Source organism: Peromyscus maniculatus, chromosome 14 (assembly GCF_049852395.1).
Source record: "Peromyscus maniculatus bairdii isolate BWxNUB_F1_BW_parent chromosome 14, HU_Pman_BW_mat_3.1, whole genome shotgun sequence".
Taxonomy (NCBI): Eukaryota; Metazoa; Chordata; class Mammalia; order Rodentia; family Cricetidae; genus Peromyscus; species Peromyscus maniculatus.
The window spans coordinates 22,945,894-23,017,982 of NC_134865.1; positions in this window are offsets into that span (position 1 = coordinate 22,945,894).

Below are 72,089 nucleotides of genomic sequence, written 5' to 3' on the forward strand. Positions count from 1 at the left end.
AAGCATCTAAGGAAGGATTATAAAATAAAATAAAAAAACAAAGCACAATAGGTCAAAACAACCAAGCAAGAATAGGAGTTGAAGAATAAGTACAAGAAACACATAGAGGTGTAGAGACCCCAAGCTCAGACAAATCGGAATCCCATAAAAACCCAAAATGAGAAGCTATAATATATGTGAAAAGGAACTGTAAGACTTTTTTAAAATAATGTAAGCCAAGGATTAACATTATGAGACAAAGGACCTTCAAAGATGATGTTGACATTGTTTTGTAGTGGCCATCTATTGCTGGGAATGGGGCCTATCCTTAAGAGTGTTTTGTTTCTCTAGCGAGTTTACCTTAGAGAAAACTAATTTCTCACTTGCATGTGGCTATCAACTGGAGATAGCTTCTGGGTTAGGCCTTGTGTCTACTTCTCCTCTTAGCTTTTAGGACCTGATCTTGTGTAGATTCAGGAATGTCTTGTGCATTCTGCCATGGTGTTCATATATGCTCCAGCCCTGCTGTGTTTAGAAGGTCTTCATCCCTTGGTTTCCTCTGACCCCTCTGTCTCTTACAGTTTCCACCTCCTTTTCTTCAGAGTTTCCCAGAGCACTTAAGGGATTTGATAGAGACATCCCTTTTAGGACTGAGTATTCCAAGGACTCTCATTCTCTACATAATGTCTGGCTCTGGGTCTCAATATTTGTTCTCATAGCTTTAAGAGGGTGATGACAACCTGGCAAGGATATGATCTATGAGTAGAGCAGGTTGTTATTAAAAGTCATTTTATTGATGGGTTCCCTTAGTAGAAATGCAGCATTTGGTTTTACCCTAGGACACTAGGCTATCTATGTCTCAGGTTCTTGGCTACCCAAGCAGAGTTGGGTATAGGCTCTGTCTCATGGAGTGGGCCCTAATTCAAATCAGACATGAGTTAGTTATCGCCACAAACTCTGTGCTATTGTTGCACCAGCATATCTTGCAGGCAGGTCACCACTGTAGATCACAGGACATGTAGCTGTGTTGGTGTTTACCTTTCGTCTTTGAGAGTGTGTAGAGCACCTTCCAGTACCATCAACATTAGCAGTTTATGGAGTAAAGGCTCTAGATAGGTGCCAGCTTTACTTCTCCAAGTTCAAGGACTTAAGTCCGTGTTGCTAATGACTCTATTTTAAACTATAGTATGAATATAGGAAGCAGACCAATTAGAGTGTTTTGCATCATCTAATATTCACGCATTGTAAGTGGTATAGCTAGTATATTATAATCATGCTCTGCTCTCCTACCCAAACCTTGCTAGATGGTTGAGAATTGGTGTGTATAAAGAATATTTTCTTTTTTAATAGTATTATATAACATAATATTGAAATCTCATAATTTTCCAGCACATGTATTACATGTGTAAGCCATGTATTACAACAAAAAGTTTGTAAACACCAATAGATAAGTATCTGGAAGTTGTTCTTAATAAAGTTTAGAGAATAAAAATTTAAGAATATTTTTAATTGGTAAATAAGTTGCTGAGGCTTGAATCTGATTTTGTTTGAATATACTTTTAGAATAGAAAATAAAAGAAAGTTTAAAATATTTAGTGCATTTTGAAATATGTTGACTAATACTAAGGTATAGCTATAATTAACGAGGCAATTCTACATAATTTATCTAGTAATCAAAAGAAATTTATTCCTGGGATAACTTACAGCCAGTAAGGGGTCAGTTACGAAAGAGGAGGTGCAATCCAGCGGGAAAATCTGGCTTGGTCTACAATCCAAGGACCACGAAGGATCGAGAAGAGAGAGGGCCAAGCACGTACGCACCTCAGTTCTTAAGGGGTCTCCTCTCGGCCACATCCCAGAGGCATATCATAAGCAGGTGTGGGAGTTACTTGCTCTTAACTAGGGGCAGTGTTTCAAGGTCAATGCTGGAACAACTACCCACTACACTAAGGGCAAAGTTTTAAGACAAAATATAAGTTTTCATTATCTGGTAGTACCACCTACTGACTGATATTTAAGAACCAAATATCTTTAAACATGAAATAAAGGATACCAAGAATACAAATAAGTATGCTTCTCTGAATGAGTAAACATTAAGAGCCAGGTAAAAAGGCTAAATACTTAGTTTGAAGCAGTGTAGCAGCTCAGAGATATCATAGGGCACTTTCATTTGTTCCCTCAGAGAATAATTGGCTTTGTAAATAATATGTTTTAGACATAGAATGATAAGGTGAAATAAGTTTGGGATTTTATAATTTTCATGTTTTCCTTCCAAAATGTACCCAAACTTACCAATCAGAACAAATATCACAAAGCATCAAAACTTCCAAACATGGCCCATGACTATTTGGATATGCACCAGAGTGCAGCTAAGGAATGAATTGGTCACTTAGGCTACGGCATGGGTCTTTGCTTAGTGTAGTCTGCCCTCCTTTCATTCTACAAAAGAAATCTCACCATAGCTTCTCCCCTCCATAACCCCTGCCCCCAGATTTTCTCTTTATACTTTTTCTCCCATAAAGAAACAGCTAAACTTGCCTTCTTATTCAGCTGTAATTGTTAAACTTCTTCCTTGCTTATCTGTATTCAATAAGCCTGCCTGCAAGTTCAACTGAGTATAATAAATGCTCTGAACTTCCCAAGGAGGAAGGGACATACAGAGCAAAATCTACCTGGTCACAGCTTTTCTGTGTACATATGTCTGTGTGTTAATCCCTTTTTTTCATTTGCTGACTGTGCACAGTCAAGTTCTGAGATTCAAGCCTTGGAAAGACACACCACATTCTGACACCAGTCCAAAACCAAACATCAAAACTCAAAACCCCATAGGAATAATATTTTTAGAATGAAAAAGCTGATATTCTATAATAATAAATAGCTAAATTATCCAAATTCAGGACAAATACTACACTGGAGTGAAATCATACCAGAGGCCAAAATCTAAGTATCAAATCCTATGAACCAAATAAACCTGAAAAACAAACCAATCCAATGTTAGAGATAATGATGTGTTATGTTACATGAACTTTCCCACCTGCACATCTCATCTGGTGATATTTTTGTTAAGATATTTTGCCCACTGTGTAACTGTGCTATTTATGTTGCAACCATCAAATTTTAAGAATTCTCACTAGGCATGGTGGCTCATACTAATAATTCAAACACTTCAGAAACTGAGCTAAGATGGATATAATTCCTTAGGAAAAAGTGAAAGTTAAATTTTTGTTATATAATTATATACACTTTTAGCATTCATGGATGTGGTTATAGGCCACCCTTAATGCAAAAAAATGGCCTCTTAATCTCAGTGGTGAAATTAGTCAATAGCATTTAATTAGTGAGTCATGCATTCTTGATTTTGTATCAAATATTAGTACTGAACTTTTAACGGGATAGATGTGGCAACACTTCATGAAATATACATGGTGGAGGGGATGCACAGTTGATGATAAGCAGAACAATGGAAACACAGCAATGGAATTCTGAACTGTAACCCCTACATTGCCATCTTTTTATTTAACTGTAAATTAGTATTTCATTTAAAACATATCTATTTAAAATATATGTGGCATTTTGACATTTTATGTAACATGTAATGTTCAAATCCCTGGAAATCCCATCTATCATTCAAACATTTATCATTTCTTAGTGTTAAAATCTTATGGGCCACTCAACAGGCACAAAATCGCATCTGTTACTAGAAATTCAGCTAACTGCCTGGTTTGTCAATTGATGAACTTTAGAAAAGAATCTATTACAACCACTTTGGTGGACCATAATAATTCCTTATTATTTTATAAATCATATCCTTATATCCACAGATAAGTGCAGCTGCCACCCTTCATCAAAGAATCCTCTTTAGAGAAAAGAGGTCATCACCGAAAAACCACCACTGGTCACAAAGCAGATCAACAGCTTGTGGGAAGCCCAGCCACAGTAAATACATGTACATCACAGATCCTGCATCTGTGGCTTAGATAACATTATTGTAAAGGGAGCATTTTTAAGCCAGGTAGTATGATGTGAAACATTCTTTCCTGTAAACAGCTCCATAAGCAAGACTGAAATAATGGCAATGTTAATAAAATACTAACATGGAAGAAGAAAAAAAATTCTTTTAGGGTCACCTCTAGACAAAGAATTGTAGGCAACTAATGATTTCTGGGGGTAGAAGAGTTAGCCTATCATGGGGATAAGCCCCTAATTGGTTGTTTAATTCAAAGTGGCCAACTCTGACACTATATACACACAACAAAACCTGACTCAGCCACTTGTATTTATATATGCGCGCGCGCACACACACACACACACACACACACACACACACACACACACACAAATCAAAGAAAAACATGTTATCAATTTAAGGGTAGGGGACCATGGAAGGAGCGGGATGAGAAGGGCTGAAGGGAAGAGAGGGAAGAAGGAAAGAGATGTAATTCTATTTTGATTAAAAATTTATTTTAAAATGAAAAAAACCATGAATTTTTCTTCTCTTAAGGAAAAACAAAGCACACAAAGTCCTTCTTTTAGGTTATTGAAGTGTGCAGTTAATGATGGACCTTTAGATACTTTAATCAGAAATCTGTCTTGATCGAAGTGCTTCTGTGATGATGACTTGTTGCAGAAGCAGTAGTTGGTGATTGCTATGAGTAAACATAGCTTATTTCTGTATCCTTTGTTTTGAGCAATAACTACCCACAGAACTGATACAACATTTCAATTCATTAACTAACAGAAATTTCTGACACTGCTGTAGAATACATTGCAAGGAGAAAATTTGAAATGAACCTTTGTCCTGGGTTACAAAAGAAGCACTGGCTGTGTTCAGAGGTATGCTTTACCATTTGGCAAAGCTGAAATAAAAGCAGGGTGGATAGTTCCCTTATAGCAGGTGGTGTTTATAAAACTGCATGCCGTAACCTCTGGGAATAACATGCTGCATGCATTTAAAAATAGAATGAAAGAGGGAAGATGGAAAATGAGAGTGCAAATGAGAAATCAAACAAACCCTATAAATGGGAGTGACTATACAGCTTAAATATTTTGATAAAGAAGCAGCCAGAGGTGATGACATATATGTGGCCCTTCTTAATCTAGTCCCTGTAACTAGCTTTGCGTTGAGAACATCTATTCAGGGGACAGCCAAACACAGAGTTAGGAGAGCCCTGTGGGAAACTCACCTCTTAGAGCATAGCACTTATGAGAGAAAGAAGCAGGGAAATATAGCAGTTTGTGTGGGCTCATTGACTCGTCGTCGTGAGTTCACACAGAAATGGCAGCATAAGCATGATCTGAGTGCACAGCTTAGAGCCTCTGATGTCAGATTGCAATTTGATATCAAAATTAATGTGAATTCATGGGGTTAATTATATAATAGCTTCTCTGTATTTGCATATTTATTCCATTTATTGATTATATTGAATTTTTTGTTTGTTTGTTTTTGTTTTTTTCATATGTTTGTTTGTTTTTTCAAGACAGTGTTTTTCTGTGCAGCTTTGGAGCCTGTCCTGGAACTCACTCTGTAGACAAGGCTGGCCTCGAACTCATCGAGATTCACCTGCCTCTGCCCCAAGTCCTGGGATTAAAAGCATGTGCCACCACTGCCCAACTGATTATATTGAGTTTTTGCAGCACAATTTTATCCAAACATTTTCATGATAAATTAAGAAAGAATGAATCAAAAGATACTTTTACTGTGAGCCATACATATGGCTACATATGTGTAATCATCTTCTTATTGGAAATTTCTTCATTAAAATTTTGAATATACTTAAAAACATCAATAAAAAAGGTTCATGATGTCAAAATGTAATAATATGGGATATTTGATTGATCAGAGCCTGTACCTCCTGAATTGATCTTGCTGAAGCAGGGTATGTTAGAACTGCCAGAATGAAGGAATACAAAAAGGGTTGGAAACTTTTGAATTGAAAAAAAAATTACATATTTTATTTCACCCTATAGATTTAGAAGAACATTAGAAGTTTGAAATATTTGACTAAATATGGAGATTTATTTTAATAAAATGTATTTAATTAGGGTAATTCCTCTAAGGAAATTCTATAAATAATATAGGAGGGAAGAAATGTATAATGTGCATTGGAAAAGTAGCTTGACCTAGTGATAGAAAAGTAAATACTTCCCACGTGATAGTTAAAGATGATAATTTACTAGTACTGGAAGTCCAATTAGATCATGTTAGTATTCCATGTAAAACATGAATTTAAAATTTTATTTGTGCTTTTCTTATATGAGCAATCATTTTGCCCCTTTAATCAAATCACAAAGCAGAATGGTGCAAGCCATTCCACAGAACTAACTTCTTAGCATATTGTGACTTTGTATATAGTTGTGCTTTAAACATACACAGAAGAGGAAAGGTAAGACTTCTCCCGACTGTCTCAAGGAAAGTTTAACTATCACTTTGGAATAGCTTGCTATATTATCATTTTTCACAGATCGTATCTTCACTGAATGATTACCAAGGGCAATGTACTGATGAATTGACAGCTCAGACCTGTCATTGTCATTGAATTACTTTATTTCTATTGATTGTTCTCTGGGAAGACCTTCATTTCTGCAGTTCACTTCCACTCTATGCTAATATGTATCCATTTTTGCTTACTTCCAAGAAAAGTTAAGGGTTTGCCAAAAAAGACTTAGGAAATTTAATTTTGAAAATAAAGTTCTTAATGTGCCAGAATTCCTAATGCTAATTCTGTTTCTCTAGAAAGACTGACATCTACCTTCTCAATATGATAACCTTGACAATAACACAAATCACAGAGGATAGTAACATATTATTATCTCCTTATACTTTGAAATAGAGGCATTACATACCCATTTTTAAATCATAAAGCTGAAAATTGTTTTGTGTTAATCTCTTAATTTTAAAAACACAATTGTTTTTCTGATTCCTAAATGCTTACCTTGATTTCAAGGAGACACTAACACTGAATTTCTAGAAAATTATGGTCATATTTGCATTTTCTCAAAACTTAGTCAAGAACCTTTCACACATGTGCTAAAGGTCAATTATTTCCCTTCTACTTCTTGCTCAGCATCCTGAACCAGCTATTCAAATAGACTTAATGAGCTGTATGAGAGTACTATAGAAAATTAAGTAAATTATAATAAAAATGTCTCCAAAAACAATAAAATAATCAGAATAGTCAGGTAAGAACTACATTATCTATGATGAATTAGAATCACATAGTTTTATTACTAAAACCAGATTACTATGCTAGACTAAGTTGGTTCACTTTTGAATAACTATATAATAACATGATTTTTAGACAAGTTTTTGTATAGAATGCTGACATCTGAAATCATTGTTATATCTAATATCTTTTAAATATAAATATTCAACATAAAGTAATTTGAAAATAAAAGAGATATTCTACCCAGTCCTGTGTTATTTCTCCCCAATAAATATTAATGCTCTGAAATTTTATTTTATTTTTGTGTTATTCAGCTTTCTATCACTCTCAACAAATATCCAGATATTTAACTTATAGTGAGAGAAAGGCATAATTTGTCTCATGATTCTGGCCTCCTAGCTTTAGGTTTGTTGCAAACTATTGTGATATGATGCAGGGCTGGATTCAAAACACTTTATTCCATATTTAGACAAAAAATAAAAAATAAAGACCACACATATACATCTCTGTCAAAATGTAACTATACATGGTGGAGGCACACCCACTAGACCAGCAGCCCTAATGTGTCCATTATCCCCCACAACAACTTTGCACCAGAAACTCAACATTTAACACAGAAGGCTTTGGGGTATCATTCATCATGAAAAACTACAGGTATCTTCTCCATATATCACAGACAACTTTTTGTCTATAAGACTTACTATCAAAGAACAACATCAGATCGTTCGGTGACAAGAGTGTCTTCATAATTACTTCAGGTTTTATCAAATCAGACAGTCTTACAATGTAACTCAGCATCCAGTGAAAGCTTCAAAGTTAGAACTGTTTCCCATCTGAGCACTTTGCTGTAATTGTGATGAATGGCCAACTAGAGCAAAAGTTCAGAAATAGAACTTAAATTTAATTATCCAATGAAAAATCTGAGTGCTGCCACCATATTTCATAACTAGAGTCAGCTCTTTATTTATAGTGTACTTAGAGGAAAAAGCCTCTTTAGCATATAGAAACTAATCTGCTATTTTTGAAGGGGAAATCAACAGTCCTGTAGCTAGTGAATTTATAAAATAAGCATATAAGCCTACAGTGGCAAGATGTAATCTGCTGACTTACTTCAAAACCCTTGGTGAAACTACTTAACTCATGTGTCCTCAATTCCCCTTTTTCATTTGTAAAATGAGGAAGCTGTTAGTTTTACTTTCATGCTACATATGGGCAGTGTTGAAGACCTTCAAAATAGCAGCAAGTTCTATATGACATAAGTCCAGCATTCCAAAATACACATATTATTTTCTTCCAACCTTAGGATTCTCACACCATAGGCTTTCATTTCCGTGCAGTGCTGCAATTCCCTTATTTCTCATTTGACTCAGCTTGTCTCCTCTACATTTTGACTTTAGTCATGCAGTAAAATGGTAGAAACCCACCTAGAGGAATCTCTCAAGGGGAGCCTTGTCAGTGCTCCCTTCCAGCCTCAGAACCTGTGCATACTTTCAGGAAAGCACTGCCATATATTTTTATTTTACTCACAGCACATTAAGAATAAGTAGACCTGCCGGGCGGTGGTGGCGCACGCCTTTAATCCCAGCACTCGGGAGGCAGAGGCAGGCGGATCTCTGTGAGTTCGAGGCCAGCCTGGACTACCAAGTGAGTTCCAGGAAAGGCGCAAAGCTACCCAGAGAAACCCTGTCTCAAAAAAAAAAAAAAAAAAAAAAGAATAAGTAGACCTGATTAAATTAAATACCTGGAGATTTCAAAACATTAATTTATATTATCGTTTTTAGGATGTTTTCCATGTAGCAACATTCTCCTCATCAGACATAGATGACTTTATTTAAATATTTATTACCGAATGATATAATTTATAATCAAATACATAAAATATCTTTAGGTTGGACAAAAAATAGAATATAAATATATATTATACTGAAGGGAATATAGTAGAAAAGACTAATTTTTTATAAAAACAATAAAAATAAGTACACATTAAATTACTGGAGTCTAAAGCATGTTCCTGTCTATTAAGAGAAAATACAACCTAGTTATGCTAATTAGGCATTCTGAGGGAAACAGGGACCATACTATGTCTTTCAAGTAGTAACGTTTCAGTTGAGGCAGGTCTATGCTTCCAAAATGTTGGGAGGATCACATAGTTTAAGCCAGCTGGCTCTAAATATGTTACATGGGTTTAGGAAGTCTACAAAAAACCTCCAGTGATGTCAAAACTTCCCACGGAACTGCGACACACAGTTTTTAGCAAATTCTTACAGGATTTGTATTTATCATTGCTGATGAGCATGTCTGCCCAGGATGTAGTAAGTCTTTTGCCTTTTCTATGCCTTTGAAATCTTAGGTAGATATATGGCAGAATCCAGTGTAGACTTCTACCATCAGGGAGTCTGAGAATGTATTTGTTTACTTTTGTTTCTTGTGGCATTGTGACAAATACAAAAGAGAAGATGTAGCCGCTGAGCAAACATAAAAATGCAGCCCATCACTGTAGCTAGAAGATTCTTATAGCGCATTTCTGTCTGTATTGTTTTTCCAACTAATGACAGCAACAACAACACCACAATAATAATTATAATAATAAAAATACTTAGCCATTGTGATGAAACCATCCTAAAGCAAAGGCATGCTTACCCTGATAACATCAAGAGGGAAATTGAAGCTGCCACTTCATGTTGTGTCCGCCTATATTAGTGAGAGCTTTTCTTCTATTTTTAACATTGATTACTCTGTTTATTCCAAAGTCTCAAAGATTAAAATGTTGGTTTAAATGGTATTAGTGAACTGGCATGTTCAATAGTAAGGATAGGTGAGTGGGGGGGATTCTGGTAGTTATTGGATCCAGATATATAAATCTGTATATGTGTGTGAAGAGCATAGCTGCCATAAATACAGATTTCTGTAATGACAATGAGTCTAGGCTCTGTGTTTGTACTCCATCCTTCACAATAACCATGCTTTACTTTGTTCTCAAGTGATTCTGTTTCCCTTTGTGGGACACATCCTTTTCAAATGATTGAAATATTAGTGACTCTACCTGGGTTAGGTAGCTCTTACTGTCTCTGAATACTTAGACTTTCTGAGGCTAGAGAGATGTTAGTGGCTTTAAATATAACACCTTTCAGCCGTATTGTTTACTAGTGGTTCTTTTTAAATGTTCAAATCATTATGGTAAATATATGAGCACTTGATATAGGAAAATATAAATTAAAAAAAAAAGCTGACATTTTACAAAGTGTGAGTACTTGGTGAATATAGTGGATGGCTCATTAGCCAGTCCTTCTGTGGAAGCTCTGTTGCCATGCCAATGCCTAGAAGGACAAAGGCATGAAGTGAATGTGCCACTGAGAAGGTCTATAATGTCACCTTGTCCTCAGAGAACTGAGATCATCAGGCTAAATTAAGAGTTCTAAAAATGTTACTTGAAAATTAAAAACTTTAAACCAAGAATATTTAATCCTGAAGTGATGGAAAATAACATTTTTTGTGACTAGATTTTGAACATCAATATGTATGTTCAAAAGAGCCATTGCCACATCCTCTTCATTCAGGAGCTATAGATTTCTAGTTATACAAGAAAGAAACCATTTATTTGCTGCTGGCTCAGAAGCTGATACTATATTTTAGAGGCCATCTCTCCACCTTCAGTAAGCATCTCAATAAGATTTTTTAATAGAACAATCATCCATTCTATGGGGTCAGCAATTTCTGGCTACAAATATATGGTGGTAAAATTCCTTATACTTAATAGAATTCCATTACCTTACTGATTTTTTCCTCCATAATTACTTCTTCAGGTGATAGTAATAGTATATGGGTTAAATGCTTTTCTTTCTATGACCAGGCCTAGCTTTATAGTACTCTGTAAAAACAAAGGGTTTTATACTAGGACCTAGATTCTTTATAGGAAGAATGAGAATATGGTGCAATATCTAGTTCATACTGCAGGCCAGGAAATCTTTTGTCAGTCCACATAGATAATAGCAAGATAAAATTCAGTGTGTTTAGTCTCAGGGCACCTAATCAAATTTGAACTATGAACTTAGTTAGCAATCAAACTCAACATTTCTCTTGTCTCCCTACAGCACACGGGTTTCTCTGCAGACTATTAGAAAACATTTTACTGAAAGAAAGCATTTCACCACACTTTGAATTTTGTTTGAATGGCCCATGAAGTACCAAATCAGTCCCTCAGCTTGCTGAAATGGAGTTGCTCTTTTTAAGTCAACAGCACACTTTAGTAAAGGTAGTGTGTTTCTTGTCGCATACAGTTAATTTTTATGAAAGAGAAAAAGAGATGGATGGACAGGGATGACAGGAGGAAGAAGGCTGGCAAAAGGAAAGGAGGGACTTACAAAGAAAGATGAAGTAGCACATATTAAAATGTTTTGACTGAACTAAAAGGAACATTTGCAAAAGCTAAAGTGTTATACCACTGGAACTCTCAAAAGGGAAAAAAAGAGGTCAAACATTAGTGAGCAAGAAGCATCCAGCTCTGCTTCTTTGTGCTACTTGAATGAAATACCATGTTGGTGCAAAGTGCACACTTGAGGGGTAGGGATAGAAATAACCTGCAAACAGTCAGTCAGACTCATTGATGTTTATTTGCTTGTTGCTGTGGGATAGTGCTCTTATATACTGGATTAATAAAATGCTGATTGGCCAGTAGGCAGGCAGGAAGTATAGGTGGGGAGAGCAGACTACAATGCTGAGGAGAAAAAGGGCAGATGAGGAATAGCCAACCAGACACAGAAGAAGCAAGATGTGAAGGCAGAACTGAGAAAAGGTACCAAGCTGTGTGGCTAAACATAGATAAGAATTATGGATTAATTTAATTATAGAGCTAGTCAGTAATAAGCCTGACTTAATGGTTGAGCAGTTATTAATAATATTAAGACTCTGAGTGATTATTTTATAAGCAGCTGAGGGACCTTGGAGCTGGGTGGGACCAGAGAAAACTTATGGCTATAGCTTGCTTAGTATTTGTTTGTTTGTTTTGGAGGTATAAGCAAGTATATGAGACCCTGCTAACTGTACAAGATAAAGATGTTCAGACTGTTTTAGAATTTCTACACAACACATATAGTTATAAGTTGACAAATGATTGGACAGAATCTGATGCTTGGGCTTTAGAAGCAAAAGGAAATGCAAAATGTCAATGTATGTGGAGAAGATAAATTTCAGAATTTTAGTAGCCATGGGTAAAAGTAATTAATCTTTTGAGATGCTATATGATAAAAATAACCACAAGAAAATTTAATCTCTTCATCGAAAAGCTGGAGTCAAACAATTATTGATTATTGGTCAAAAACATTCTGTCAACTGAACTTACCATCCTGATGGGCTATATCTATACCCATACTGTTGTGTGTTTATAGGTCCTTAGCTCACCACTGAGTTAACAAAAAGACATTTTCTTTTATATTTCTGTAAAAAAGTATACTACCTGGCACTTTACATAAAGCAGTTTTCCAACATTTAATCTAAATAAGTAAACTGAAGGTTGTCAAATTGAGACTTAACTACCTAGGAAATTTCAAAAGACAATGAATTGATAGGCTAGTTCCAGGAGTCCTGTTCCTGCCTTGGTAAGGCCTGCTTTGAGAGAAATGGAGTATTACTCATTCTACTCTGTCACAGAGCACCACCAGAACTGGCTCCTGCCTCCCTTACTGTATGATATGGTTCTGCCTGGTTGTCCCATGTTTCCTTACTCCATTGCTACTGCAATTTTATATTATTTTTCTTACAATAAATAGTAGGTTCATAAGGATTGTAATTTCAGGTCCTGTGGGATCCATAGCAATTGAGACTGTCAGACTTCTAGCATGAATGAAGCCTCCAGAAAGAAAAAGAAAATCAAGCAAGAAGAAAACCTCATAAGAAATGAGCAAATATAGGGAAGAAAAGAAAACAGAAACAGTAAAACAAACAAAACTAATTCATATGCTTGAGAAAAAGAGAACGTGTTTATTATATCTGAAATAATAGCCATGGAGGTTTCTTGGAAAAAACAAAAAAAGAGAACACAGAGAAACTAAAACAAAAAAACAAAAGTTAGTAGAAAACTATTTTTTTTTGTATGTGAAACACAATGTTTCTTGCAGGACTGTATGTTGACACAATCCTCCTGGCAATACTTTAGGGCATAATGGAACCCATAGAATCAGAGACTGGTTAAAGGAAGCAGTCAGTGATAACTCATCACTGGGGTGTAGGCCTTACTCATGGTAAACAGGTTCCTGATTTCACTCTCTATTGCCTGGCAGGGATGATAAACCACACACTCCAACTCCCACTGTCATCGTCTTGAGCTGCTTCTATAATGGGTGATGTTATTCTGTATGCTGTGAATGTGTTGTTCTGATTGGTTGATAAATAAAATGCTGATTGGTCAGTAGCCAGGCAGGAAGTATAGGTGGGATAAGCAGACAAGGAGCATTCTCGGAAGATGAAGGCTGAGTCAGGAGTTGCCAGCAAGACACAGAGGAAGCAAGATTTCAAGGCAGAACTGAGAAAAGGTACCAAGCCACGTGGCTAAACATAGATAAGAATTATGGGTTAATTTAAGTGTAAGAGCTAATCTGTAACAAGCCTGAGCAAATGGTCAAGCAGCTATAATTACTATTAAGCCTCTGTGTGATTATTTTATAAAAGGCTGTGGCACTGTGGGTGAGAGATTTGTCCTGAGCTCAGGCCAGGTAGGACACAGGAAAACTTCAGCTACACTTCTATGGCTTGTGTTTCCACCATTATGGATGGATATCATTGCCTGAACTGTGCGCCTCAGTAAAGTATCCCTGCTGTTATTTGTTCCTCCCTTGTATTCTGTCAGTTAACAAAAAATAAAAAATAAACTAACATGAAATTGTAGAGAATAAAGTACATGGAAATCTATAAGGTAGGGATAAGTACTGTGGAAGGAAGAATCACAGATTTTTTTCTGTGGAACATCAAAGTAATGAAGCAGGAAAAAAATTAACAAAGGGGACTGTAGAATTGCATCAGTACAGGATTAATAGTAAAGTATTTTTGAAGTAAATTTTTAATATTATTTGTAAATATTTATTTGAAAATTTACAAATATTTAAAATATGCTTGCTATAATTTGCATACAGTTTATTCACCAAATTTCCATGTGCTGATATCTAGATCACCAATGTGGTGGTACAGACAGATGGTGGAATCTGTCATTAAACAGATGGGACAGGACTGTCAGATACCATTATGCATCCTGGCCTCATAAAATGTGTCAGCTAATGCAAGAGGCAGTTACTATCTAGGGAAGTCCTTTGTTTCCCTGCTCACATTCTCTGGCTTTCTGTCTCACCGTATGGCCTCTAACTTCTGTATCAGCTTTGGGCATTATGATACGATCCACTTTGAGAAACCTCACAATGGATGTTAGTACCATTGACTTGAAGAAGCTGGACTTGGAACTAAACAAATAGCTTGTCATTGTAAAGTTGCCAGCTTCAAGTATTTTGGAACATCCCATGATGCAGGACCTATGCTAATGATTACTTGTTCGGATGGAAGCTCTGCCTCAGCCCCACCCTTTCCTCTCCAAACGCTTCCTCCCTCAGAAAGACCCCCAAAATTTCAGGCTCCATTCCCAGAGCTCAAGACCACTCCTATAGGGTATTTAAGCTCAGGTCTCTAGACCTGCCACCTGCCATGTGATGTCTCCACCTCCCTCTCCTGTCTCACCTCTGTAGGGCTTGAGAGTCACCTGAGAGAGCTTTACTCAGATTAAATTTGGTTCTTTACTTTTTAATTTGGCTTTATTTGGGTTATTGCATTGACAGAGAAACCCGCTATCGGGGATCCACAAATACCTATCATCTTAGTGCCCAGCCCTGGATAGAATGGAGGATTCCCCACCAGCCCATTGGCCACGTGGGAAGACACTCCCTTTCATCCCACCCTCCAACAGACCGGATGGACTTTTGGCTCAGATAAGTCACCCATTTCTAAGCATAAAAGCCTATTAGTGGTCCAAGATCTCTTCTGTACTCCCAGCCCTTCCCTTTCCTGGTTTGTCTGCACCTCTGCCCCTACCCCAGTCTCTGTTTCTTCCTGTTCTGCCCGCACTCCCCACCCCACCCTCCACTCCTGTACCATGAAGGAATTCTACCCACCCACTCTGCCTGACAAATCCTTTCTCCTTGTCTATTCCCGCCTCCTTTCCCACCCTCCACCCTAAACTGAACAAACTCTACTATACTCTCAAGGACTCTTAACCTCTAAAGCTCTACTTCCTCACTCCAAAAAAAAAAAAATCTCTTCTTCCAAATCCTCGGCTAGCTGCTTCAGCTAGCTCATCTGGGCTTTCTATCCATCTCAGGCCGCTTGCAATGCTCCTCTGTTTTTCAGTTTCCTCCACAGTCCTCCTCCTGGCTCAGATGCATGAGGTACTGCCACTTGCAAGTCTGCTGTGCTGTGCCGACCTCAGACCCTGTGGGCACCATAAGTGGCAGTGTTCAAGCTCCCATGGTAGGCTGGCCAGATAGGAGCTGTGTTATGGCCAGGAAGCATCTTTTATTCCTATGGTTTCTTATGTGATGCTCTACACCCTAAACTCTTATTTCAGGATCTGTAAATTGCTCATCTGACATGGTTTCCCATGGAGAATTTGTTTGTCCTGTTAAAAATGCCCTGTCTATTTTGTGTGTATGGATAGATCTGTGCCTGTATGTGTATTTCAGGCTCAGTTGGATGTAGGGATGTATCTGGCCACTGAATGCTTATTTCTGACTAATTTTGGATGCCTGAGTTTACGTGGTCTGTGTGACAGCTGTTGCTATTACAACTAACTGCCTGGGCTCAGAATTTGCCTCTGAGATTTATTTTTGGCCACTCTATCTGATATAATAACAGAGAAAGTTGTTTTATGATGTTCTACCTTATTAAAAAAAAACCAGCTAAGAAAGTGGGTATGGTTGAAAAGTCTGTAACAAAAAGTTAACTTTAAAGCTGGTAACTCCAAATTGGAAGTGCTCTGGAAAACAACAACATGGTCTGCCATCGACTTAATTAAATACAGCTACCATCTGGGGAGCCACCATTTTGACTAAGGATGGAGAAAAGATAGGTCATATGACTTCACTGCCATCTTAAATAAAAGTGACTACATGGCATGGGCCAACCAAGGAGACATTGAGCCTCTAAGATATTTTGGAGTAGGATAGATTTCTGTATGATAATTCCTGCCCTGTCCAAAAAAAAAAAAAGGTTTAAAAAAGATAGGATTTAAAACAATGCTGGGTTACTGAGGTATCAAAGCTGCTCCTCCATGCATTCATGTAGAGGGACGAATCTTGCTGGCAGCCAGATTTTGTAACATAACAGTAATCCCCTTGGTATTGATTTTATAAAAACTAAATTGTTTATACTATGAAAACTGGGTTTTGCCTTCTAGAGATACTAAACTGCTTCTACCTAACAGATAATGATCCTTTGATCCTCAAATGAGTCCGAGATCTGAGAACATGGCATTTAATAAAAAAGCTTCTCAGGATAGAGACATGCCAGCTCCTGGCAACACCCCCTATTCTCTCCAAAGAAGATGGATGGCCGCAAAAGAACTTCCACCTAGAGCTTGCTTTACATGCCGCAAAGCCAGGCACAAACTGGAAAACTGCTTTGCACCTTAATTACTGCTAAGACCCTGCCCAGACTGTGGACAAGCAGGACACTGGGGAATTGATTGCCCTGTTTTGCCAAGACAAAAAGTATCCTGAGCTCCACAGGAAAGTCTATCAGATCTTCTGGGCCTGGCATCCAAAGACTGATACTGCCTTGGGACCCCCATCCCCAATGACCATGGAGAAACCTGGGATAGCTGCCTAGGTAGCCAAAAAGCATTTTAACTTCACTTACTCGGATGAAATTTATCCTTCTCAGATCTGATGGTGTTTGATGACTAGGTTCTCATATATTTGTCAGTTTAACAGCTTTTCCCCTGACCCCTCAAGGCTAAAACCACCTTGGTAGCTCATTAGTTCATTAGTTAATTTTCCTGTCAAAAATACAAGGTTTGTCTTGTTCACAGGCTTCATAATAAAAGATAAATAAGTTTCAGATGTAATTTCCCACTTAAAGTGTGTAAAGATGTTTTAGACTTCTGTCCCCTTTCTGTGCTAATACTATGCTGGATTTTCAGGTTCCCATATACCCAAGAAGGTATGAATGTTCAGTTGGAAGTCCCATCTCAGCCCCAATCCTCCCTTTCCAAACCCTGCCACCCTCAGAAAGACTGTCAAAAGTCCAGGCTCCTTCCCCAATGCTCAAGACCATGCTTACAGGATATTTAAGCTCTGGTCCCTAGACCTGCCATGTGATTTCTCCTCCTCCCTCCCCTATGCTTCCTCTGGGGGGCTTGAGAGTCACCCAAGAGTGCTTTGTTCAGATTAAACCTTTTCCTTTACTTTTTAATTCAGTTTGATCTGGATTATTGCATCAGCAGAGAAACCCACCATCGGGGATCCAAAAACACCTATCACCTTATAACTGAAAGAGTCAATCATAGAAATTAATTTGTTTCACAAATATTGATTGCATCATAATTCGATAGAAGATATTGCAAATATTTACCCTAAACTGTTCTGTATCACTGAAAATATGAGACTGGTATACTAAAATTAGTAAAGTACAAACTGTTTTACAAAAAATACTAAGCACTTCCATTTTAAGAGGGAAAAATGAAATTGCATAATCTGGATCACTGACAAGTAAAAATAACTGGATTTCATCCCAAATAACCACCTATATTACTAAATAAAAATAAACATATTTGTAGAAGGGCAACAATCACAGGAAGGAATCCTACAAAAAGGATATTTGTCATTGTGTCTTTTGATCATGCCATCTCCCATGCCAGCAAAGTATTGATTTGTGTCTTGATTCAATCTTATATTAAGCAAATATAAAGGCAATCGTCGTAAGGATTTAGCTTCTGTGCTTTTAGTAATACTGCATGAAGATACTACCCTTACTACATTTTGTATTCAAATTTTTGCAAAGCTACCTGTTTCCTTTCCAATATATTATTGACTGACATATAATATGTGTCATACAGTTTCTAGTCAACTATTGAAGGAAGTTGGGGCAGGAACTCAAGACAGAAACCTGGAGTAAGGAGCCATGAGGAGGCCATAAAGAGATATTTACTACTTTCCTGTGATGGCATTGCCCTCAGTGAGCTGGAAGCTCCAATATCATTCACCAATAGAGCAAATGTACCCCATGTTTGCCCATAAACGAATCTGGTGAGAACATTTCCTCAACTGAGCTTCCCTCTTCAAAAATAACTCTACCATGTGCCAAGTCGACACACACGATGGAAACATTAAATAGAGAAAAGAAATATGTTTCCTTGCCATTAAGATGGACAACTTCACAAACAATGGCTATCTATGCTCTCTCTGTCTCTGTGTCTGTGTCTCTTTTTCTATCTCTATTTACTTTAGTAGGACTTAAGCTTCAGTTGTAGCATAAAAGACAGGGTTGCACAAGATTTCTGTTTTTAATATAAATACGATTTCTGAAGAAAACATATTTTAGCTCTATTAGTATATGTAGTACGTCTGAAGACTTCTTCACAGAGCAAAGCCTGCTGCACTTAGTGCTCAGTAATAATTCCTCATGCTTTTTGTATTTGTGCCAAAGTACTTTTGGTAATATTAATTGAAAGAAATCACATGATATTTTAAAGAGCGCCATGGGATTTTATCCCATTATACAACTGAGTAACTATTCAAAACATCCATCAGTCTTACCACACTGTCAAATATTGCATCATGGCAGCAACTCAAGACATTGCATTTATCTAATCATTGACTTTACATTTACCTCAATCTATTCCAAGAAAAGAAATGAAATGCTTGCTGCAAAATTACATTTCCCGCAATTTCTGATAGAAGAAGGAGATGAACTTTGAACGAAGCAATTGTTTTCTAAATGGATTTTTAAGGACAGAGAATAGGAGGGTCTTGGGTTATTTTGTTGTATTGAGTCCAAGAACATGGGGTGAAAGGTAATGTCTCCCCAGCAGAAAAGCCTTGGAAAGAGATTGCCTGTTCCATGAATCAGAGGCTCCAAGCCAAATTTAAAACCCTGATCACAGAGAAAATTTTTTCTGATTCCTTAAAATAAAAATTTTAAATCCTAGAAGCACAGAGGCATCTTATATCTTTGGAGACATTTTAAATGAAAAATGTAACATGAATCTTCAAAGGTCTTATTAATAATAAAAAAAAACAGAGCCAGGTATTGGGGTGAATTATGAAAGGTCAGAGAAGCAAAACAAGCCACAGTTAACCTCATCTCATCAACTCCTCAGCTGATTTGTTTCCTCAGATTAGAAGCCTCTGAGTCCTCATCCAAATGGATCTCAGCTGAACTGTTGCTAAAAGCCTGAAAGCTTAAAAAGCCTAAAAGACTCTAGTTCCTGGTCTTCATGCTTTATATACCTTTCTGCTTCCTGCCATCACTTCCTGGGATTAAAGGCATGTGTCACCATGCCTGGCTGTTTCCAGTGTGGCTTTGAACTCAAAGAGATCCTGATGGATTTTTGCCTCTGGAATGCTAAGATTAAAGGCATGTGCTACCACTGCCTGACCTCTATGTTTAATACAGTGGCTGTTCTTTGCTCTGACCCCCAGGTAAATTTATTGGGATGCACAATATGTCAACCACAGAAAAATACATTAGCTCAGTAGATGTTTCAAAGAATTGGAAAAAGGATCTAAGGCCCTTCAACCCTCAGTTATAAGTGCATCTGAGGATTAAAGCAATCCTGAATCATTTTATCGTGCTTCACTATAAGAATCTAATTCCTAAAACTTTCATCAACATACTAATACTGTCTTAATCTGAACAAAGTGGAGGACAGTGATTTGTGAGGGTTCATATACTCATAATAAGGAAAATGATGGATTGTCTACAAATGAAAATCTCATATTTTATTGTGGAAGCATACAAACATTGTACAATATTTAATAATTTTATTCCCAGCTAAAAGAACTATAGAGAATTCAATTCAATGTTTCTTGCCAGTACTCACTGTTTCTGTATTTTCTTGGGGAAACAAGTTATGACAATATTTTAAAAGTTTAATTCTTATTGATACTGATTACTATGTTTTTCATTTTTGGAAAACAAAAGGTAAATAAGAATATAAACATAGGAGTTTTTTCAATTTTCAAAATTTGGGGAGTTATATTCTCCATTATTACAAACACTGTTTACATAAATTATTTCAATTTAAATGAGAAAGTCATGTGCTATATACCATACATTTCATAGTTTATGACTATTCAAATGCCTGTCTTTTTTCTACCCACTGCTGATTAAAGGGCAAGATACATTTATTACATATCTACTCTATGGACACGCAATAGAATTGCCCAGTAATTATGAGATATAATATATTAAATAATCAGATAACTTGGTGTTATGGCAGAGAAAGCTCAGTTCAAGGACATTACATGTTAAAAAAGAATTAATGAGAAACCAGTACTCCTATTTAGAATAAATATAAATATTTATTTTAATTTCAAGATACACAGTTGGTAATATTTTACTTATCTCCAAAAGAGACAAAAATATTTGGTCTAAAACTGCAGATTAATTATTACTATTTCAGACTTATGAAATGCCACAGGTTTGCAATTCTTGGCAAGAAATGTTCAAGTTATTTCTAAGAGAATTTTAAACTTTTATTTCATTATAGGTAATTGCATGTATGTTTATGTCTACATGTGCATATGCCTATGAGAGTGCAGGTACCTGTGTAGTCTAGGAGAGCACTGAATTACCAAGGAGTTGGAGAGCTGAACATACTTCCTCTGGACTAGTAGTATGTAATCGTAATTGCTGAACCATCTCTCCAGCTCCCCCTCCCCCCAAAGATAAATTTTACAGTATGATTTTAATGATTTATAATGAAAACTTTCAGGATGATTAGTCCAAGTGTATTTAGTCTTCTCACTTATTCAGCCTTTAGTACTTAGGATATTTCTTCGTCATTTGTGTATCTTTTTTCTTTTATGTATGCAAACACATTTGAACAATCTGTTTTTCAATATTTTCCATTTTAATTTTCACGTATATATAATTTATAATGTTCCTCTTCTCATATCTCATTTCTTTTCCTTCCTAGAACCACTCCTGTTAGTTACCTTTGTTCTGTCTTACTTCATGGAAACACACATTATTTTATGTATCTATACAAAATCTCAGAACCACAAATAAGAGAAGCAAAAATACTTATTATCTTCATGAAATTGTTTTTAACACATTAAATGTGATTATCTCTATATGTAACCACTTTCTTTTTGTTGTTGTTGTTGTTTTTTGAGACAGGTTTCTCTGTATAGCTTTATGCCTTTCCTGGATCTCGCTCTGTGGACCAGGCTGACATCAAACTCACAAAGATCCTCCTGCCTCTGTGTAACCACTTTCTAACAAACATTATAATGTCTTTCTTTTTTCATGACTGAAAAAAAATCCTGTTGTGTGTGTTTGTGTATCACATTACATATATATGTTCATATACATTTATATTTCTCATTTACCTTATTCATTCCTCTGTTGCTGAGAACTAGATTGGTCTCATATGTTGACTATGGTGAATAGTGAGTAATATATTAAACACTGATGTACAAATATCCCCATGATAGAAGATGATTTGTTATTCTTCATATAAATACCTGGGTCATATGTTAGGTTGAATTTCAGTTTTTTGAGAGACCTCCAAATGACTTCCATAGTGGATTGACTATACTACATTCCCACTCACAGAATGTAAGAGTTAGGTTTTGTCCATATTATTGGAATTATTTGTTATTTTCTTTATTACTAGCACTCTGGGAAGGGTAAGATAAGGTCTTACTTATTTTTCTTTTGCTGTGATGAGAAACCCTGACAAAATCAACTTAAGGATGGAAGGATTTATTTTGGCTCACACTTCCAAGTTATTGTATATCTTGGAAGGGTCGTCATAACATCAGGATTTTGAGGAGGTAGCTAGTTACATTGTATCCACAAAGCCCAGGTAATAGTGGGTGAACCTTCTCATTTCAATTAACCTAAATTAGGTAAGTATCCAAATATCATCTGGGACTCAAGGCAGTCTGCTAACTGTGGGTACCTATACAATAAAAGTAAGAAGTTTCATATTTTCAAGACAAATGACACAGAATAAACATTTCCATTTCAAAATGGAAGAATCAGGGCTCTATTGAGACCAAAATTCATCAAGCAAAATAACAAATTCCATTAGGAAAAGCATGCAATTTCATTCTTGTGGCTAAAGCAGTTCATGGATTGTGCAATATACATAGTAAGCATGTAAGAGTGAAAAAAGACCATATAAACCTCAAGAATTTAGCTGAGTAGTTGGCAAAACTAATCTTCTATCACATTGATCATGAACAATGTGTGACTTAATGTAGTTCATGGGCTGAAAGGTCAATTAGAAATAGAATTAATTGTTAAATAAAAAAAATACTTTGACTAGAGGATTTGTGAGTAATTGGGGAAAAGGAAATAAACTTTATCAAAACTTTTGCTGTATGAAAAATAAATTTAAATAAAAATAAAATATAACCATCATGGCAGAAAGGGAGTAATGAGGCAAGTCAGAGATCTATGTTGGTTGAAACGTTATAAAGTTTTAGAATCTGCCCAACTGTCAGCAATGGAAAGGTCTAGGAAATGGCCATAATAAAGTAGAATTGAAAGAGTAAGTTATGAGTAGAAATAATAAAAACTGTGGAAGGCACAAAGTTGTATTAAGAGAATTTAGGACTGCTACTACATAAATATGGAAAATACCTAAATTGGTAATAAAATCAGTGGAGAAAAGTTAGGGAATTTCCTATATGGTAATAGAGCACAAAACATTGATATTAAATGTTAAAGTAAGAAATATATAACCTATTTAATTCATTGTTGTTTAGTATATTTGAAAATTTGGTCATACTTTTTATTTCCTCTTTATTTTCCTTTGCCTAATATGCATATACACAAGCAAACTAGAAGCAAGTAGGTATCAATTTGAGTCTGAGGCAAGGCACTGTATTTCGAGTAAGATGCATGTTAGGATTATACAGGCAAATTTGACACAAATAATTGTTACAAAGCCTGCTCAAATTGAGGTTATTAAGTAACACACATGCTGAGTGAAGATATTATTGTTTGAAGTTGTGCATAACATTTTATCAAATAAAATGACATTTTATTTCATTTGTTAATTTTTTCTAAGTTTCTAGGTCTACTTTATATAAAAACCAATTTAAATTCCTAGAGTTCTTTTAAAATTTAAGAAAAAGCTGTTAGTGTATGTTGTGGAGAACTTTCACAGCCTTCACCCAATTCAATTTTTATTCATGCACTTAACATTTCAAATCACCTCACATTTTCTTTTAAGAAAAATAATAAAATTAAAACTTGTGGATGCTGGCTCAGTCTTACTAAGATTTTAGCAAGTTCTTCAAGTTACTTGACAAATACTTATAAAAATTAAATTGAAAACAAGCTGATATGATAATATAGAAGGAATAGTTTTTACTCATTACCAAATAAGGAGTCACACAAAAAATTAATGTCTTAAAATCAAGCATTTATGATATCATCATTTCTGTATGGCTAGACATCTGGTAAAGATGTAGAGAGGTCACCTATGTCAAGATCTTGAACAAGGCTGAAATCAAGAAGTTAGGCAGAGCCTATGTCTCCCTTGATGGCTCAACAAAGAGGAGGATCCACTTTTAGGCTCCTCCAATAGTTGATAGCATTCAGTGACTGAGGACCTGAACTCTTCTGTATGTTAAGTCACAATGAATTTGGTTCATTACTATAAGAACTTTCCCTCATGTAATAATAATAATAATAAATAACATAGTGTTTCTTAAATCATGTTAAGACTAAAGGTAACAGTCATCTAGAAATAGAGAAAACAGCCTTTTGTAACCTAAAATACTCCTCTGTCATATTTTATTGCTGAAAAATAGATTATTTGTCCATCTGCACTCAAGATTGACGTTGACTAGACAATCACGAGTTATGGATCTTTTTGAATTCATTTAGAAGTATTTAAAATATATTTGTATTGTATTTGTGTTCAGAATATCCAACAGAAATAATATTTTTATGCTGGTATATCACTATGACTTCTTAAGGTATTAAGTTATATAATATTAACTACTCTATTAGTCATTCTTCTGTTGCTGTGATAGAATACTATGACAAATGTAACTTATAGAAGAATATGTTTATTTGAGCTTATGTTTCAGGGTCCATATGATGGGATATTATGATAGCAAACAGCTAGAAAAAGAAGTTGGGAGATCACATCTTTAATTTCAATCATGAATCAGAAAGAGCAAACTGAACGTGAGGTAAGAACCTACACTCTCCAACCCCACCCTCAGTGACCTACTTTCTCCACAAGGGTGCACCTCCCCGTAACCTCCCAAAGAAATCCACCAACTGGAGAATAGATATTCAAAGGCCCAGGCAATGGGGGACATTTCTCATTCACATCACCACACATACTAATACTAACAGAGTCAGGTATTTAGAATACTAAACTATTCTTTGTATTTTGTCTCCTGCCTGTGTTACAAGGGAAAATATTTCATGAATGTTTTTCAATTAGTTTTAAGTTACTTATCAAACAACATAAAAAAGATCATCATCAGGATTAAACTTTGAAAGTTCAAATCTAAAACTATAGTGATTAGAGAACAGTCCACTCAAAAATAAATAATTATTATGTAGGCATGTGATTTTCTTATTGTTCTGGGCATTCCAATTAATGTCAGCTTTCCAAATTTTATACTTCCTTTATATAGCTTCTAAAACAAATTCTACTACAACTACTTCTAATGCAAATAATAATATAAAAATATGCATTTTATAGTCATTCCTCTTTGAGGGTTAGTCATTTTATATTACCTCACTTAATTCATTACATTAATTCACAATAGAAGCAAATTGTAAGGTAAAAATTATAACTAAGTGAATAAAATATAGCTAAGAGTCAAATGGAAAAGATGACTTTGAAACAACTTTTGAATACTGAAATGTTACCCTACATTCTAGTCCAAAATCCTTTAGATATGGAATTAAAGGTAAATGCAAAGAATAATTACAGTAAGTACCTCTGTAAAGCACTATTCACATGAGTAGCTAAAAGCACTTTGTATCACATTACTTCGTTAATCTTTGTGGTCTCCTACTGAGTGAATCTGGCAAAGACTTTAATTTATTTTTATAGATATGTTTTAAGTGAAAAAAGAACTTTAACTTCCAAATGTGTTTTCCATGGCATATCAATGTCTATTTGATCTAAAAAATTAAAAGCTTATATCTGCTCTTCCAAAATAATTCATTAATTCATTAAATTATTCCTTTAGTAACAAGTAATGAGAATGCAAATTGTATAGTTATTAAACTAAAGGTTCTAAGAGAAGTCTAAACTCCAACTGACGAAGTATTGTTTAATATCAGGCTATAGTTAATAAATGGTACTGAGAACCAAAGACATTAAGGAAGTCATACAAGACTAAAAGCTTCCACCTTGTCATATATACACATTTTGTCAAGTAGAAATGTTTTTACCTTAGTTCAATTTTACTCTTCCTGTACTGTGAAAACTTTCTCAATTACAGGCCTGTTTCATCATTGCTTGTTTTAGCTCCCAAACTTATGCAGGTAACATCCACTGGACCAGGAGCGACATGGCCCATAGTGGGTAGACTTTGCATGTAAAACATTAGTCCGGAAAAAAAAAATGTACCTACAGACATCCAAAAGCTAACTTGCAGGAGGCATTTCCTCAATTGACACACCATTTTTCCAAGTGACTGTAGCTTGTTTCAAGTTGACAAAACATGACATAATTGTTATCTTGTCAACCTAACACACAAATACATCACTATTAAGCCTTAACATTTTATGTTTATTTCTATAAGATCTCATATATAGATATATGATTATGTTTTCATAATATAAACCATAGCAATGAATCTATTGTTTAATTTTATAATTTATATTTGTAAGTAGTTGCCTGCATGTATATGTGTGCACTTCAGGCATGGCTATTGCCCACAGAGGCTAAAAGAAAGTATCAAATCTCCCGGAACTAGAGTTACAGATGGTTATAAAATGCAATGTGGGTCCTTGAAATAAAACTCTGGTGCTCTAGAAAAGCATTCAGTTCTCTTTAACTGCTGAGCCATCTCTCCATCCCAAATATGGCATGACTTTAAATGTTCCAGTAGTCAAAAACTCCAATTATATAAAATTCTAAAGTCTATTTACAAATCTAGTCTTGTCACTGTGAGCTTTTATAAAATAAAACAGGTGATTTTTTTTTAATTCCAAGAGAGAAGAACAATGATATTAAAAACAATCACTCCTAAGCAAAATGAAAGTCCAGTAATGTAACTTCAAATCTCATAGGTCAGTGTTTCACATCTCAGACTTGCTCATGATCTTCTGGAATCCAAGGGGCATGTGTAGCCACACCTCCATGGCTTTGCCCTGCACACTACATGCAATTTGTCTACTGGGCTCAGATAGGCTCTACTCGACACATGTTGTCATGCTAAGTGTTCATCTTATGATCCTAGTACTTGTAGTAGGCAATTCTACCCTGAAAATGAGGCTGTACCATGGTCGATGGCTTTTCCTGGCCACGAATCTGAATGATTGACCTTGTCACATAATGTCAAGCCTCAATTACTTTCAAAAATACTTCAAAGCAGTACTACATGGAGAAACTTACATATTATTTTAAAATTCTCCTGAAAATTTGTTATGCAACCTTGATTCCAGTAGCCACTGGATCATCCCTTCTGTATGCTGATCCTAAGAAACACTTCCCAGAATATTTTACCCTGGTGATTCTAGTCTCTTATTCACCACAACTGATTCTTAAACCCACAGACTAAACAGGACCTGTTTTCTCAATAAAGTAAAGCACTCACTTCCACAATTTTTTGGTTTATAGAAAATAGATCTTTTTATATAAAATACATTCTGTTTAGAGGTTCCCATTACAAAAATCCTACCACATCCTCCCAATTTCCCTATTCATCCAAATACACACACTTTCTTCTTCTCTTTCTTTAGAAAATAGACAGAAATTCTATAGGTAACTGAAATTATAAGCCAAATAGATTAAGGTGTATTTACAGAAGATTTCATTCAAACACAAAAGAATCTTTTCAGCACCCCCATAGAACTTTCTGCAAAACTGACCACATACTTAGAAACAGAGTAAGTCTTAAGAGACATAAGAAGATTGAGATGACACTCACAGACTAAATCAGAAGATCTACAACAACAGAAACCTTATAAATTCATGAAAGCTGAACAACTCACTACTTGACCTAGGAAAAATAGGTCAAGACAAAAATCAAGAGTGAAATTAAAGACTTTCTAGAATTAAATGAAAATAAAAACACAATTACAAACGTATGTGATACATTGAAGGTTGTTCTAAGAGAAAAGTTCATAGCAATAAGTGCCTACATTTTTAAAAATGGAGAGATATCATGCTAGTAACTTAATAGCACATGTGACATTTCTAAAAGTAAAAGAAGAAATCTCACTGAAAAGAAGTAGACACCATTAATAGAGATTAGACACTTGGAGCTAAAACCAACAACAGCAATAGCAGCAGCAGCAAAATATAAAGAATCTATGCAACAAATAGTTGGTTCTTTGAGAGAATCAATAAGACTGATAAAAATCAGCCAAATTAAATAAAGGCATAGAAAGAACATACAAATTAACAAAATTAGGAATGAAAAGGGGTGACATAAGAGAAACAGAGGAAATACAGCGGATCATAGGACACATTTTAAAGCATTTACTTCACCAATTTGGAAAATCTAAAAGAAATGGATAATTCTCTCAATACACACCACATATCAAACTTAAATCAAGAAGAGATAAGGAATTTAAATAGATCAATGAAACAGTTATCAAAAGTCAAAAGTCTCCAATCGACAAGAACAGAAAAACCATGGCCATCTGGTTTTAGAGAGAATTCTTCCAGACTTTCAAAAATAGAATAGGAGAAATATTGCCTAATTCATTCTATAAGTCCACAGTTACTTTTACTTCATTACTCAAACCATATATAGGCAAAGAAAGAAAATTACAGACCAATTTCCCTCTAAGATACAGATGTAAATATACTGAACAAAATATTTGCACATTGAATCCAAGCGCATATCAGTAAAGATCTTCGATCAAGTAGGCTTCATACCAGAGATGCGAGGATGGTTCAACATACATGATTTGATAAATATAATCCACCATATAAACAAACTGAAACTGAAAGACAAAAACCACATGATCATCTTATTAGATGCCTTTGACAAAATTCAATACCCCTTCATGATAAAAGTCCTGGAGAGATTAGCAATACAAGGAACATACCTCAACATAATAAAGGCAGTTCATAGCAAGACTATGGGAGAAATTCAAAGCAATTCCATTAAAATCAGTAAAAAGGCTACGTTGTCAACTATCTTCATACCTATTCAATATAGTACTTGAAATCTTAGTTTGAGCAATAACACAACTGAAGGAGATAAGTGGATAAAATTGGAAAGAAAGATATTGAAACATCTTTATTTGCAGATGTTATGATTATATACATAAGTGACACAAAATTTGCATAGGGAAACTTCTACAGCTAATAACCACTTTCAGCAGTGTAGCTGGATATCAAATTAATTCATAAAACTCAGTAGCCCTCCTATATGCAAATGAGAAACAGACTGAGAAAGAAATCATGGAAACACCTTTCAAAATAGCCTCAAACAATGTAAAATATCTTGGCTGTAATTCTGACAATGCAAGTGAAAGACTTGAATGTACAAACTTTAAGAGATTGAAGAAAAAAATTGAAGAAGATATCAGAAGATAGAAAATAATCTCCCTTGTTCATTGATTGGTATGATTAACACAGTAAAAATAGCCATCTTATCAAAAGCAATCTGCAGATTGATTGCAATCCATCAAAAATTTCAATACAGTTCTTCATAGATCTTGAAAGGACAATATCAGCTCCACATATGAAAACTCAAGAAATGCATGATGCCTAAAACAATCCAGAATAATAAAAGAACTGCTGGAGATTTCACTGCCCTCCTCCAATTTCAAATTATACTACAGAAAGAGTTATAAAAAATATCATGGTATTGGCATAAAAACAGACATGATGATCAATGGAATTGAATTGAAAACTCAAACATAAATCTGAACACCTGTGGACACCTGATATTTTATAGAAAAAAGTCAGAAATTCAGAAATACATGCTTGAAAAAAGACCTCATGTTCAAAAAAATCATGCTGATCAAACTAGACAGCTATATGTTGAAAAAAACAAATAATCCATTCTCTTCACCCTACACAAAACTCAACTCCAAATTAATTAAAGACTTCATCACAAACCTGATACACTGAACCTGATAGATGAGAATGTGAAGGATAGTCTTGAATTCTTTGGCACAGGGAAAGATTTTCTGAACAGGACACAGATAGCATAGACATTACAATCAACAATTAAAAATGGTACCTTGTGAAACTGAATAGCTCTGCATGTCAAAAGATACCATTATATAGACAAAGGGCAGTCTACATAATGGAATAGCTTTTTATGAACTATCCATCTGATAGAGGGCTAGTATCTAAAGTGTATAAAGAACTCAGAAAACAAGATATCAAGAAAAAAATAACCCAGTTAAAAAATAGTGTACAGATCTAACCAGAGAATTCTTAAAAGAGGAAACTCAATTTTCTGTGAAATACTTAAATGCTAAATGTACTTAGTCATCTGGGAAGTGCAATTATTATTACCACTTTGAGATTTCATCTTATAGCTATCAGAATGTCTATGATAAATAGAACAAAGGACAGCTCATGCTGCTGAGGATGTGGACCAAGGAGAATACTCATCAGTTGCTGGTGGGAGCGCAAACTTGTACAGCCAGTACAAAAATCAGTATGGTGGTTTCTCAGGAAGATTCAAATTGATCTACTTCAAGAGACACTTGTTCCACCATGTTCATTGCTGCTATAATAGTAATGAGGTACACAAAACTCAGAAAAAAACATATAATAAACCTTTTATATACTTGCTTATGTATGGATATAAAGTGCAATTCCTAGAACTACATGTGTTAGGTATTGAGTAAGGGACTTGGGTGTTTTGGGTGTACTGACAACTCTCCCTAAGAAAGGAAACTAGAATAGATGGTTATGGATGGATGGAAGGAAGGCTGGAATGGGAGAATCAGTGTGAAGGGAAAAGAAGAGGGTTACAAGGGAGGAAATACAAGTAAAGATTGCTGAAAATTAATGGCCATTTGAGTGGTAGTATGGAAACCTAATACAGATGATTTCCAAAATACATACAGAGATAAAAGTGGCATAAATAAACTCAACCAACTAATAGGAGAGAGAGAGAGAGCCCAAAAAGGCTTTCTCTTGTCACTAAATGACACTTCTAGACTGATATTGGATTACATCTAATTGAGTTGTTGACCAAAAGAGTCTCAAGGAAACTCCCAAACAACCCAGGCCATTGCCAAGACTAAAAGATACTGACAACAAGGTCCCATTGATGAAGAGAACATCTACATAATCAAATTGAACATGGAGAAGTGGAACTGGTGCCTTCATAGAGTCATTATCCCTACATGCTGAAGACTTTGGTATAGCAAGGTAATCTGCAAGCTACTGTGGGGATATTGAGTTCCCCAAAATATTATGCACCCTAATAAACTTATCTGGGGTCAGAGAACGGAACAGCCACTAGATATAGAGGACAGAAAATGGTGGCACATGCCTTTAATCCTAGCATTCCAGCATCTGGATCTCTGTGAGTTTAAAGCCACATTGGAAACAGCCAGTATGGTAATAAGAGCCTTTAATCCTAGAAAGTGATGGCAGGGAGCAAAAGGTATTTAAGGCATGAGGACGAGGAACTACAGCCAAGTTAAGCTTTTAGGCTTTGAGCATCAGTTCATCTGAGATTCATTTTGGATGAAGACTCAGAGGCTTCCAATCTGAGGAAAATCAGCTGAGGAATTGGAAAGGTGAAGTGGCTGTGGCTTGTTCTGCTTCTCTGATCTTTCAGTGTTCACCCCAATACCTGGCTCCAGGTTTGTTATTAATAAGTCTTTGAAACAATTCTTGCTACAAGCTACCTAATAAAAAATGTAAACACCAGCCCAGTCACAAACCCTTTGGTTTACAATGTATCTCTTCTGCAGGATATGCTAGTGCAATGGTAGCACAAAGTTTGTGGGAGTTGCTAAGCAATGATTCAACTTAGGCCCACTCCATGAGATGTCACCCCATCCCAACACTGCTTGGGTGACAAGGAACCTGAGACTAGCTAGCTCAGGCATCTAGGTTAAACCAAATATCACCATTTTAATAAACAAAAACAAAACAAAAAACAACAACAACAACAAAACACCTAGCAATAAAATGACTCATGTATCAGCGCTTCACTCAGTCATAACCAAAGAAGCTTCTTCCTGCAGCAAATAAGAATAAATACAGAAAACAGTCAGACAACATACAGATAGTGAGACTTTGGAACACTTAGTTCTGAACAGGATATTTACATTAAATCTCTCTCCTCATGGTTCAGAAAACTCTACAGAAGAGGATGAAGAAAGAGTTTAAGAGCTGATGTGATAAAGGACATGAAGGAAACAAGGCCCTCTAAATCATCACTGCACATATAAAGGCAGAGAAACTGAGGTAACACACACAGGGAGTGAAGAGGTTTACAACAATAACGCCCTATAGTTGAAAGGAGCAGTGGATATATGCCCCCATCCCTATCCTCCATCCTAGTTTTCCATCAAGGAAGGCTCACTGAAGAAATAAATACTCAAATGCTCAGCAGTAGATGGCCAACAGAAAATGAACTCAATGGCATCTTTGGAGCTTCCTTGTCTTGCAATGTCATGTCAAGGTTTTTCTTCTTTTTTAATAGTACATTATTTTTCATTTCTATTATATATAATATATTTATATGTTTCTCTTCTCTTTTTACCATACAGATCCTTTGCATATATATTATGGCTTTCAGTTTAATGTTTTTATGAAATTCCTGAGTGTCTGAATGAGTCTCTCTCTTTTGTTTTCTCTTGGGCTCTTCTCTGTTTGCTTTGTCTAATTCTGATGTGTTAGTATTTATTTGATATTATTATATTTTATTTTATTATTATATTTAGAAGCCTATTTGTTTTCTAATGAGAAACAGGGAAGGGTAGGATCCAGATGGGAAGGGAGGCAGTGAAGAACTGGGAAGAGGAGAGGGAAGGGAAACCATAATTAGGATATATTATGTGAGAAAAAAAACATTTTTTCAATAAAAATAAAGATTAAAAAATTTTAAAAGTGTTTATTTCTTTTTTTTCAAAAAATAAAACAAACAGGCATCTAAATAATAACAGTAATGATGATAATAATAGTATTAATAGTAAAATATGATAACATAAAACAAACCTGAATTGAGTATAACAGACAGAAAAACAAATGCCAAAAAAAAAGCATAACAAACGCATATAGACACAGGTATAAATACATTAATTAAGAAATCTCAAAAGACACAAAATCAGAAACAATTGTCTGTGAGCCAAATACCTGTAGGTCAAAATACTATGCCCAAAGTATTATGCAATAGGCAAAACAAAAAACAGAACAACAACAACAAAAAACCCTCCCAAAACACCATTGAGTTTGTTTGATGTTAACAACCATCAACACATAAGACAACACAAAGAAAGCACAGTGAGTTCTTAATTATTACTATGTCAAATACATTTTCTTTTCATCTGTAGATCACAGTGTTCCTAAAATTTCCTGATTCATATTGCAGTCATACAGTTCATGTTATCTTAACAATATAGCAACACTTACCGCTATTACCAAGAAATTACTTCTCATGGTTCTAACTGGCCTTGTATTGATCCTAATCCTTGCCTTTGTCATATTTTACTCCCTAGAGTAAAACATACTAACTGCTGCACATAAGGCCTGTCCATAAAGTGTGGTTTGTATTCCCAGAGAGACTCCAGTGGCCAAAAGCAATTTTCAACTAGACATAGCTTTGGAGTTAGGGATGGAGGTCTGTGTCTACTTTCTGTCTCAGTACTGGGACATCATCTGTCTTAGCCCTGTTGTTCTAATCTTAGATTTTTTTTAATAAAAAACCCAGAGCCAGATATCAGGGTGAAAGCTGAAATATCAGAGAAGCAGAACAAGCCACAGCCAACCTTACCTCATCAACTCTTCAGCCGATCTTGTTTCCTCAGACTGAAAGCCTCTGAATCCTCACCGGAAAGCATCTCACCTGAACTGCCTTAGTTCCTGTTTCCTCACACATTATATACCTTTCTCTGCCCAACCATGACACTTCCTGGGATTAAAGGTATGTGCCACCACTGCCTGCCTCTGTTTCCAATGTGGCCTTGAACTCACAGAGCTCCAGATGGAGCTCTGCCTCCCAAGTGATAAAATTAAAGGTGTGAACCACAACTGCCTGACCTCTATGTCTAATTTAGTGGCTGGCTCTGTCCTCTGATCCCCATGTAAGCTTTCTTGGGTTACACAATATATCACCACATAGCCCTGTTCAGGCCTTGTTCATGTTGCACAGGTCTTTATGAGTTCACTTGTGTATCAGTCCTTTTGTGTCTAAAAGGCCTTTTTATGTGTGTGTGTGTGTGTGTGTGTGTGTGTGTGTGTGTGTGTCTCCAAGCCCCACTAACCCTTAAAATCTTTCTTCCTCCTCTTCTACAGAGCTTTCTGAGCCCTGAGGGGAGAGATTTGATGGAGTCAACACATTTAGTACTGTTGTGTTCACATATTCTTAATCTAAAATATGCCTTCAAGAACCATTATAGATTCTTTGCTTCCTTCTGAAACCCCCAAAACCAGGCCTCTATATTTTGTACCTCCCTCAATGTTCTTATTTTCCAATTTAAGCACTTCTTTAGCCCAAATCTCTTAAATCCTTACACAAATCCTCAAAAACAACAATAACAACAAACAACAACAGAAAACAAACAACAAAAACTTAGACCATTTATTACAACAGTACTTCATGTTCTTGGAACCAACTTCTATCTTACATGGCCAATGGTAATTTATAGAGCAGATTGCTTAGTGCATCTTGGAAGAGTCCATCATAGAGGAAAGCCAGACCAAAATCAAGGCAGGAATCAAAAAGCATAACTGAAGCAGACCATGAGAACTGCTGCTTTCTGAAACATTGCCTGTGGATCACTCAACAACCTCTGTCTTCATACCAGAATCACCTAGTCAGGAATAGCACCACCCAAAATGGGCTGATCCACCCCATATCAATCATTGAAAAAGGTGCCTCCCCCAAAGATATGTCCACAGGCTAATCTGATGGAGGCAATTTTACAGTTGAAGTTCCCCCTTTCCCTGGGTCAGGTTGATGAGAAGCAATCAGGAAAGAGACATTTTACAATCAACAACCATTCACCCATGATTGAACACAATGCATGGTAAGTTTTTATTTGTGATTATCTTAAATACATTTTCCTATCTGTAGATAAGCACTATTCTCAAATTTTTTGGTGCATATTGCATTTACAGAGCTCATATATCTTAACAATGTACCAGCACTTACTGCAATTATCAAGTTATTCCTCATGCTTCTAACTGACCCTGCATTGCCTCATTTCTCTTTGTCTTGTTATACTCCCTAGACTTCCTGACTTTTCTTTTGATCATACATTTGTTACATTCTTTTTTTTTTTTTTTTTTTTTTTTGGTTTTTCGAGACAGGGTTTCTCTGTGTAGCTTTGCGCCTTTTCCTGGAACTCACTTGGTAGCCCAGACTGGCCTTGAATTCACAGAGATCCGCCTGCCTCTGCCTCCCGAGTTGCTGGGATTAAAGGCGTGTGCTACCACCGTCCGGCTCATTTGTTACATTCTTTATCATGGACATACACGTGAAAATGACTGCTTTTGTGTAGATAAAACATGTTTATGGTTTATTTGTCCAATTTATAACCTAAAATTTAGCATGTCTATGAAATTTACAATTCCTATATTGCATCACTCTAATTTCTAGATGTTTCTTCCAACACTCTCTTATTTTTTCAATTCCCACTTTTGAGATTTTAATTTTTTATAATTATTTGCTTTAAAACATCCAAAATTTTCTATAATTACAGAATCTAAAGTTTTCTACTAATACCTATTGGACATAATCTTATCCCCTGTGTGGAAATTGGTATTTTAATTTGGGACCAGGGATGAGCTGTATTATTTGTGTTGTCAAGTGTTTCATTTACATTTGCTGCTCTGTGAATTTTGAATAGGTCTGTTTGTAATAGTGAGTGGTACCACAACTCTCAAAATACAGAGAAATATTGAGTGTGGGGTGCCCACACCAATTGCTACATTTGTAACCTAATCCTTTCATGTAATCCTAAAGGACCATCATGAAAAAAAGGACAGAAAGATTATAAGAGCCGGACCACCAGGGGATCTATTATGAGACATTGTCTTCCATATATGACAGGGAAGCTTTACAAGTGAAATTTCAACAATATGGTTATTAAAACAGTGCCTGAAAAAAATGACAATAACAAATGGCACATCAAAGTGTGTTAGAGAAAACCCACAAGGCATCATTCCTAGATAAAGAACTAGAGAAAACCCACAAGGCATCACTCCTAGATGAAGAACTACAAGCAATTCAGAACTGCTGAGGGAGGGAGATATTGGGCTGCTCCAGGGACAATAGGTGGTGCTGATAGATGATCCAATCCCATGAGATCAGTTGTAAATGGATACACACATACATACATACACTTATACATGTGAGCAACACTAAAGGAACTCAGCAGATTGCATTTACACATATACATACACACACATCTATATCTATATCTATGTCTACGTCTATGTCTATGTCTATGTCTATATCTATCTATCTATCACAGGTCTGTTTGATTTTCCTTTTAGAATTATGTATTAACACCATTGTCTTTATTTCTCATCAGTTAACTGACAAGTGATCAGAGTGCTATTAAAAAAAAGAACAAGCAATTGTACAGAAAAGATGGAGTGATGTGATTTGAATAAGCATGACCCTCATAGGCGTGTATATTTGAAATATTAATCTCAATGGAGTGGCACTATTTGAAAGGATTAGAAGAATTAGGAAGTGTGACGCTGTTGGTGTAGGTAAGGTTTGTGTAAAGAAGTATATCACTGGAGGTTGGGTTTGTGGTTTCAAAAGCCCAAGCCAGGCACATTATTATTCTCTATCTATCTCCAATTAAATGCTTTTTTTTAACTGAGAGTTGCCTTGGTCATGGTGTCTCTTTTCTGCGATATAACAATATAACAATGACTAAGACTAAGACAACTAAGTATAAAAATCCCACTACGGTGGCCATGTCTAATCAAGGTACTGATGGATACAATAAGCATGTGTGCAGTAGGAACAATAGGAAGTTAAAGACTTAGAGTAGAATTTTTGAAACTATCATTTATCAATGCTATTCAGAACCAAGCCTTGTTGCCTACAAGCAGAAGAAGCTAAAGAAAATACAGGACAAATATCCTTCCTCTGTTTGGTTGTCATGCCCATACTTCCTGCCAAACTACCAGCCAATTGGCTTTAATATTAAAATATTAAATATTAAAATGAGAGCCACATACATTTACAGTGTACAGAAGGACATCCCACAGAAATCTTGAAGTACTATGTATAGTGAATAATATATATATGTACATATATATATATATATATATATGTGTGTGTGTGTGTGTGTGTTCTTGTGTTCTCAGTTGGTATTTCTTTTGTAAGGTTGATACATGTCATTGGATGTAGTTCATTTTTTTTCCAAAAGTGGAAAAGACAATAAGAATACATGAAACTATGAAAAAATCATTTTAAAATATAACATTTTGAAAATGTGCAAGCCCAGAAATACAATTTTAAACCATTGTATATCAAGCATGTACTGATTTTTAAAGAAAAGTATCTCGAAAATTAGTATTAAACATTAATTTTCCATGATTATGAATTCTGTGAGCCAAGAACTTGACAGAATTCCATATCTGCACTAAAAAAGCACCAGAATCTTCCTTCTCTTTGCTCCAGGGGGTACAGCTTTGTGCATGAACTGAAAGGCTCAGCTCATTTGCTAAAAAACCTGGTATTCATCCCCAGCAACAGATAATTTAGTGAAAGATACATGAAATCCCTACACATGGGCTGTGACAGATGATTTGGTTGGATATAAATGCCTCTTCCTAAAACAAACAACATACCAAAAGTACAATATGATGATAGCTATTGGTTGGAGGCCTCAGTTTCCTCTTTCCCTGTGGCCTCTCCATAAGATCTCTTTAAAGACAGAATTGGACACCAATATGTACTAAAAAGTGGATACCAAAAACAAAACACCCAATGAGAGCAATACACACTCACGATGTCCAGAAAGACACCCCACAGCATTCTTAAAGTACTATGTGTAATGAATTTCATATATATATATATATCCTTATTTTCTCAGTTGGTATTTCTTGTGTAAGGTTGATACATGTTATTGGGTGTAGTTCATTTATTTTCTATTCCTGACATAAAAAATGCCATGTGACACTACTTTATATCACACCTGGCAAAACTAAAAATAATATACTACTGGGTGTTTCTTAGAATAGAGGGCATTAAAGATACACCCTGAAATCGTTTGCAGTTACATGTGGTAGCAACATAAAGATTCTCATCATATCAAAATGACATGTGGGAAAACATGTACACATCATGTCCTTATAAAATAATTTCAGCAATATTATTAATAATGGTGGAATAATTCCAGATATCTATCTTTTGTACAATGAGTGAATAAATTATTATTTCATAATCAGAATTCTAACACAAAATTCTAATAATTTCATACTATTCTATTCCTTTATCCATATGACTAATTCAAAAAATAGTAATTTGCTTAAGACAGTTAATCAAGGTAAATAGGTAAGAAAAGGGATAAAGGCAAATAGAATAATATATCTACTGAGAGTCCATTATTATATTAGGTCATATGCACATTTGGTCAGCTATCACATAGTTCTAAAACATGTGTGACTGATCCTTTGTTTTTCTAACTTTCTAAGAGTTCTGTTCTTATGTTTATATATAAACATATACCTGTGGCATCACTTGAAAAGTGCAATTAATAGGACCTGGAAAACATTTTTCCTAATTTCTTTGAAACCAAACCACTTTCATTAAGCCCCTGAGCAGCACAGTCAGTTTCCTGACTCTGTCATTTCCACCTGAATGATAGAGGTGACTTCAATATATTGTATATTGAAAATATTGTATATTCAACATATTGTATATTCAATATATTCAATATATCCCACACTCCCACTAGTGTGCATTTTAACATATCACTAAAAATGTGTGTGGAAGGAATACACATACATTCTTACTAGCAGTTAGTGAAATTTGTCTTTGTCCCGGTGCAGCGTTCTAGCCTGTGTACCTTAATAAAAATAAAATGAGCTCTAGATGTGGAATAACATATATAGTATGTCAACAGGACCACCCTTGTGTCTAATTCCACAAACATAAACTAGGTATGTGGCAGATGTCACTGCAAAGAGCCATAGCCATTTAGAAGACAGATTTATTTTCATCAAGTATTATTTCTATGTATTTTAGATGTAAACAGAACTACAATCTTGTGCCTAATGTTTACTTTTTACTTCTAATAACCTTTTTCTTGGAGATGTCGTTATTCCAGCTTTACCCCAGAGATCTTTCCACTTCCTCTCATCTTCCTCTTTTTGGAGAAAAGGTCTTACTATGCAGTTCAGGTTGACATTCAATTCCTCCTTTTCCTGCCACATACACCCAGTACCATGTTCCAGCCATAGGCCACTATGTACACTTATTCTATCTTGAGAGGTGCAGTTTCTTCTGCTTCTCATCCCAATAAACAGACTATTTATTAAAAGAAGAAAATAAAAATGAAACAAAAGGCTCTGCGTGATCTTCCCTCTCCTGTTTTTCCACTTAATTTTTCTATATTCCCTTCCCTTCCAATTGCTGAAATATGCCTTCAGTTCTCAAAAAGTAAAAAATTAAATAAATAAATAAAATTTGAAAGTGAAATCTGAATTTTTGCTCTCAACATTCTCCCCCTAAACACTCCAGTACTTGCTTTTGTTAACATAGGCACATGCTCCTTTATTATGAGGCTCAGAGAACTTGCTACTTTTCTTCTAAAACTGATGTAAACAGTCACATAAATTCTAACAATGAAAATCAGTTCACTAAATTACTTTTGAATTAGAAGTTCATATTTAGATTCATATATTATATAAAATTGATATAACACTAAAATTGACTAACAGGTATATAAAATATACCTTCTCCTTAATTATGGTTGTTCCTTTAAAACCTATATTTTAACCAAAGTCTTAAACATGCAGAGGCCTTTTTACCTAAAATGCCCACATAATCTCATAATTTACAGAACTTCAATGGAAAAATGGAAAAACTATCAAATGACCATTTATGTCATAGAAAAACTCTTCCTATTCATATTAATAGCACTTTATCATTGTGAGTATAAATCAAAACAAGCAAACAAACAAACAGAAACAATGTTAGGACAGTTGAATTCAGCATAATTTATTTAACCAAGAATCCATGAATGCACAAAATCTAAAGAGGTTCAAAGAGCTGTCTCCACCTGTGGGAAGACTGTTCATAGCTACAATTGTTAGATTTCCAGGACCTGCCTTAGCTGAGCCCTGCAGAATGAGCATTGTTCAGTCAGTGGTAGCCAGTTGCCTGATGCTCTTGTTGTTATGGATGGTTCAAGCTCAGTTGACTGTGAGAATAAATGTACTACAGGGTAAAAGTTTCTTTTTCAACTGAGGTTGCAGTTATCTGTGAAGAAATTCTGTCAGGGACAGTGAACAATTTCTTTTCTCTTACAGACTTGGAGAAATGTGAGGAAAGCAAACCAAGCAGTTGGGGAAATGTAAACAAATATTTTGCCTGGAAATTTTGATTTTCTACACAGAAGAGCGGCTTGTGGCTACACTTACTTATTCTTTTATTTTTATTTATTGTTTGCCTATCCTGACAAGCTTCTATTTATCTCTGGCCCCATACTGATTTACAACAAAAACAATTCTTCTGCAGTCTTCCCACTTAGCTGTGAACTCCTTTCTTCTAATTTTCAAACTTTCTTTGGAAGCAGAGTGACTAAAGAGATGGAAACCACTAGGAGAGGACTTTGAGAGTCTGCAGGCTAAGATTGCCTCTACTAAACTGTTTTGATTGTTGTGGTTGAAGATATGATATCTCCCAGTCCTGGTCTCCTGCCATTATAGACTCACACTCCACAAGTGTAAGTCCAAATAAACTACTCTTTTCTTTGACTTTGGTTATGGTATATTTACCACAAAAATAGAAATTAACTAACACACTGAAGTCATGAGGACTTGAGTTTGGAGCCCATGTATCCATGTAAAAGTAGAACAAGGCTGAACATATCTTGACCACAACATAGAGGGTCAAATATAAGATGATCCTAGGAGCTTACTGGGTGATAAGCCTAGACTAAGCAGTGAGTTCCAAGTTTAATGAGAGTTCCTATCTCCAAAGAATAAGGCAGAGAGTGATATAATAGATCATAAGATATACTCCTTTTATTTTGCACCTACATATATGGATACATACACAGACACACAAACACATAAATACACACACACACACACACACACAGACAAAGAGACAGAGACAGAGGCAGACAGATACATATACAAACACACAGAGCCTGAGTGTGAATTATTTTCTTATAGAATTTATGATTAGCAGATCTTCACTAAAGTATGTTGTTATTTTTTGTGTGTTTAAAAATGCTATTCTCTTAATTTCTAGAACTCACAATCTCTAAAGGTTTTTTTCAAACAATAGTTATAATGAAGGGCTGAAGATCCATATGCTTGACATGAGTGTTTGGTTTCCATTGATTTCAGTTTGAGTATAATTGGCTGTGAAAATAAAGAGGGTATATTTTGTTTTTTAAAACCTTGATGCATAAGGCAATTTCTTGGAGAGATTTGTATTCATACACTGATTTATTCTTTCCTGGACAAGAAGCATTGTGGAATGGTTATTTTAAGTATAAACATTACTAAGAATCAAAGCACTATTCTCATGATAGTAAACTGGTATTACTAGTATTGGTAATGCTGTAAATGTATGACAAAAGATGACTCTATAGAATAGTATGCAAATTGTGGCATGTATGTGAACACTTTAGCATAGATTAAGTTTCCTAATGACAATGTCTATGATTACTAAAAATTTATTATTTTTATATTAATTATATGAAATGCAAAAGAAAGTCTCAATGTGTTTTCAAATCCTAAATGTGGTGTTAGAAAAAGTGTTTCAGACTTTGTTCCCATTATGATAAATATCATTAGGTTGTCTGTCCTTGAAATTTAGATTCAATTGCATCCACAGTTTAAATATGATTTCACAAATCAAACCAGAATGAAGAAACCAATGGAAATCCATCTTTCAGCAGCATCCTTTGACAGTACGTGATAAACAGCATCATTTACAGGACATTGAGACATGCTATTTACATTTAGAAAGAAGAAAAGTGCTGATTAAGCTTCCATTTGGCCCAGGCTTTCTCCTCCACAGTGTGACAAGAGATTCAATCTTTTTGGGTTTTAGAGCCATACACATTTCTAATCATAACATGCCAGAAGCAATAAAACTACCAGAATGAGTGGGGCTGCTTATTTCTGACATGATAACATTTCTGATCCAGCAGTGTTCCAAAACATATGTTATTATTATCTTTGGGTTGACAGCTTAGCACTCAAGAGCTTCTTTCTCTCCCCGGATTTTCTTTTAAAACACACAAAGGACTCCCTTAAAATAAGTGTTATATTTTATTTTTTCACTCAGTGTCTCAGCATCTTGTTCCAAAGGAAAAAGAAAAAATGATGACCATTTTAGTAATTAACTAATCTACATGTTTTGAGAAGATTTAAAGGACGCAGGAGATTTGCTGAACATTGCTGCTTTATTGATTGGCTCTGCTGAGGGCTGTACCTGCTCTAAAAATGCTTGCCTTTATTTTGTGTATATTAAACATGACAACTCTCCTAGAGGAATACAAAAGATTCATGGTCTCAGGATAAGAAAACAAAAAGTAATACTTCACCACCTGATAATGACTCCAAAAAATTCTATAAAAACAGAGTTGACACCTTTTTATTGATTTTTGAAGACAAATCTCCTAAATAAAAAACTTATTCTACAAATTGTGAATAGGATAAGCTGTTCCACACCAAAAATAAACTGTATTTGCATACTTCCTCTTCATCATTTTATTCATTTATAACTTATCTAAATAAATATTAACTTATTAATCATTTTACCTGTTTTTTAAAGTAATTTATAAGGTGATTTATAGTCCCAAAATACAATTTGTGTTAACAAATATAATTAAGAAACCTGAATACATTATTTCTAAATCATGCATTATTTAGACTGGACTTCTATTAGTCCAAAACAGTCTTTTTTTCAATTTAGAAACTATTAGTTGGAAGATAATATTCTTCCTTTCTGTATCATGGCCCATTTGCTTTAATTATCCTTGAAAAAACACTACAAAGAGAAAGGAGAGTATGTGTCTCTCAAATTATACCCAGTTGAAATTCTGAAATAGAGAAAACATGGCTGAACCATTCTTAGAGAATATAAATTTTTAAAGGAGAGAAAGAGGAAAAAACCTAAATCATCTGAATCAGAATTTGTTCTATAGGTAAAATCTCGACTAAGCTGAAGAATTTGATTGTTGTTAGGTAAAGTATATAGTCATTGAACTCAGTCTTGTGTTAACTATATGTGAATGTTGATGGGTTTCTGTGAACATGAGCACACAGGGAGACAGGACAAGAAGGGGAGAAGAGTGGGGGTGAGCCATGATTCCTTCTGGAGATTTTGACATTTTATGTTCCAAGCTATAGTTACCGTACTTCTGCAGGTATATTCATTATACACTTTGTGTGTGTGTGTGTGTGTGTGTGTGTGTGTGTGTGTAACACGTTTGTTTAATGTCTGACACATTCATCTTTCAAATATGAGTTGTGTCATTCCTTCAAAATCTTCTTAAATGCCATAGAATGTAGGTCAGATGTTAGTTTCACATGTTTACAGCACTGCATTTCCTGTCTCGGGAATACATGTACTTGTGAAAAAGAAATAATGTAAGACCTTTGACATACATTAAACTAGTTTTTTATTGGATGAATTAGAATTATTGCTAAATTATAGCTCTCAAAACGAACTGTGCTGTGGTACAACAACGGATTCACAGTCATGAGTAAACTGTCTCTACCAGGATTCCTGTCAGTTTATGTGGACAACACACATTAACTAGATCATTACACACATGGATACAAAACAACAGTGTGAAAACTGTGTGGTAACAAAACAACAACAACAACAACAAAATTACTGATGCTGTAACACACAGTTCTACAAGAAGTCTTGACATGTTGACTTTCCTGAGTCAGAAGGCAACCAGTCTAGGCTCTTCTGAGAAATCTACAATTTGAAATCTAAAAAAAAAAAAAAAAGTGACCATTAAATAAGACTAGAGAGAAAAAATCATTTCAACTTCAGGAAATTTTTACCCACAGTGAAGTTAAAGTAGATATAAATAAAAATAATGGACAAAAAAAATTGTCTGCAGGAGAATTAAAACACATCACAGATAAAAATTTGTTTGAACAAAAAATGCTCCAACTTACAACTCATTTATGGATGACTCTGGAATGGAAGAACATCAGAAAAGAGAGGAAACAGAGGTGTTACTGACACAAGAATGGAGGTCATGTATTTCAGTAACAGATAATGAATCTGTCTTTGAATAATGTCCCTTTGACGTTTTCAAGTTTGTTTGACCAAGTTTCCATTTTTGTTCGGTTTTAATTAGTTAAATTTTTAACTGTGCTGAGGATCAGACTTTGGATTGAGCTGATTTAATAGTACCATATCTTTTATGTCTCCAAACTGGAAATTTCAAATATTACCAAGTTTCCAGATATGCAGCAAGTTTGTGACAATAGCGTGCTAAACATCAGAGAGACACAGATTATATTTACAGATAAATTCTTGAGTATAATGATGTGCTTAAGGAACCACCCACCCCCTTTCTCTTCCTCTACCTCTTTTTATCACTTCCTATTTCTGCCACCTCTTTTATTCCCCATCCTAATTTCTCTTACAAGACAGAACTACTTATATAAAAGATCAACACAAATCTTTCGTATAGCCTTTATTGCTAATAATAATCACTGAGCATTGAATCCTTTTACACTTTCTCAAGTCATCCAGCTGCCTCATTCCTGACCTATTATACTTAGCTCAGTGGGTTATCTGCTGAACAGCTATCTCAGGAGCAAGCACCCTGCACCCATCTTAATAAATCCCATATACATACATTTTCAGGTCTGTTCCTCTAAAGAACCCTGACTACAACAACTTTCTTACTAACAATTTGTATGTAAGTATGAATTTACATGTATGGAAAAACATAAATGTATTTTAGTACAAGGGTCTCATTTATCTTTTCATTCATCACTTATGAAATAATATATCAAATTTAAATTAAGTATAGTTGATGTATGTGTTATTGTCTTATGCGAGTTATATTTTATATGCACTTATTTTAAAATTATTTTGATAGTTTGAAAACTTCACAGATGCACATAATATACTTTGATAAATATCTACCCCTCATTCTCTCCACTCCAAATCTTTCACTTTCTCCCAACAACTTTCCCCTGACAACTTCATGTGCTTTGTTTTTAGACCCACAAAGTTCACAAAGTTAGTGCTGCTTGTGTGGACATGGTGTGAGACCATATAGTAGAGCATGTGTAGCCTTTCTAGAAACATATTCCTGGAAAGGAAGTTATTCTTACTTCACTAGAAGCCATTGGCTGTCAATGGCTCCTTAGCTAGGATGTGACTTCATAGTCCCTTCTTCCATACTGGGATTCTGAATAATTTGCATAAGTATTAAGCATATAGCTGCTATATCTATGTAATAACCCTGTAATGCCCAGTGAATACATATGTAAAGATAGATTTCTGCTGCCTCTGGTTGTCAACATCATCCCTCCCCTATTCCACAATGATCCCAAGCCTTGGTAAGGGGGCAGGATGTAATACATGTGTATGTGTAATATATTTATATATAATATACATATATATGTATACATATGTGTTTGTGTGTACAGACCTAAGATCTCAATAGTCTCATTCTCTTCACACTGACCAGTTCTCAGTCTCTGTATTAATTAACATCTACTGAAAGAAAAAACTTCCTAGATGAGGCTATATTTTATGTATACCATGGTAAGAACTTAGGGAGTAGTTTGTTTCTAATTTCATTTAGCAGTAGTAGATTCTTCTCCGGAGACTATTATCTATTTAATCACAGTTCTTGGCCCAAAAATGGTAGCAGGTATGGATTCCATCTTGAGAAACAGGCCTTAAATCTAATCAGAAAGTAATTGGTAACTCAGGCATAACATAACAACAAATGGTGATGATCAAATTAGATAACTACATGTAGAGGAATGAAACTAGATTCTTATCTCTCCTTCTGTACAAAACTCAATTCCAAATGGATCAAGTACCACAACATAGGAGGAATAAGTTGGGAATATGCTTTAACTTATAGAAACAGGAAAGGAATTTCTGAATATGATCTTGATAGCACAGGCATTAATACCAACAACTGACAAATGGGATTCCATGAAACCAAAAAAAAAAAAATTCTATACAACAAAGGATGCCATCATTAAAGAGGCATCATACATCTTAGAAAAGGTTAGTACTAGGATATATAAGTAACTCAAAAAACTAAAAACAGAAAAATGAATGAATTAAAAATCAGAGTACATAATTAAACTAAGAGTTCTCAGAAGAAGGAATACAAGTGGTTGAGATATACTTTTTTAAAATGTTCAACCACCTTACCCATCAATGAAATAAAAATGAAAACTACTTTGGTATTTCTTCTTATCCCAGTAGGAATGTTTTATATGTATTTATAATATACGTTTTCTGTCTCAATTGCATATATTTGATCTACATGTTACTACTTTGTGGTATAATTTCAACTACTTATGCAAGGAATATAAAAACTACAGTCAATATATTAGTCATATAGTATAAAACAAAGGTGATTTAAGCAAGAACAAATATAGAAATTCAGTTCAACTGATCATAAGTGATAAAATATATCAAGGACTATTAGCACATCGAGCATTCTTTTGGGAGTACAATGTTAAATTTATAGGTACATGGTAGCATTTCTTTTCATTTAGCCTTTCTTTTGTCTTCTGGAATAGTTTTGGATATCTGTATTCAAAATTTAGAAATGACTTAAAGGGTCAAATGTAAGATTTGTGAGAAAAATTAAAATTCTTTTGATTACTTAACTTCAGTTTACCACTTTTCAGAAGTCGTCATTTTCATTTATTTCAGTCACTTGTACACTGATAATTACCTTCATCTATCTAAAGAAACATTTGTCTTCCAGTCACTTTCTGATGCTAGTTTTCATGGAAGATAAGGATCTTTGATCTTTTATCTTATTCTATGCTTTGTAAACCACATCTTCTCAGCACAGCTGCATTTTGACTGATATTTAGATTACACAAATATTCCCTATACACAATAGCAAATGTACAAATCATTCTGACAATCAATAACAACCACTAAGTATTATATTTTCAATAATCTCTATATTTTGGTTTCATGTTGGCCTACATTAAATAGCCCTTGGAACCCTTTTCTTGAGATATCCCAGAACAGCACTATCTTTTCTCACAGCCATCAAGAGAGAGGATTTCTTGGATTTTTAAGGTGGTTAACTATATATACATCTATTTTTTTTCAGTTTTCCATCCCTTAAGACTTATTGTATTTTATTTTATTTTATTTCTTAATTATGTGTGTTTGTGTACTTAATTATAAGTGCAGGTCCTGTGGAGGCCAGAAGATGGCTTAGGATCATCTGAAGATGCCATTACAGGCATTTGTGAGACAACAGATGTAGGTAAAAAAAAAAGTGATTTTTGGTTTTCTAAAAGGGCAAACTATATTCTTAACCATTGAGATATCTCTTCAGAACTCACTCTTCTTAGCATTGAATCCTTACTGGTATTATTTATACTTTCCATGTTCAGTATTTCAATATTAAAGAGTATATCATGTCTGATTTGTCCACACAATTATTAAAAATGTTTGACTCAAGATTTGTGGTCACTAGCATTTGGGAAATAATTTTCTGATGTGTAACATATAAATATTTAAAATCATTAGGAATGTCTGATTAGCAGTTAAACTTTGAACATGTCTTCTAATTGACTTGCATTTTATAGAATACAATCATTCCTTGAACCTGAGTGAAGTTAATATCAAGAATTGACTTTAAAAAGTATACATGGAGTCAATACAGCTAGAAGGTGTTCAGAAAGTTGGGAGGGGTCACAGGGATCAGAAGGGTAAGGTTGCATGGAAGACTTGAATACTTACTGACTTATCCTTGCAGCATCATGAATAAACGTGGTGCCTTGCACAGGCCAGGCAATCAATCAACCCAGTGAAAAATTACCATAGCCTAAATTTTGTTTTGTGTTTTGTTTTGTTTTTGGAGACATGGTTTCTCTGTGTAGCTCTGGCTGTCCTGGATCTTGCTCTGAGGACCAGGCTCACCTCAGACTCACAGAGATCTGCCTTCTTCTTCCTCCTAAGTGCTGAAATTAGAGGTGTGTGCCACCACCCCCAGGCTGCTAAGCTCTTTTATTAACTATCTTGCAGTCTTTTCCCTTTATCATTTCCTATTTTCCCTCTTTATCACCAATCCACAGAAAAAATTAAGTCCAATTAAGATCTATTTGTTAATGTGCCATCATCATTCAGAATTTATTCTGGTTATCTGGTGTAGTGTAGGTATTATTTTTAATGATTTAACCATTAGGAATGAACATATTTCTAAATTGAGATCACTCACTCCTGGTAAACCTCTAGCATAATAAATGCAAAACAAACATGTACCAAGTAAAGATAATAGCAGGCAAAAATGTCCTTAAAAGACAGGAAACCTGATTATAATGATTAACACCAACTGGTCAAGTGACTGAAAACTTTACAAAGTCTAAGAAAAAGCTTAGGGCAATGTGAGTTCTTCTGTTTTGAAGATGGGATAATTCTTGTGGAGACATTCCCTGGCATCATTGTATGATAGAAACATGGAAACTTTGTATAACTGGTGTAGAAATTTTCACTTCTACAAACTCAAATACTGTGTTCTCTCATGTCGTGTATGACCAGGGTATATTCAGAGTCAGAAAGATAACAGGTTGGGTGGTTTTCAAGAACTGAGCCTGCATCTGAAAATTTAAATGAAACATGAATTATTAAATATGCTGGAAATATGTGGTAAAGGAGAAAGATAAAGCACAGAAAATATGTTCTTAAAATCTCAGCACCTTTCTTTTTTTTTTAAACCTTCCTATATCAAATTGCTGAATGAATTAAACAAGAACAAGGAATAAGATGAGAAAACATAAAATTCATCACTAAAGTCAGGTTCCTATGTTCATCTCATTGATAATTTAATATACCAACAATACATATTCTAAGAATTAGAATCTTTAGATTTTAATTAAAAAATAGAATGGACATATCAGCAAAAACTCCTTCCTGAATCGTTAGATTGCTTTAGTTGGTATAGTGGAGAGGTGCAAATTCTGATGGAAAAATGTGTTTTCTCTGAAAAAATTTTTAAAAAATGGCAAGTCTTCTTAAAATATTTTATTCTGTGGCAATCTGAGCAGTTGCTAGCTTCATCTGAGTTTAGTATGTTTCCATCATGCCTTCTGAATGTCGCAGTGATTTGTTTTGCTGTGAATGTTGGTGAAGCAGAGGTGGAAATATTTCTCAGATCCCTCAGGGGACTTCCTGATACTTTCTCACCCCTACTCTCTACGCAAAAAGCAGTTCAAAGGTTGGTGGGATTCCATATATGAGCAATTCTAAAAGCAGTCCTTTTCCATCTACATCCTCAGGGATGCAGTTCTAGCAAATGCTGAGGGAAAAATTAAATCATATTTGCCTCTTCCAGTGTTGGCAGTGTTGAATCTGGGAAAATGTATATGGGTGCAGGTAATGAACCTGGATTTCACAATGCTAGTAACATTGTAGCTATACACCTATGCACTCATTTTCTTGTCCTGAAAATCACATAGGCAGGAGATATAATCATTTATTTAAACTGTTAAGGAATCCTATACTGTTATGCTTCTCTGTATAAACTACATGAGTGTTTACATAATTACTACCCTTTTAAATTTTTATTTTCTTATTTTATGTCTATGGGACGTTTTGCCTACATGGGTGTGTGTGTGTGTGTGTGTGTGTGTGTGTGTGTGTGTGTACATGTACATGTGTGCACACTATGTGCCAATGGGAGCAAGAAGAGGGTGTTGGATTCCCTGGAACTAGAGTAATAGGTGGTGAGCTGCCACGTGAGTGCTGAGAACTGAACCCATTTCCTCTGGAAAAGTGGTAGTGCTCTCAACAATTGAATTATCTCTCCAGAACCAATTACCATTTTCTTAAATTTCCACTTAGGAAGAAGCAAATTGAAAACATCTGTCTTCTATAAGGTGTCATTTGGGGCGGGGCGGGTATGAATACACTTTTAAGTAAATGACTAATTACTAATTACTGTGTTTCTTTGGATATTAAACAAAACACAAATTTTTATTTGTACATTTCTGAAAATGGGAAATGTCATGAAAACTATACACACACTCAATATAATGTTTCTTTATTTTTTTTGCCAACCTTAATCCACTAAAAGACATGACATATGAATATTGACATCTTACAACAAAAGAAAAGTAACAACCCTTTAGACAATGAATTAATTAGTGGTTGACAGTGTCATTTTTCTGTACTTACAATTTAGCAGAAACTGATGCTGATGAATATTGATATAACTGACACATCTATTAAATATGCTGAATATAAAGTACCAATGCTTTTTCTTGGGATTTTAAAAACCTGAATTTTTATGTATAATATTAAATAACTGAAGATACAATGCAAGAAAAACTTCCTGCCTGCCGAGCCCCAGCAGGTGGTGACAGCACTTTAAAGGAGTTTAATGTGTATAAGAAGGTACTTCTTGTCAATGTCTACCTAAGTAACCAGGAACTTTCTAATTGATATTTTTACATCATCTTCCTACATCTATGACACTACTCCACAGATAAATACGGTATTCTTGCATTTAATAAGATACAAAATATAGTGAAGGGCATATATGAAATGGTACATGAAAAGAAGTGAATATTGAATATAATTATGATTATTTATGAAGGACCTAGTATTGCTTACAATAGGGAACAAAATGTACTGCTTCAACAGTCTCAAACATGGCTGTTAAAATGTATTTCTTCCTTCAGTAGAATAAGAAATATTAAAACTATATGGTGATCAATAATTCAATGTACAAAAAGGATTTTAAAATGATTGGTATTATCATGGAAAAATAATCATTTTTAAAAGCAAACTCCAGTTCTTATTAATTCTTTGAGATATAAGATCTTGGGAAAGTTTCTTATTTTATTTTTTAGTTATATGGATGTGATTATGTCTGTGAGTGGGTACCCGTGAGTACAGGTGTCTTCAGAGGACAAAAGCATCAGATCCTCCTCGGAGCTGGATTTATAAGTGATTGCAAGCTGACAATGAAGGTGCAGTAATTTAACCTCATGTCCTCTACAAGAGTAGTACATGCTCTTAACCACTGAACAATCTCTTCAACACCTGATGTGGTAAAAGTTTCATTCGCATTACTGTTAGTTCTATTAAGCAAAAATTAATTTTCAGAGGAGGATTTTTGTCAGTGAATGTCAAAGGCACTCAGGAAGATTTAGAGGATTAAAGTACTTCACATGCAGCCAAATGTAGCTAAGCATCATATTTGCAACTGCATAACCATGGTGTTATGGACCTGATGGGGGAAATCTGTCACAGTAGAACGCAGACTTTTTAGAAGATATCCAGAATATCAGCTGAAGTTAGAGAAAGCTGCAGGTAAGGGAGAGAGGCTGTTGGAGGGAAGTGAGCATGAAGAACTGAAGTCCCCTTGAACTGGTTCGAAGGAGTGCAAATATGATACATGTGTAGGGAATTATGTGTGTGGGATTCCTATGGTGTAAGCCCCCAAATAAAACAATTGTCAAAGGGATACCATCAGCTAACATTTGAGAATCCCACAGCTGGAGTTGACCTCAAAGACAAAGGCAAGGTGTTATAAATGGTTAAAGATAAAACAATGTGATTCATAAGGTTAGTTATCATTTAAGAGAGAGAGAGAGGGCGGGGGAGAGAATAGCTAGAAATTTAAACAATCCAAATGCCCTTAACAGATAAATGGACAATGAAAATGTGGTGCATACACACAATGGAAGAACATTCAGCTGTAAAAATGAGAATGATTCTAACCAACGGTATAAAGGGGACCCAGAAAGATAAACATACCACATGTTCTCTCTCACATATGGTTCCCACTTCCAAATCTTCAGATGAAACTATGTGGGTTTAAGTAAAAGCAGAAAACAGGAAATTAAGAAGGGACTATAGGTGGACAGAGCTGTTGGAGCCCATTAGGTTTCCTAGTGGCTGTACCCAGCAGGACTGAATAAGAGGATGATTGGACCATGGGCCTTAGTACCAGATGACTGTAACTAGCAAGGGGGAGGTCTTTTGCTCCTACCCTTAGCATTGTTATAATTAGCCCTTTGGAATAAAGTTCTGGGCCAGTGGACAAGGATCCATACTATCCTGTGTTTCTCTCCCCTCTTTATTTCTAACTAAGTCTCTTATCCCTCATTCTTTAAGAGTCCCTGGGGTAAGTAAGTGTGGGGGCTGGTCCCTCACATAGAGCTAAAGAGAGTAATAGCAGGCTACAGGTGACATGAAGGGGGGAATTGGTAAAAAAAAAAAAAAAGTGGCAATGGGTGTTAACTGCAGAAGAAAGGGGAAGATAATTCAAGGTGAGAGGGGAGAGTGAATAAGTTTACAGAGAATCACATTATTTTCTATTTACTTATAATTACATATAATATAATTTGTTTGCATGTCTGTATAGGTGTTTATAAATATATATAGTTTAAATAATAAAGTTTATTTATTGGGTTAATAAAGCTCCTCATAAGAGCCACAGACTGTCTAAAAATCCCAGTAACAAGCATGGTAGATCTCTTTTTGAGTTGGACAGGGGATCAGAGGAACTAGAGCACCTTTTTGGCTGAGGACTCAGAGGCATTCAGTCTGATGATTCCTGGAGATAGGATCTCACCTTCCATTCACCCTGAGGATTAGGTAAGGGGGAGAAGTTTCTTTAGAGGCTTGTTCCTTTGTCTCTCTGATATTTTAGCATTTACCCCTAAATATCTGGCTCCGTGTTTTTATTATAAGACCATTTAGAATTTGAGCAACATCTGGTATCCAACTTTTGGGTCATGAATGCACAAAAAAAGCCTCCTGCTTGTGGATTTGCAGCCACCAACTCAGGCCAGAGCTATATGCAGCCAGAGTTCCTACCCTGATGGCTAAGTTTGTGCTGCAGGTTATCTGCAGCAAACTCCATAGGCCTTTGGGCTCCAAAAACCTCAGGAGTTAGCCATTTTCACACATTTCCCTGTGCAGACAGCTAACTCCTCAGGCCCAGGCTCAGGCTCAGTCCCAGGCTCAGGCTCCAAACACACCATAATTAGCTGCTTTCATGCATTCCTCCATACAAACAGTCAGCTGGCTCTTTAGTATCTTCCCTTTGGCTTTTCTTGGGCTCCCTCCTCTGGCTGCTGCCACATCGTCATCTGAATCATCGTCAGCAGCTTTAGTGAGTCAATTAGGATTTCTTAAAGGGAGGAATTAGTTAAAATACAGTTTTTCCCACATTAAAAAATGGGAAACACATTTACAATGGAGGGAGTTTAGTCTCTGTTTGATAATACAATTGATGGTCTGAAAGTGGAACAATTAAATGAGAGAATAATTAATGTATAATGTTAATTATAAATATTATTTGTTCAATCATTTTGGTTTTCTCATTAAAGAAGTTGGTTAATATGAATGCCAAGTAAAAAGCTTTAGAAAAACTTGTTAAAACAGATCATAGAGATATTCAAACCCAGACAGAAGAATTTAAAGGAGAATTAATATTGCAATTGTCAACATTGCAATATAAGGTTACAGAGAAAGAGAGTAAGACTTTCAAACAGCAAACCTTAATTCATCCAGTAACCTTACAGGAAGTACTAAATGAGAGATATCCCAAAGACTGTGTATGAGCTGACTGAAGACTTGTGCAAATGTTAGATTTGAGGAGATTCAAGGAAGCTATAGTCTCGTGTGGTATGCATTCATTGTTTGTGAAACATGTAGTCAGAAATTTTCTTGGACAAATCTCTCCCACTTGCATCCCGAAGCTGCTTAGTCCCATGTAAACACACAGAGGCTTATGTTATTTCCAAACTGGATGGCCTATAGCTCAAGCTTTTCAGTAGCTAGCTATCATAACTTAGCCCATTTCTGTTTAGATATAAGTTGACACATGGCTTCGTGCCTTACCTGTACTTTTACATATTGCTTCTCCTGGTGGTGGCTCCAGACATTTCTCCCTTCTTTCTTTTCTCTGTATATCTCTTTGGATTTCCTGCCTGCTTCTAAGTTGTCTTGCCATAGGCCGATGCAGCTTTATTTATCAACCAATCAGAGCAGCACATAAATTCACAGCATAGAGAAAGACATCACACAGCCCAAAAAGATGTTAATCTCATGATCAACTTGTAACAAAATTATCCCTGAAGAATGGAGAGATTTCATTACAGCAGTCTCAGAGGCTGGTCCCCAATTACAATGGAGGACCAGATAGAAGGATGAAGCTAAGACCATTGAACAACGAAGTAAGGCTTGAGTTATTGAAATTTGCTAAGAACTTCTTCTTGGATAGGGTGATTATGCTGTCATACAAAGACAAATTTTATATGATGACCACACACTAGCTTTATGCTGTATGCCAGCCTTGACTATTTGGGATAAAATTGAAGAAGTCGGAAAGAAAATTGAGTCATTTACAAAAGTTATATAGGGCCCAAAAGAAACCATGGATTTCTTACAAAGACTAACTTCAGCAGTAATCTAATGATACCAAATTCAGAACCTAGAAAAATAAAAATTGAATCTCTGGCTTTTGAAAATTCTAATGCAAAATGCAAAAGGGTAATTAGGCCATAAAAGGCAAGATCAGTACCCTTGGAGGAACGGATCTAAGATACAATCAATATTGAATCTAATGACCATGATGGTGCTTGGATAGGAGAGATGATTTCCAGAGGTTTGAAGAAAAATCGTAATGTCAGGTGTTTTAATTGCAGTAAACAAGGTCACCTAAAAGGGGACTGTAAACAGGGCATTCCTAGAGACAATGATTTTTAAAGAATAATCCCAACAAAATGTCTTCCCTTCTGGATTATGCAGAAAGTGTGGCAAAGGCAGACATTGAACTAATAAATATAGATCAGTAAGGGACAGACAAGGTAATCCCCTGCCTTTGCTATCAGGACAGAGCCAGCCACTAGCTAGATTAAACATAGAGGCCAAGCAGTAATGGCACACAGCTTTAATCCTAGCACTTGGGAGGCAGAGATCTGTTTGCATCTCTGTGAGTTCAAAGCCACCCTTGACTACATGAGATTGATTCAGTCTAGGAGAGAAACAGAGACAGGCAGTGGTGACACACACGTTTAATCCCAGCACTTGACATCTCATGCCTTTGCTACTAGTATTTGAGAAGCACAGGCACCATTAATCCCAGCACTAGGAAGGAAGTGAAATGGCTGGGATGATAGAGGTATAAAAGGCATGAGGAGACAGGAACTAGAGTGTAGCTAGAGTTTTCCTGCCTTGCCCACAGTCAGGACAAATCTCTGTCACCCGCCAGTCCCACAGCCGCTCAGACCCAACCAAGTAAACACAGAGACTTATATTGCTTACAAACTGTATGGCCATGGCAGGCTTCTTGTTAACTGTTCTTATATCTTAAAGTAACGCATTTCTACAAATCTATACCTTGCCACGTGGCTCACCAGCATCTTCACATGCTGCTTGTCCTGGCAGTGGCTGGCAGTGTCTCCTTCTGCCTTCCTGTTCTTTTATTTCTCCTCTGTTAGTCCCGCCTATACTTCCTGCCTAGCCACGACCAATCAGGTTTTATTTATTGACCAATCAGAGCAACTTGACATACAGACCATCCCCCAGTACAGCCAAGTGCAGACCATCTCAGACACCTGCACTCAGGCCCATGGTCCTAATCATCCTCTATGCAAACCTGCTGGGCAATGCCACAAGGAACCCAAGAAGGGCTCCCACAGGACATACATTAACATCCCACAGCACTAGAGTACCTTTTTGGCTGAGGACTCAGAGGCATTCAGTCTGAGGAAATGTGGAGATAGGATCTCGCCTTACATTCAGCCTGAGAATTCAGTAATGGTGAGAAATTTCCCTAGTGACTTGTGTAGTGGGTAGCCATTCCAGCTTGGTTCTGGAAGTTCCAACCCCCATTGAGACTCTGGCAACTGTCACGCCTACGAGGCGGGGCGAGGGGAGGCGCCTGGGGACCCGAGAGCTGGATGGGCCAGCGCTCGCTCTGGGTGCTCTCTCGGTGCCGGAACGCTGGAGACTGACTGTGCAGAGCTCCGGAGAACACCGCTGGACTGCATTACACCTTCCCCAGACCCTGCGACCTACCCATTACTTAATTTGTGAGTTACGCCATTAAATAAATATCCTTTTAACTACGTGGAGTGGCCAAAATAATTTCTCCAATATCTGGCGCTCACGTGGGGCAAACTCCAAAGGCCTGGGCGGCTCCCGCTGTCTCCTCCCTAGCTGGCGGGTACCTAAACCCGCCTGCAAAGTTCCATATAACCAGGGAACACCTACACGGTTCCATTCCCGAAAAAGGGAGCAGCTAGTCCGATCTCAATTCCCTAGCTTAGCCCCAGACCAGCGAAAGAGGCAGGAGAGTGCTAGCTCCGATTTCCGCCATCTCCGCCATTTCCGCCATCTCCCACCGATTCCAGCCAAGATCGCCAGCAGGCCCTGTTTCGGAGCTGTACCAACGCCACCTGCTGGCTGAAAAGTGCTACTACACGAAAGGTAAGCATATTGTTTCAAGTAAAGGTACTTGATAATTTTACACCTTAAAATTGACTAACAAATTTTGAGTAATTAGTGTAATATGGCCGACAACATTACCTCACAAGAATTTAAAAACCTTTTTGCCTGTATGATGAATGACATCTTCCTGGAAATATACGACATTCCTAAGGCATATCTGGGCTATACCATTTTGGCATTCATCATAATAATTCACACAGTGTTCAAACACTGGTTTAAGAACAAAGATGAGTCATTATTGGGACTGATACAGGCTTTAAAAGATAGCAATGAAGGCTTACAGAAAAAGATTCTCTCTCTGGAATCTGCTTTCAAAGATAGCAATGAAGGCTTAGAGAAAAAGATTCTCTCTCTGGAATCTGCTTTCAAAGACAGCAATGAAGGCTTAGAGAAAAAGATTCTTTCTCTAGAATCTGCTAATCAGGATTTACAAAACAGGCTTATACCCAAAATTGATTTTATTGATAATAAATATGAATATTTAATGGATAGAACACTAACTCTCCAGAGTGAAGTTGTGGCTACTCAGACAGTATATAAGGAAGAAAGATTATCGTTAATTGATAGGATAAGGTCCATGGAATCATGTGTTTCTGAGGAACATAAAAACTTCTATGATTCCATGAGAAATATGGAGTCCCTTGCAAGAGAGGAGGTTCACTCCCTAGAACAGATCCTAGGTGCTTGTTTGCAAGCCCTAGAAGAAACTCTCAGTAAACATGACAAGGGAACTAATAAGCAGAAGGTCAAGACCATAGAGGTTGTAACATCTCCAAATGGCTCTCATACAATGGCTTATCCTGTTATTGTCCATGAGAAGCCAGCAGATGACACACACCCCGAGCCATATATGACATATACATTACAACCAATTTCAACAAGGGACTTTAAAAATATAAAGGAAGCAGTAGTTACGTATGGGATACAATCCACATATGTAAAACAGATGTCAAATTCGTGGTCTACCTCACATAGAATCATTCCAGATGACTGGCATCAGTTAATTTCAGCTGTTCTAGAATATAGCCAGCAGTTACAGTGGAAAAGCTGGTTGAGAGAAGAGGCAAAAAATTTAGAACAACAAGGTAAAATCAGAGGTTTTGTGATCTCCCAAGATCAAATACTTGGTGAGGGATGTTTCACTGACAGGAATGTACAAGCCACTTATGATGAGCATACAATATCCCTATGCCGTACGGCAGCTCTAAATGCTTGGGAAAAAATTCCAGAACCTGGAAAACCAACTGAGGTATACACAAAGATATTTCAGGGACCGCACGAACCCTTCACTGATTTTTTTACAAAGACTGAACAGAGCTATAACAAGAGCTGTGTCAGACAAAGAATTAAGAAAAGTATTAACTGAGTCCTTGGCGTTCGACAATGCTAATGCAGAATGCAGAAGAATACTTACACCATTAAAGATCAGATCAGCTCCTTTGGAAGGATGGATTCAATATACTAATGGTGTTCAGTCTCTTAACTACAGTAATGAGGCTTGGATAGGAGAGACAAATCCCAGAGGTGAAAGAAGGCCTCGTGTTACCAAATGTTTTAAGTGTGGTACACCAAGTCATATAAGTAAAAACTGTACATGGGGTACTCCTAGAAGCAATACTCCTTCTAGGAATAGCCTAAACAGGAGACCCCAACCACCTCCTGGATTATGTAGAAGATGTGGCAAAGGCCGACATTGGACCAGTGAGTGCAGATCAAAAATAGATATACAAGGCAACCCTTTACTGGCGGGAAACACCTCAGGGGGCCTCTTGCAGGCCCCCAAACCAAACGTAGTACGAACATTCCCTGCCACTGTGGAAGAAATTCCTCTCCAGGACAACTGAATAAACCAATGCCTAATATAAAAACCGATACTGCAATGGATGATAAAACAGCTTTGATAGCTGGATCACAGTTTACAAAGAACACTATAAAACAAATATTTTGGCAGACTTCCATAAATGAACAAAGACCAAAGCTTAGAATTCAAATTAATGGCCTGGTTCTGGAGGGCCTGGTAGACACAGGTGCAGATGTGACTATAATTACAACAAAATCATGGCATCCGAATTGGCCTCTTCAAGAGGTAGATGTCCTGCCGGGCGGTGGTGGCGCACGCCTTTAATCCCAGCACTCGGGAGGCAGAGCCAGGCGGATCTCTGTGAGTTCGAGGCCAGCCTGGGCTACCAAGTGAGCTCCAGGAAAGGCGCAAAGCTATGCAGAGAAACCCTGTCTCGAAAAACAAAAACAAAAACAAAACAAAACAACAACAACAAAAAAAAAAAAAAAAAAAAAGAGGTAGATGTCCAACTGTTAGGGATTGGCACCCTATCTCAGATAAAACAGAGTTCGAGATGGGTTGAATGCATAGGGCCAGAAGGACAGAGAGGAAGGCTGAAGCCTTATGTAGCAAATGTAGCAGTAAATCTTTGGGGCCGAGATCTGTTACAACAGTGGAATACCCAGATTAAAATTCCTACACTTTCAGAAAAAGAATACAGACCAATGCATGTTTCTAGGAATAATATCATAACATGCTATAAAAATCAGTCACCAACCATTCAGGCTGTTCACAAACAGAGCACGACTGTTGTTGAACTCTCAGAAGTACCAACTGCCTTACCTTTAAAATGGCTAACAAATAAACCTGTCTGGGTTGGACAATGGCCTTTGACAAAAGAGAAGCTACAAGCTTTAGAACAGCTGGTTCAAGAGCAGTTAAATGCTCAACACATTGAAGAATCTACCAGCCCTTGGAATTCTCCTGTATTTGTTATTAAAAAAAAATCTGGTAATTGGAGAATGCTGACAGATCTGAGAGCTATTAATAAAGTAATTCGGCCAATGGGCTCCCTACAGACTGGGATGCCCTTGCCCTCTATGCTACCAAAAGAATGGCCTATAATAGTTATTGACTTAAAAGACTGTTTCTTTACCATACCCTTACAGGAAAATGATAGAGAAAAATTTGCCTTCACAGTACCTAATTATAATAATTCTCAGTCAGTCAAGAGATATCAATGGAAGGTCCTCCCACAGGGAATGTTAAACAGCCCTACTTTGTGTCAATACTTTGTGCAGAAACCATTAGAGATAATTCGTGTAAAGTTTCCACAATCCATAATTTATCACTATATGGATGATATCCTATTAGCTGATCCAAAGTTAGATACATTGGAAAGCATGTTTGAAGAAGTAAAAAAAGTTTTGCCTCGCTGGGGACTGCAAATTGCTCCTGAAAAAATACAAAGAGGAGATTCTATTAATTACTTAGGATATAAGATAGAGCTACGAAAAATTAGACCCGAAAAGGTACAACTAAGAAGAGATAGATTGAAGACTCTTAATGATTTTCAAAAGTTATTAGGAAGCATTTCCAACTTACTGGGTATCATGGGAATACCCAAAGATGGACTACAAAATTTGGCTAATACTCTAGAAGGGGACAAAGAATTAAATAGTCCAAGAGAATTATCAGCCGAAGCTGAGAAGGAATTGGCTCTAGTAGAAAAGACAATTCGAGAAGCACATGTGGATCGTGTGGATCCAGAACTTAAATGCATTCTTGTCATATTCCCCTCCAGACATTCCCCAACAGGTATTTTGATGCAGAGGGAAGATATTATATTGGAATGGATATTCCTACCACGTAAACCAAATAAGAAATTAAAGACTTATATAGAAAAGATCTCTGATTTGATTCTAAAGGGTAAATTAAGACTTCGCCAGTTGACAGGAATGGACCCAGCAGAAATTGTAGTACCATTAACTAATGAGGAAATTTCATCACTATGGAAAGATAATGAATACTGGCAGAGAGCCTGCAGTAACTTTTTGGGAGAGATTAACAACCACTATCCCAAAAGCAAGAGAATAGAATTCATAAAGAAGACTGAATGGGTCCTTCCTCACATTGTACGACAAAAGCCAATTTCTGGAGTCCTCACATTCTATACTGATGCAAATAAATCAGGGAAAGCAGGATATAAATCAGGAGACTTAAGTAAAGTGGTGCAAAGTCCATATAGCTCTGTACAAAAGGCAGAACTGTATGCCATTCTTATGGTACTGATGGACTTCACAGAACCCCTCAATATAGTCACTGACTCTCAATATGCAGAGAGAGTTGTTTTACATATTGAAACTGCTGAATTTATTCCTGATAATACAGAATTAACTTCATTATTCATACAATTGCAGGAAATCATCAGAAAAAGGGAACATCCTATATATATAACACATATCAGATCCCATACAGGTCTGCCAGGACCTTTAGCACAAGGTAATGATGAGATTGATCAGTTACTAATAGGTAATGTTCTAGAAGCTTCAGAATATCATAAGAAACACCATATAAATAGCAAAGGTTTGAAGAAGGATTTCTCCATCACTTGGCAACAGGCTAAGGATATTGTGAAAAAATGTCCTACTTGTTCCATCAATAACCAAACTCCATTACCTGCAGGGAGTAATCCAAAAGGTATACAAAGGAATGAAATTTGGCAGATGGATGTGTTTCATTTTGCAGAATTTGGAAGATTAAAGTATGTACATCATACCATTGACACCTATTCAGGATTTCAATGGGCAACTCCTATGAGTTCTGAAAAGGCTGATTCTGTGATTACACACCTATTAGAAGTTATGGCCATCATGGGAATACCTGTACAAATTAAGACAGACAATGCCCCAGCATATGTCTCCAATAAAATGAGACAGTTCTTTGCTTATTATAATATAAAGCATGTTACAGGTATACCACACAATCCCACAGGCCAAGCAGTCATAGAGAGATCCAATCGAACTTTAAAGGATATGCTAAATAAACAGCAACAGGTAACAATGACTCCTAGAAATAGACTGCATAGTGCTTTATTAACCTTGAATTTTCTCAATGCTAATGAAAAAGGAACAACAGCTGCGGAGAGACATTGGACAACAGACAAAACTCCTGAGCTAAACCAACCAGTTTATTTTAAGGATGTGCTGACCTCAGAATGGAAACCTGGATATGTTCTACGTTGGGGAAGGGGTTTTGCCTTTGTTTCTGCAGGAGAAGAAAAGCTATGGATACAAACAAAATTAATAAAAATTCGATTCGAACAGGAAAAACCCCTTGATGAAGAGAAGTAAAAGATCATCCACCAATGTGACATCTCTACAAGTTGTAAGAAAAATTTAACAATCAAAGGGTGGGGTAGGGTTCTGTTTTTGTCTTTCCAGGATAATGGAAATACCCATCTTCCAAAACTCATAAGGCCTTGGATATCCGGATGTTTACAGCAGAAAGGAAGAATCTATTGGTACCAATCTACACATGGTAAAATCTCACTGTCTAACATCTTTCTCTCTATCAATCTAGAAAAGTTGTGGTTCCAATTCAATTATAGCCAAGCTGGCTTTGGAGATGGAATTGGCTCACTCCTTCTCTAAACCCAAGCATATTGCTAAAAGAAAAGTTTAAGAGATTCTTCAGTCCCATATCAGAAGAGCCCTCTGGTGTGAGACAGAAGGAAACCAATAAAAAGGGACCATTGTCTTCTAAATTCTAATTCTCTCCATGCTTACACTTGATTTCTCAGAATCCTTTCTTACATGCTATGTCCTCTTTAAATCCAAACCTCCCATTTTTGATAACAAATAAGTTTTTCCAATAGCAATCTCAGAAGTCACCAGAAGGAAGATGGGGCCCCAACAACAACAATTCTACCCAATCCAGAATGATGCCATGGTAATCATCATCATACTACACTTCTTGCCAGAATTTCAGACAATCTTACCCATTACTCTAAAACTTGTTGCAGAACCTACAGTTAGTCTAACTGAGATTTAACTATCTGAGCTTTCTCACAGTACCCAACAGAGATAACATCACCCCCTAAACGGCAGGAAGCAATTCTAAGAAAACGACGCCCCTTCTCCCTTAGGTTTCATAATTCTCAGGGTTATGGATGACGGTTATAGGGTTGGGGGTGGAAGAAAATATTAAGTCAGGATTGTAAAAAAAAAAAGGGTGGGGGGTGGGGGGAGAAGAAATGGAACAGATAGGTATAAGATATGATGGTAAATCATTGTATATACTAGTAAACAAACTTAGTAAAATAGCAACCTTAGATAATTTGCACTGTAATTTGTACTGTTATAGATTCTTATATGTTGATACAAATGTAAACTATTTTCATACTCCTGTTTAAGATAATTTGTATATTGATACAAACACAGAACTATATTTGTTATAATGTACATATATTTCTACTCTTATTTGAAACATTTTTATATTGATACAAATGTAAATTTATATCTGTCATACTTTATATATGCTCTACTTCTGTTTAGGATATTCGGTATATTGATATATATTTAATATTATTGTCATATTGCATATCGCACTATATATTCCTATGTCTGTTATAAATATCTTGTGTATTGTTACAATTTTGAAGTCATCGTTCTTCACCATAAATTTGCTTATAGACTGTTTACCTTATTTATGTGAAGCCTTAGTCCTTAGGTTATTTCGATAGATAAGATTTATAGATTTATAGTCGCCTATGCCTGTCATCTCTATAGTTATGTTAGTTAGGTTATCCAGATTTACAGATACATAGGTCAGATGGGCAGGTAATCTTCAAACACTTTATAGACCTGGAGAATATGGCATTTAAATAACTTAGAATTCTGTTGACGTGAGACACAATTGCTCCTGGCTGCACCAATTGATCCCGAGAGAATGTTGGGCTTCTAAGACATTTCCATTTGGAAGTTTGTCTTTTGGCACAAAATGGCCTACTGGGCAAAGAACTGCCCTTGCCTTGATGGCTGACAGTACAAATGCAATGCTCTCCTTTCTGGACAAGCGGGACACAAGGAAAGCGACCACTGTACTCTGCCAAGACAGGGTAAGATGGTCTTTCAGAAATCCTGCTTCTGAAAATGGTCTGTCAGATACTCTAGGCCTGTAGCCAATTTGAATGCACCAACAATGCTGAGAAACATTAGGTGACTGTCCAGGCTGCCAGCTGTCTTGGTCTACTCTTGCAAGATTCCCGAAAGTTGCTTGCATCCATCTACCATTTCTCAGGGACCATTATGTTCCTTCTCAGGTCTTTGATGGGATTGAAGACTAGCAGTTATAGTTACAACTTAGTATATATAATATCTTAGATAGAACATATTAAGTATTAGGTTCAGGTTCTTTAGGATAGGACACCTTTGAATGATCTTTATAACATGCTGTTTACCTATGCTCTATACTTCTCTGGATTTTAGTATGTGTTTCTTGCTTGATATTGTTTGCATTGGTTGTAGTTACATCTTATCTAGGTCATTATCTCTCATTATTTCTGGACAATATTTGATAACCATTCCTTTGAATATAGTCTTGTATTAGTTTAGAACCTTCTTATTTAGACAAAAAGGGGGAGATGTAGTGGGTAGCCATTCCAGCTTGGTTCTGGAAGTTCCAACCCCCATTGAGACTCTGGCAACTGTCACGCCTACGAGGCGGGGCGAGGGGAGGTGCCTGGAGACCCGAGAGCTGGATGGGCCAGCGCTCGCTCTGGGTGCTCTCTCGGTGCCGGAACGCTTGAGACTGACTGTGCAGAGCTCCGGAGAACACCGCTGGACTGCATTACACCTTCCCCAGACCCTGCGACCTACCCATTACTTAATTTGTGAGTTACGCCATTAAATAAATATCCTTTTAACTACGTGGAGTGGCCAAAACAATTTCTCCAATAGACTTGTTCCTTTGTCTCTCTGATTTTTCAGTGTGTAAACCCAATATCTGGCTCCAGGGTTTTATTATAAGATCATTTAGAATTTGAGCAACAGAAATGTACTATCCAAACCTATGATGGAGAAAAGTATTTAATAGTCCTACATAGCTGTGATGTCTATGAACCACAACAACAGCCTACATGGCAGATTAACCCTAGGGGTATAGTAGTAGCACCAAAATGATGATGGTAAGCATCAGCTCTCTAATTGGACTATATGTCTTCTCAAAATGAAAGGAATCATGCCTGGCACTGGAAACCTAGCCAACTACTCCAGTCTTGTGAGGTCATGGGTCTTAAAGGAGGACTTACAACCACTAATTTATTAAACCAGCATATTTATCTTTATACACACACACACACACACACACACACACACACACACACAAAGTGTAGCTCTTACCTCTCATCAAAGAAGCTTCTTTTTGCAACAGAAAAAGGCACTTATCAAAAGCCATAACTAGTCAAATTGTGGGAAATAAATGACCATGTGATGCCCAGTACTTCAAACATGTTAAAGACATTAAGAATATGGAATTTAAAATGTTTTAAGAACTTAGACTTTTCTCAGCAGTGACACATGTCTGCTCCTGGCAGCACCAGTTACTTCAAAGAGGATGACAGACATCGATTAAACTCCATACGGCATTTGTTTGCTTTATGGCAAAACTAGCCATGTTGACAAAGAAACTGCCCTTGCCTTAATTGCTGATAGTTACTGTCCAAACTGGACCAGCAGGATGCAAGAAATGCTACTGATAAATGTTGCCAAGACAAGGTAGGACAGTCTTTCAAAATTCCCTGCTTCACAGGAAAGTCTGTCTGCTGTGGATATCGCTCTATATAAATAAAACACTGATTGGCCAGTGACCAGGCAGGAAGCTTAAGCAGGACAAAGAGAGAGGAGAATTGGGGGAACAGGAAGAAGGAGGGAGAGACACTGCCAGCCACCACCAGGACAGGCAGCATGTAAAGATGTCGGTAAGCCACGAGCGACGTGGCAAAGTATAAATTTATAAAAATGGGTTAATTTAAGACATAAGAACAGGTAGCAAGAAGCCTGCCATGGCCATACACTTTATAAGTAATATAAGCGTCTGAGTTATTATTTTATACGTGGGTTGTGGGACTGTAGGGCTTGGTGGGACCTGGAGAGAAGCCCTCTAGTAACATCTGTCAGACATGCTAGGCCTGTAGGCCAGAGTTGGATACCACAATGTTGCAGAAGAACTTTTGGTGACTGTCCAGGCAGCTTGAGGTCCCTGTTATTAGGTAACATTTGACCCTTCTGGAGCCTTTGATGGAGTTGAAGACTGCATATAATTATAGTTTTCTTTAGTTATGACAAAAGATAAATTAGGTATAAATTTTTGGACTCACAAAGATAAGATAGATAACAGACTATTTTCTCTATTTTTGCCAAATACAAATTGACTGGATATTTGCAGGGCATTTACCCACCAACCCCACAGTTCTCCAGAGTTTTTTAGAGTACAAGCAACAGGAAATATTAGATAGAATGATTAAGAGTGTAGAGATAAACAGACAGAAAATACAGGGTAGCCTCAAGAGGGTCTGGAACTTATTCCAATGGGCCCTGACTGTCTCGGCCCTAAGGTATCTATAGAAACCCCAAGGGGTGAAGCAAAAGACCCACCCCCAGCCAAGTACAGACCATCTCAAACACCTGCACTCAGATCCATGGTCCAATCATCCTCTTTATGCAGACCTGCTAGGTAAAGCCATAAGGAACCTGAAAAAGGTCTCTCACAGATATTATAACTAATTCTTACTTGATAACTGTTTTTGTTGTATATAATATTACTATGTTAAAGTTAAGAATTTCCTTTAAATTAGACAAAAGGGAGAAATTCTGTGGAATAATCCTCTGGTACACTGTAAAGATTTGTCACTTGTATTGGTTTAATAAAACTCTGATTGGCCAGTAGCCAGGAAGGAAGTATAGACAGAGTGACCACACTAAATAAAGATGATGGGAAGGAGAAGGGCGGAGTCAGGAGTCACCAGCCAGATGCAGAGGGAGCAGGAAATGGACATGCCATGCTAATAAAGGTACTGGCATGTGATAAATATGGGCTAACAAAATATAAGAGCTAGTTAATAATAAGACTGAGCAATTGACCAAGCATTTATAATTCATATAAGCGTCTGTGGGACCAGGTAGTTGAGACAGGAAACTTCCATTTGCAGTGTAGTGTGTGTGTGTGTGTGTGTGTGTGTGTGTGTGTGTGTGTGTGTGTGTATTGTGGTACTCACATGAAAGTCAGAGTACATCTTGACAAAGCCCATTCTCTCTTTCGACTATATAGGTCCAGAGGACAGAACTCAGGTTGGTAAGCTTGGTGACAAGTATGTTACCTTGTCAGCCATTAATGGGATTACATCTCTGTATCTAGCTGTGAATCTCTAGATAAAAGTACAGCTATGGCTCCTTATGAATAAAGTTTCTTATTGCAACTGATGGTGACCATTACAGAAGGACACAGCTGATCCAAATACTGAAAAATACTGACTGTGGTTACATAGCTCCAACTGATTCATTGACAATACAACCCCTACACGTAAGGCTCAGGGAACATTGAAGGAATAGAAGCAGAAAGATTGTAAGAGCCAGAGGTACAGGACACCTCTTGTCAAGTTTTCTCTATATAACAGAGAAGCTGTATCCATGAAATCTTAGTAACACAGTTGCCTGAACAAGTCCTGGAAATTGATAACACCAATTGACAAGCCAACATCAATGGGGGGAAATCTCACACAAGGTCCTGCCTCTAGGTAAAGAGTTATAATCAATTAATGGCTGCTGAGGTGGAGAATTACTTTTAAAATGATGAGTTCTGTTATGAGTTATCCAATCTCCAGCAGTCAGCCATAAACACACACACACACACACACACACACACACACACACACACGAACAACACTAAATGAGCTCAGTTTGTTATAATTTATTAACTTATATGAATAGATATCTATGTAACAACAATAATTAAATAATAAGCATTTATTAATTTGACAAGAAGTGAGCAGAGGGATTGTAGGAGCAATGGGAAAAACATAGAAGGGAGAAATGCTGTATATGCAGTATTTTCATATGAAATTCTCAAGATGTATAAAAAGAATGAGCAAATGAAAATAAATTTAAGGAAATGTTGATTTTTATTGGTAAATAAGAGGAAAATAAACCAGGCATGGTAACACAGTCTATATACTGAGGTGTTTTGAGGCTTAGATAGGAGAGTGATGACTGCAAGGCCAAATTGTGTGTCAGCAACTTCTAGGCCAATGTGGATGACACAGTGAGAGCCTGTACACATAAGTAAGTAAGCAAACTCCTTCTGTAAGTTATCCTTGAAAATTTCTTGCAGGGAAGTAGAATAATCCCAGTAGCATAGGAGATATTAAAGAAAGTATGGAATTTCAGAATCTTTGGTTTCAGGCTTCTGTATGCTGTCTTAGAGAGTGCTTACAGTGAACTGAAATCAGTAAGAAAGATACTCTGTGATGGTTAGTACTCGCCACAAATGATTAAACTATCCAAAGCAGACTTGGTAAATATAAGGCAATTTAGACACATATTTTGGGAGCCTGACTGCTGTGGATGTTGCTCTATATATAAATAAAACACTGATGGCAAGTGACCAGGCAGGAAGTAGGTTGCCAGGCTGGAAGTAGGTGGGACAAGGAGAGAAGAGAATGCTGGGAAGCGGAAGGCTAAGGGGAGAGACACTGCAGCCACCGCCAGGACAAGGAGCATGTGAAGACGCTGGTAAGCCACCAGCCACGTGGCAAGGTATAGATTTATAAAAATGGGTTAATTTAAGATAAAAGAACAGTTAGCAAGAAGCCTGCCATGGCCATACAGTTTATAAGTGATATAAGCGTCTGAGTGATTATTTTATATGTGGATTGTGGGACTGTGGGGCTTGGGGAACCTGGAGAGAAGCCCTCCAGCTACAAATGGCGCCCAACGGCTCGAGTTTCCACCTTAAACCTGAGAATATTTAATAACCAATTCTAAACAGAGCCAAAACCAGGTTCCTGCTTCTTGTCTCATACGAGCAGCTAGACACTGCAAAACGCGGGTTTGAACACTGGCGGGTTCCTGGCGTGTGCATTTGACCGGCAGTATGGCGGAAATGAGGCGTCTGCCAGCGGCACATTACGCTGTGTGGCAGATTTAGTCTTTACTAGTATTTAAAAAAAAAAAAAAAGGTTTCTGGGCTACACGCTACTTTGATAAAAGCTTAGACCCACTATTTCTGAGACTTGATGACTCCCAGAGCTGGTGGAAAACGTACCACTGCCGTGTTGGGAAGCTGAAGTGGGCGGAGCCAGCTGCCACAGCGTGGTTTCAGTCTTAGAATGATACAGTTTAAAACAAATAGGCTCAAGGTAATATAAAAAATAAGCCACGTAAAGATGGCTACCACACAGAGAATCTGGATTATGTTGTCTTTGATATTCGTAACTGAAGAGAAACATTTGATTGCAAAAGCTGTTCAGTTATGCCAAAATGTATATTTTAAAGGTACCTTGACTTCAAAATTTGGATATAAGGATATGTTACTTTGGAAAAGAGGTTTTGCTTTTGTTTCCACAGAAAGCCAGAGACTGTGGATTTGTTCCAGATTAAGATACATCAGGTTTCACCAGCCAAGACCCCCTGAAAGGTCTCTGATGACACCATGGCCCAGATGATCCAACATCCAGAGCGGTTTCAAGGCAACTGGTTCACACAATACAGCCTCACGGACTACCCCATAGGCTTAAAATTTTCTTTGCTTCCCCATAAGATACAGCGCCCCCCTCCAGCATGAAGTAGTAAGAGATGCTACGCCCAAATTCCCAAATATACCAAGCTGGCTTTAGAGGTGGAATTGGCTCACTCCCCCTCTAAACCCAGACATATTGCTTTTAAAAAAATGGTTAAGAGATTCTTGTGTCCCAAATCAGAAGAGCCCTTTCGTGTGGGACAGAGAAAAACCAATATTTTATTTAAAACAGGTTGATTATAAATGTGATCTCTTTCAAAAAATGTAAAAGGGGATATGATTAGATATACAGGAGGATGTGGAGATGATAAGATAAAAGGGTAGATTAATGAACCTACTTTTAAAGAACAACTTGTTTAAAATGTTTCACATTGGTATAAATTTTAGTTAACTGATACAAACTTGAAGTTAATTTTGTTGTACTGTATATATATATATATATATTTCTATTCTTGTTTGAGGTATTATGTTTAACTCATTTAAAATTGTAATGGATAATTAAAAATAGATTAATAATCAGTCATCTATGATAATCATATTTGTAGCCATGTTAGTTAAGTCTTCTAGGTATACATAGATATATTTCAGATAGATAATCTTCAAACACTTCATAGACCTAGAGAATATGGCATTTAAATAACTTAAAATTCTGTTGACATGAGACACAATTGCTCCTGGCTGCACCAATTTGATCCCGAGAGAATGTTGGGCTTCTAAGACATTTCCATTGGGAAGTTTGTCTTCTTGGCACAAAATGGCCTACTGGGCAAAGAACTGCCCTTGCCTTGACGGCTGACAGTACAAATATAATGCTGTCCTTTCTGGACAAGTGGGACACAAGAAAAACGACCACTGTACTCTGCCAAGACAGGGTAAGATGGTCTCTCAGAATTCCTGCTTCTAAAAATGGTCTGTCAGAGACTCTAGGCCTGTAGCCAATTTGAATGCACCAACAATGCTGAGAAACATTAGGTGACTGTCCAGGCTGCCAGCTGTCTTGGTCTACTCTTGCAAGATTCCCGAAGTTGCTTACATCCGTCTACCATTTCTCAGGTACCATTATGTTCCTTCTCAGGTCTTTGATGTGGTTGAAAACTAGATAGTTGTAGTTTCCTCAGTTATGATAAAAGATAAGTTAGATATAAAACCTTAAATTCACAAATATAAGATAGATAGGACATCTTCTTTAATATTGTAACTGTAATTCTTGCTCTATAATCGTTTTGTTATATGTAATTTTACCATTTTAAAGTTAAAACCTTCCTTTTTAAAAAAAGAAGAAAAGGGGAAGTGCTGTGGATGTTGCTCTATATATAAATAAAACACTGATGGCAAGTGACCAGGCAGGAAGTAGGTTGCCAGGCTGGAAGTAGGTGGGACAAGGAGAGAAGAGAATGCTGGGAAGCGGAAGGCTAAGGGGAGAGACACTGCAGCCACCGCCAGGACAAGGAGCATGTGAAGACGCTGGTAAGCCACCAGCCACGTGGCAAGGTATAGATTTATAAAAATGGGTTAATTTAAGATAAAAGAACAGTTAGCAAGAAGCCTGCCACGGCCATACAGTTTATAAGTGATATAAGCGTCTGAGTGATTATTTTATATGTGGATTGTGGGACTGTGGGGCTTGGGGAACCTGGAGAGAAGCCCTCCAGCTACACCTGACAAGGATAGAATCTACAATGGAGACCAACAAGGTAAGACCTAATGCAAGCAGGAGAAACTGGAAGAAGTGTGGAAACACAGGGAAATTACTGCTCAGTTTTGCTTTTTGTTTCATCTTAAGAAGGAAATAGTTGATCTGTTAACAGATCCTTACATGATAAGGAAGAAAAGGAAATGATCCTAGTGACTGAAGTCCTCTGGAAAAGCTATTGATCTCCAGAGTCTTGATGGGAGTTGCTGCGGTAGGGTGGTGTGTGCCTTGTATGGATGGGGCTCCTGGGGAGGACAGGATGCTGAAGGTTGATCTTCCTATTTCCCTTCATCTCCAGCTGGAGCCCTTTTAATTTTTGAAGAAGCTACAACTTTATTTATATGTACATAAAGGATAACAGAATAAGTGTCTCTGGAGAAATGCAGGGAGGGTAGGCTTACTTTGATTTTTATATTTCATGCCATTGTTGAAAAAATTAAATTGCATAGCACACTGGTAGAAAGGGAAATATGGAGGTTGAAAATATAGGGAAGAGGAAGAATGATCAATATAGCTAGCAGACAAAAAAAAAAAAAAAAAACCTAAAATTGTATTGTTATTTCTTCTGACTAACAGAATGAGTTCTTGCATCTAAAAAACTTCTGTATTTCTAATGTAACTAGAATTGTGCCTGAACAGACCTGTGCTTTAGCACTCATTCACAAATAAATATATTATCACAGAAAAGCTACACATGTAAGGCAATACACTAAAACTGATGAAGAACATTTTCATTGTTTAATGGGGGTGGGATATAACAGAGGAAAAAACTGAACCTTTATATTTTCCACAAATTTTGTAGAATGTTAGAATAGGTTTTATGACAACTCATTTCATAAACCATTGTTTTATTTTTAATTTGTATATTTTGGAATTTTTTTGTTTGACTATTTGATATCTTTCTATAACGGATTTTTGTCATTTTCCCAGGATTCTCTTTTCTTGTTTCCTTTCATCTCCAGCTGGAGCCCTTTTAATTTTTGAAGAAGATGCAACTTTACTTCTATGTATCAACTTTGAGTAATTTCTTTTTAGCTACACATGCTCCCTCCTCTCTCTCTCTCTCTCTCTTTCTCTCTCTCTCTCTCTCTCTCTCTCTCTCTCTCTCTCTCTCTCTAACATTTTAAAATTGGCTGCCAGTATTGTGACACTTTTCTTTCTAATTAATTCAGTAAGAAACATTAATCATCTGGGAGCAGAGATATCTTAGTACATGATCACAGTGAAATTGCCAT